Here is a 71,487-nt window from a genome sequence, read left to right on the forward strand (position 1 = left end):
ATAGGCTGCAAGCACATCTGACCAACATCTGTCCCAGAAGGGGACACCATCAAATAAATCTGCTTTCTGCTCTTGAGAGAAACTATTTCCATCTTCCGTGATGTAGAGATCTTGTGTGTTGTATTACTTCTGAATCCCAGGGCCTGTAACAGTGCCTCGCTCGATACCATCTAAGGATGGGGGGAAAATTGGGGGAGGATGGATGTGAAGGTGGCTGTGAAGCGTCTGGAATCAAGCTAGGACAGGGGCTGGAGGAAACAAGTCCACAGGTCTCGCTACCCCAGCCCTACCTTCCCATTCTCAGATGTTCCAACAACACTTTGTGTCCTCTGGTTGCAGGAAAGCTTTAGTTTTACCGGAAGTCTCCATTAAGCTATACTCATATCGTATAGATTATTCATGATATACTACTCCAGCTTTTCGTTACTCCCAAGTATAGACTGTGGCCCTCCACCCACCACGTTTTCTGTTCGGTGCTGCTCTGCTCTGTGATGTCATGTTCTCCTCAGGTAATTAGCCAGTTGGAATCAACTCTGCCAGCTGCCTCAGTGAGGCTTAAATATTCTAGAGATCAACTAAACAAAGAAGAGGCTGTTCTCTAATAATATTTGTTGAAGAGATTAATTAAAAAATGACTTTCTGTGGCCAGATCATTACATCATGTCCTCACGCATTTTCCATACTTAGAAAACCAACCCTAATCCCTCTAGGGAAAAAAGAAAGGATGTGTCATAATCTCAGGCTAATGAAGGATACTTTGGAATTGTCTTCATATATGCCAGATATTACATGCAACCCTGTGGGATGGCAAGCTCAGCAAAAGGAAAAATGTAATGGAATACTCAAGTCAGAGAAGAAAAAGGTTTTCTTCATTGCAAAGAGTTACTTAATTTCTAATCAAGTCTAAAACTTTGACCAACCCAACAATCTGCAGCTCAAGCACCACACAGAAAATTCTGGATCCAATTCTGTTTGGAGCAGTCAGCATGAAATGGAATGAAATTCAAAATAGACAGGATACACATGCTCCAGAGGGAAGTCATTAATACCCATGAATAATGATAAAGCAAAATACCATCTGCCAGGATCATGTGGCAAATCTTTTTAAAATTCCAATTACCCTTTAAACCAGAAACAGGGAGCAAATATGCTCCCCCTGCCATGTGAAACCATGTGTCCTTGATATCTCCATTGCTTTACATGTAGACTAAAATGCGGTTGATGGAAACATTACCTACGTAGGAATAGATTTTGTAAGATGCGTTCATTATTCCTTAGGACATTGGTGCTATTTATGAAGCTGGGTAGAACAGAACATTACAATCGCTAATAAGGCTATATTATACATATATTCACGTATATTTAATTGTAGGGGTGAAAAAATTGTGTTATTAGCGCAGTATATTAATTTTGCTCTAACAACGTGGTTGGGTTTAATCCTTATATGTATTTGGAGTCAGAGATAATGAAGCATTTCTGTTGCCATCATCCTGGGGGAAATTGCCTAGTTTATGATGGATTCAGGTATTCTAAGTCATTTTCTTGAGCTGCATTTTATGAGGCATATAACTATTAGAGTCATAATATTCATTATTAGAGTTGTTGTAGTATAGCCTAAAAAGAAATTGTTATTATAAACATGTGAAATGCTTCTACAGGCCAACTAGTCCATCACTTGTCTTTTGAAGTATCTCAAGAAGCAAAGCAACCTACTTCTGAACACGAACCCTTTCTCGGGATCTCTTGCTTTCCCATGGTCCCGTATGGTATAAACACTGGAATTAGTATATTCGGAATTTCTAGCCTTGGTGCTCTCATTACTCAGCTGTATGGTTTTTGCAAATGTCTTCCCTGCCTCAACATGCTATCTTAAGAACCAAAAAAAGTAAATGTGAAAAGGATCTTTGACCGAGTTTTAAAACCATCTAATAGTCTAACTGGGTGATGGGCATTAAGGAGGGCACGTGACATGATGAGTGCTGGGTGTTACACGCAACTGATGAATCACTCAATGCTACATATGAAACTAATGGCATGGGCTAATATGTGGGCTAATTGAATTCAAATTAAAAAAACCCCTCCAATAGTGAAAGTTGTTCTTACTGGCATGAGGAGTTAAAGTAGGCCACATTGTATGTATTATATTAAGAGGTAGAATTATACATTAAAAAGGAGAATAGAAAGATCACTCTGCACGCTGAGCACCTTGCGTGGATGCTAGATCACGTCTCCTTCTTGGGGCTGGAATGAAAGCAGAGCCAATACCCAGCCTACAATCCGCATCTTACAACTGAACACCATGAAGGTGAACTTTGATCTTCAGGGTAATAGAATATGGGTAATAAGGAGTTATATTAGAATAGGGTGCTACATTCCAATTATTAGTAACAATCATTTCCATCATCCAGAAATTGAAAATAAGTTGAACTGTTATCATTTTTGTGGGTTTTTTTTATTTATTGGACAGAAAGAGTAGGAGAGCACAAGCAGGGGGAACAATAGAGGGACAGGGAGAAGCAGGCTTCCCGCTGAGCAGGGAGCCCAATGCAGGGCTTAATCCCAGGACCCTGGGATCATGATCTCAGCCGAAGGCAGATGCTTAACCATCTGAGCCACCCAGGTGCCCCTCTAATTTTTGTTCTTTAAATCCTAAAGTCATTTGATACAACACACTTCAGAATACAAAAACCAACATCTTCCCAACACTTAATATATCGCAGTGAACATGAGAGGCAGAGGAAACCCTAGAAACTAGGGTTCCTAAAATAATGTGCATATCAGGTGATTCAAAAATTTACTGGGACAATCATACAGGAAGACTTGGGCTTTAATATCAACTTATTTCTGCAAACCCTTTGGCCTTGCAAATTTCATTTCTAAAATTCTGTCCTAGTGAAACACTACAATGGGCGCACAAGGACATGTGTGCTAAGAGCTTCATGAAGTCATTCCAATAGCAAAGCCTGGGAACCATAAAGGCACCTAGGAACATGATCGCATTGATTCTAGAACCATTGATTCCCATCGCATTGACTCATGGGAACCATAAAGACACCTAGAGAACACGATCACATTGATTACATTCACATGTGGAACTGTAAAACATGAGGGAAGCCTGTCTACAGGGACTTCTCACAGAGATCTCTAAAACATAGCATTGACAGAGAAGAGCAGCATAAAGTCTGATAAGGATGTGTCAGTATTATTTCATCAACTGTAACAGATGTGCCACTCTGGGAGATGCTGATGATGGGAAAGGCAAGGGGTAGAAGGGGAACCTCTGTGCCTCCCGTTCAATTTTGCTGTGAACCTAAAACTGCTCTAGGAAATAAAGTCTTTGTTTAAAAAAAAAAAAAAAGGTGGGGAGAAGCACTTTAGAAAGCATTATGGAGGCACGTGGGTGACTCAGTTGGTTAAGCATCTGACTCTTGGTTTCAGCTCAGGTCATGATCTCAAGGTCATGGGATAGAGCCTTGCATTGGGCTCTGCGCTCAGTGAGGAGTCTGCTGGAGGCTCTGTCCCTCCCTCTCCCTCTCCCTCCACCCAGTTCATGCACACATGCTCTCTCCCATGCTCATGCTCTAAAATAAAAATAAATAAAATCTTTTCTAAAAACAGAAGTAAATCTCATTTAGGTAAAATAAAAAGCAAAAATACAGATGTATATATATGTATAAAAACAGATGCACAGAAAGGGAACTGGAAAGATAGAAGATGCATTTCTGCCTCTGGGAACCAGCACGGGGACAGGGAAGAGGTTAGAATGAAAAAACTCTGTCATCTTTTGTATTACACCTATGTACCATGTTTGAATGTTGTAGACAGTAAACGCAGTCGTGTACTTCTGCAGGGGAAAAGTACCATGCAATACGACGCTTTTAACAGTAGGATCAAAGATGAGCCACGTACCCGTCATCTTTAAGACAAATCCTGAGTCTGAAAACTAACCAGCTCAAATAATGTTTCAATCTTAAATTTCCTATTGGTTTCATCGAAACCCTATTATGGAGTCCCACTGAAATGTTGCTAACAAAGCAAATTGCACAGGATGGCTTTAATTTCTGGGATTCAGCTGAAGATCAAAATGCTAGAACCTCAGCATAACTTTAAATTATATATATCATTTATTGAAATATAAAGATCTTCATTTACACGTTTTAAAACAAAAACACAAATGGGGCATTTTGTAATACATTTTTTTTTTTTTATCAGTAGACCCTATTGAGTTACCTCTCACACATTCGCCACACCACTATTTTGGAAACACTGACGTATTTTTCTCTTTATTTTTCTAAAATATAAATTTTGGACATTCAAAAGTGCAAGAGTCAATGTGCCTGTGGGGAATATCACAGTCAAAAAAATATAAACCAAGGCAGTGATACAGCTCTGTCATAAATGTTTTGGCAGTATTCTCCAAGTCTACATAGAAATACATATATACATATTGATGTATAACATCATTTTATCTCACGTCCCTCTTCATAAAAATAGGACCATTTGTACAGATCGGCAGACCACATTTTAAGGACATCATCGACCATTTTAAAAAGTCACAAATTGTGTTTCTCAGGCCAGCTTTGATTGTCTTCATAAAAATAGAAAGCAGGGAGGATTGGCCAATTTTCATCTGGGGACTTTGCAGGAGGCCAAAAAGGAAACAAATCTTAATACACCGAAAACACGGTAAAAAATTAAAAAAAAAATGCAGTCACACACAAACTCAGGTGGGAGTATTCATTAGGACTGGAACGTACTCATCTGAGAATTTTCATCCAGTCTCATGATGTCATGCAGAACTCCAAGGAACATCAAAATGCAAAGCACCGGCAAAAGGCGGCTGTACAACAGACAGGGAGCGATCAACAGAATGCTTGAGCCGTGATTCTAGAAACACGAATGTATTTCAAGTCTAATTGGCTCTACAGAACCTAGTCAGATTTTCTGTTTTTAATTGGCCAATCTGGCTCAGTCTTCACACTCAGTATGAAAATGGGGGAGAAGAAAAGTTGGAGCTTGCATTGAGAGTGCACCCGTGGGGAGTCAAGGACCTTGTTTGTTACCGCTGCTGCGTCTTCCATCACCTGCCAGGAGCACGCGCCGTGATTGCACTAATCACAGCCCAGGTTTTTTTCACACGGTGTCAGCTATTAAGCGCTACTGCAAAGAATGCCAATGAACCCACACCAATCAGTCTGACAGTCTGGATGGATGTGACTATCTGTCCTGCCGTCTCACCCCACAATTTTGGCAAAACTTAAAACATCTTTTTTTTCACCCAAATATCAACCTGGTTACGCAGAGACTTGGGACACTGAATTGCGTCATTTTCATGCATGCCACGGGGGGGCAGGTCCAGCTGCCTCATGCAGCTGGAAGCAGTGTCTTTACTCCTAGAAGACCTGCCAAACCAAGGTTTGGCTCTCTTCGCCTCAGCTAAGACTGGGAAGTTAAACGAAAGGAAGCAATTGCTGGATGGAGGGCACTGAATGTCACTGACCCAGAGCCAAGGATTTAAACTGTAGGCTTCTGGCATGGCTGACTTCTAGCCCAGTTCCAAATTTCAAATGATCTGTTTCCCATGGCAACTTCCTGGAACCTAAGCAGGTGTTTCCCAAACCTGGCTCATCAGAACAGCCAAGGAATTTATAAAAATACAGGTTCCTGCTCCTGGCCAGACTCGGTAATTCACCCAATTGGGGTGGGGACCTAGAATTTGGTGATCCTGGTTGCCATTACATCTGGGAACCAAGGACCTAAGCTAACACATACGCCTGTGCGTTCTCCCAGTTTCGAACTATTTCTCTGTGGGGAAGGAGATGAACCAAAGAGAGCCATAGTCAAGGCATCCTTCTGACTCTTCTAGGGTTTGTAAAATTTTAAAAAAATATAGACGCTGGGATGCACCAGAGTCACCAGGCATGAAAATGGCCTCTGCAAATTCAGTCTTTTTTGCTGATGATTGTATTTTCCACTGGGTAATAACATGAGAAGTCACGTTAGGCACGGGCTTATGCCTTCATATTGAGAACATTGCGGATTTAGGGGTTTTGTTTCTTTCAAATCCCATCACTTCAGAGGGCGATTAATTTTTTTAGTACAATGGATTAGGGAACCTATTCAGTCCACACTTTAAAACACTTGACTTCCTGGAAGACACTACTTTTACTCTGTTCTCTATGTTCAACTAAATTTAATCCACTAAAGCTATTACCATATTTTCTAGAGAAACATCGGTTATTTGATATAAATGTCAAAAACTGTCAAACTTGTTGCCTACTTAGTAAGAATTTTTTAATTGTGCTTTCTCTATAGGGAAAACGTGTTACACATGACACATTTAGCATTACTGATAACAGTAGTATTATAAACGTAGATTACTATATGAAATGAGTTGGTGGGCTTCTAAATGACCCAAATCTAGTAAACAAGATTGGTTAATTGTTATTCTTTATCTCTTTAACATTTAAAAAAAAAAGTGAACTACTATAGTACCTGTACCTTTTAAGGTTCAAAAGTGGTTTTGCATGTACTTCACAGAGGAGCTCAACAGCAGCTGATACCAGTTTTCAAGCAGAAGTACATGGATGGGACGAGTGGTCTCTTCAGAAGTCCAGAGAAGACAGTTAACACAAACCTAAACACGTCCTCCGTTAGACCTATTTACATAATTACAATGCTGGAGTTTTCTCACAATCGAAGTTGTTGTGTCTGTTGGAATCTCACCAAATGCCCTTGAAACGTGGAGTTCGCCTTCCGTGGCCTATCGCTTCCTTGTCCATCCATCTCCAGAGTTCACACGCTGCTGAGATGCTACTGAATCACGGCCAAGAGGCAAGGCCGACGAAGTCCATCTCGAAATCTCCCATTCAGCCATAGTGAGCAGGCTCCCTGAGGCCCTCGGCTGGGAACTTCTCTTGACGCCTCATCCAAGTCCTCCTCCCAAACTTCGGCATTGCAATAAAGTGGTTTGCTTAAAGGGATCCAAAGTGGCTCCAGGAGTGGAAGGTCCCCGCCGAAATCTCACAGTCACAGGAAGCTGTCCTCTACCAGGTCTGAGGAGTCTATGCCAATGTCGTCCATCATGTCGATGTCCTCGATGGTTTCGTCCTCTCTCTTGATGAAGGTAGAGCTGCTGGAACCTGTCTCGATAGCGCTCTCTTCAGAGGTCTGCGAGCTGGACGAGGGAGAGGATGGGAAAGGTTAAGCCCACGTGCAGACCCATGAGACTGGGGTTGGGTGGCTAGGGTGGTCCCCCAAAGGGAAAGGAGCTCTTCCTGCACGATCTTTTGGCTTTCAACCTCGGGCCATCTGATCTGGCAAGATTCTACTGCCAAGCCAGGCAGCTACTCATCACGCCACAGTGGGCCCCGGGGCAAAACCGAGATCGCCAGGTCATCTCCACACATTGGCCCTCCTCCTGTCAAATCTTCCTGCAGAGCTGCTAACAAGCTGTGACCATTTCTACGCTCCCTACTCAGTCCTAGTGGAAAAGAAAGCAAGCAGTGCCCGATCAGAAGACAATGAGGGAAGGAAAAGGACAGAGGGAAGAAATCAGCTGCGAACTATAGCCAGGCCAGTCACTTGCTGTCCCTGAAATTTCCCCAGTGTCCAAACAGTGTTCTCGGGATCTGAATCCATGCCCTGGGAATGCCTTCCTCCCTTTCCTCTTTACACCCTCCCCCCACTTCCCCCAGCCTAGTCTGGAAGTCCCCGTGAAGGTTCTTTACCCTCTAGAGGAGAGGCTGAAAAGGACTGTTCTAGAGTTGGAAAGCTGTAGGTCTGGAATCGTCCACCACGCAGCAGCTGTCAGAGTCCCACCAGTCACTTAACCCCCTGAGCTTGTTGTTCCCTGGCCTACAGAAAGGGATGACAACAGTACCTGATGAGATTCCTGTTGTCAGGGTGAATGAAGGTAATAACCATAAAGCACTGAGAACAGTACCTAGAACATACTAAGTCTCAATAAATATTAGCTATTATTATTACTGTTATTACTCAAACTCCTACCTGAAAAGGCCCTGAATAGTAGAAGATATCATGGAGGGTGCCTGGGTGGCTCAGTCATTAGGTGTCTGCCTTCGGCTCAGGTCATGATCCCAGGATTCTGGGATCCAGCCTCGCACTGAGCTCCCTGCTCAGAGGGAAACCTGCTTCTCCTTCTCCCACTCCCCACCCCCTGCTGTGTTCCCTCTCTGTGTCTGTCAAATAAATCAATAAAATCTTAAAAAAAAAGAAGATATCAGGAAATGGTTAATTTTCTTACATGTGATCATGCGGTTATGATTTTATAGGAGTATCCTTTTTTTTTTAAGATTTTAGTTATCTATCTGATGGAGTGCGTGTAGGTATGAGTGTGGGGGTGGGTAGGACAGAGGCAGAGAGGGAGAAGCAGGCTCCCCACTGAGCAGGGAGCCCAACATGGGGCTCAATCCCAGGACCCTGGTATCATAACCTGAGCTGAAGGCACACGCTTAACCCAATGAGCCACCCAGGCACCCTGAGAGCATCCTTATTCTCAGGGAGGTGTTTGCTGGAGTTTCTAATGCTTTAGCAAAAAAAGAAAAAGTATAGGTATATATGTGTCTGTGGTACATATACATCACATATGATACGTAGTCTATATTACATATATACATACAATAGGCATTAAGTATACATTATATACTTAGAGAGAAACCAAATGTTAACAACTACTAAAGCTGAGCAATAGATGTAATCTCTCAATTTTTCTGGACATTTACAATTGGTCACGAAGAGTTTTCGAAAAATAATGCTCCCTAGTCTCTAGCCTGTCATGGTTCCCTGTCTGTCTACCTGTCTCTGAACCCCTACTGCCTTATCATTCTCTTGCCTGGAATTGCAACAGATCTACCTGTGTCTTTTTGCCCCCCCCCACCCCTGACAGGTTATGTGCTGATAGGCAGGCCCATCCGCTCTCCCCGCGAGGCTCCAGCAGCATGCTGGACACAGGACGTAAGCCTCACTATGGACTGGCCAGCTAGAGCAGGGAGGGAGGCGTGCGCACGCACGCGCACACACACACCCCTGCAGTGGCTCTCAACCCTGCCAGCTGTTTTCTTCCATCAGGACCAGGCTTGACAACTGCCTCACCCCCCTCCTCTCCAGGTCAGTTCCGTTTCCAAACAGAGAACTGAGCCTGGCCGGTAGGAGCCCATGGGAAAACAGTCTGCTGCCCTCCACCCCAAGGCCACTCTAGCCCAGAGAGCTCTTAGAGCCTGCGGGGTCCCCAAACTGAGGTTTCCTTTCACAACCCCACAGACTGGGCCCTTCCTCTGTCTCTGTTCCGCATTTGTACGCCACCCCACCCCCAACTGATACCCTGGTCCGGGAGCCTCCTGCTGAAACCCAGTCCATTGGGGCTGGTCTTGATAATCCCATCGTCCTGACAACCCTTCTCCCTGGGAGGCCAGACAGATCTGCTTCCTGGAGCCCCCGCCAGTAGCTGGAGGCCTGAGTCAACCTTTGGATACGGACCCCAACCCAATGAGGACCTGCCTTTATGAGACTTCTTTGGACACTGTGATTCAGACTAATGGCCCCTCCAGGGGGGACTCGATAGCTGAGTCCCGCAGTGGAGTCACCCCACCATGCACTGACGCTCCTGGGCTTAGCCCGCTCCTCTCTGCCGCTGCATCTCACAGACAGAAGGCAGGGATGGCCATGGAGGAACCTAACTTCAGGGAGACTCAGCCCCACATCATCCTGGCTGTGTGCCAGGCTTCATGGCGGACCTAGATCTGATGACTGGGCTTACTTCTGATTCCCTTCTTACCGACGGAGCACCCCAACACCCTCTACAGCAAGCAAGGCCCAGTCTTTCTCATGCCCACTCCCCTCCCAAGGCCAAGCCTCCTGAGCCCAAGGAGGGGATTCCACAGGACCACTAAGCCTTCCTAGACCCAGAACATCCCAACTCCAGCATCCCTACTCCCATGACCAACGGAACTGTATACTCCACCCCCCAAATTTACATGTTGAGGCCCTAATCCCCATTGTGATTTTATTTGGAGATAAGGCTTCTTAGGAGGTAATTAAGGTTAAATGAGGTCATTAAAGTGGAGCCCTCACCCAAATGGGGTGGGGTCCTTGTAAGAGGAAGAGACACCCGCAAAGCACACACAGAAAAAGACCACGTGAGGACACATTAAGACAACGGCCATCTGCAAGCCAAGGAGAGAGTCTTCAGAAAAAACCCAACCTGCCAACACCTTGATCTTGGACTTCCAGCCTCCTGAACCGTGAGAAAACAGATTTCTATTGTTTAACCCCCAAATCTATGATAGTGTGTCAGCAGTCCAAGCTGACCAAGACGCTCCCTGTGCTCAGCCCACCTGTCAGAGCCACAGTTTCACCTGACCTGGGGTGTTGGGACATACTTTTTACAATTCGCAAATCAAACGTTACCACCCTTGCCAAAGTTCTGATTATCTAGGATGACAACTAGCTATCAGCTAAAATTAGTCTCTCCATGTAATAGATGTCAAATTCTGCAGTGCAGTCTTGTGTACCCCCAGAAAAGTTCTGGGCAATTTACCTATGTTACTTATCAATACAACTTCCTAACTCAACTTAGAAGCAAGACCTTTTTATAACTTAAATATTATTCAGAGTCCCCGACAGACAAAATAACCAAAATGGATGGCAGATCCGGGGTCAAGTGCTACCACAGATAACCCAAAGCTCAGGGAAACACTTTGCTATAAGAATATGAACGAAAAGAAGAATATGAGCTTTGTCCTCAGAAAAGGTAAATCAGGGCACTCTGCCCAAACTCTCCTATTCTCATAGCACATTTCGAAAACAAAAGAACCCAACTATACTTCTTAAATTACCTGACTCATACCAATAGCAAAGGATGCTAAAATCACAAGGCTCCCCAAACTAATGATGCTGCGTGCTTCTGCCTAAGTAACTGTACGTAGCAAACCAAATGACAGAGGAAAAAGGGACAGGAGTCTCCTGAATGAAGAGGGGGTGGAAAAGGGAGAGAGAGATTCATACGAAACTTGGACCTGGAACCCAGGACCACTATGATCATTTTCTCCTGCCTCTGTTCAAGGGCTATGCAAAGACCATGAGGAACTGGGACGCAGTTCCCTATTTGGGACTCTGTAAACTAATGGCTTTAGTCCTAGCTGGGTGTTAGCATCACCTTGTTCATTGATCAGTGGATCCAGGTGATGATCGCTGGTGGCCATTAATGTCATAGAAGGGGAGACAGCTGGACAGTACGTAGTTCCCAATGGCCGCACACACCAGCAGCTTTGAAGCATGCTTGCCCAAACTCTAACCTGAGCCACATCAAGGCTCTAGACTACCAGTTGACAGCAAATACAAGAGACAAAGCACGTGGTAAGACACACTACAGGATGCACTCCGCGACATTCAGAACGTGGGAACATTACAGACAAATGCTCCAGTTTCTTCACAAATACCGTGCAAGGTGGTAAACACGGGCAGGACAAACATACAGAAACATAGCAACTAAATGCCATGTGTCACTCTTGTTTGGTTCTCAGAACAAAACAAATGCAAAAGCGTATTTATGAGAGAATCGGGGAAATTTGAACACATGTGATCCTTTTAACAATTTATTGTCAATGGGTGGGAGAGCAAGATAATGATACTGCAGTTCTTTTTGATAACTTAGTAACTCCAGCTGTTTTTTAAAATAAAGCCTGTATCTTTTAGAGGCACCATAATGGGAGTATTTATGGAGGAAATGATAGGATGTCTGGGATTTCCTTCAAGACAATCCAGGAAGAGGAGAAACAGCTCTTTGGGCAGTCTGGCCATGAGATCATAGATGCTCAAGCTGAGCGAGAGAACTGACAGTTCACTAGTCGCCTTGAATGGAGCAGGTCAGAAATCTTCCATGATAACCAAGTTAAAAAGAAGAGTAAATCAGCCAGGAGGTGCCTGGGCCAGGTTCCCAGAGATTCTAACCTGCTGGTCTGGGTCAAGTATGCAGATCAATTTTCAAGTCTCCCCAGGTACAGCTGGGGTTAAGATCCACTGGAACTATCAGTATGGAATAGCCCAGTCTAGCCTCTCTCAGCTCTCTCCCCAGTCCCAGGACCCATGCCAGAAACAGCGGAGGCTTCCAGTATCTCGAGAATCAGGGCTGCAGTGACTGATCAAACTACCTGGGGACTCGGGTCAGAGACTCTCCCCCTTCCCACTCTCACCTCGCCCAGCCCCATAGGGCCGCATTAGGATTGTCTAGGAGGTGTTTACAAAAGCCGAGCCTGGGGCCTCTGCAGCAGGGGGCGAGCCTCACCAGCAGGTGCTCTGGGGAGCGGGGCGGGTCTCTCCCAGAAGCCCTACCTGTGTCTGTTCCTCTTGCCCAGGTCTTCCTCCTCAGGGACGGGGTCAATGTCGGGCAGGGGGATGATGTAGCCGCTGTCCGCACTCAGCCTCTGCTCATCCACGCTGCCCTCCCAGTCCTTCAGCTTGTCCTCCTCGTTTTTGTAGGTGACGCCGATGTAGGCGTTGTCTGCGTCCACGCGCATGCGCGCCACGGCGGGGTGGTCGCTCTTCAGAAAGTCCAGGTGAATCTTCTCGTAACTCTGCGGACATGCATTTCACACGGTTAGCCACGTGCCACGGACCGAACTGCAGAAAGGACACTCAGAACTTAACTCCCATTTAACCATGTGTGTCTCCAAGCTCCCTCAAAGTTACAGGATTTAGACAACTAAGAGTCTGATGTCAACCGTCCACGGGTGTGGGCCATGGAGAAAGGGCCACCAATGACAGGGTCATCCTGCAGGAGAGATCTCTCATCACCTTAAGATACAATGAGCCCGCTCTCTGAGTCGGTAGCTAGGACTGTGTCCCCCAACCATCCCCCCAACTCACACACCCACTCCCTTCTCTGAGACTAGCAGGGACCCTTCTGGTCCTCATTACAGTCTCTCTCCAGGGCTTGGATGCATCCCAGTAAGAGGTGACAAGTACTTCCACGGGGAGCACCATCCCTGGAAACTTCCTGATCCCTAAATGCTGGAGAAAGATATCTAACTCCAAACTCACAGACCTTTGATTGAAAAAGACCCCATTTTCAGCAACAGTTCTAGTCTCTTCGCACCAACATGTCCTACATACCCCAGACAGAACTCCTTTGACGGACCTATCTTAATTTCCTTCTGCCTCCTCACTGCCTCACTTCTAGGAGTTGTAATGGGCAATGAAATAATCAAAAGACAAAAGTATTTAACTCTCAGTTCAGCATGCAACCTCCTAACATGGCTCCTCTTTGAGGAGCAACAACAAATATGAAAACTACACAGAGTGACTCATCTGACTCGCAGAAATGCAGTTTATAATGCAACTGCGTCTGTGGTTCCCTCCCAGCGTCTCAGCAGAAAGTTGTTCCATTCATTAACATATCCTGCTTGGTTCCATGAAATTACATTTGTTCCTCTGAACAATGCTTCCTATTGCACACACACAAAAAAAACCAGCTGGAGCCCCAGATAACAGCTGAGGTTGTTCCTTCTAGTCAGCTGGTAAAAGCCAATTTCACATGGATTTAAGTGCATTCAAATGAGTGACAAAATGGCTGTAGATGCCCCGAGACTTCTGACTGCACAGTAGCATCTGGAGAATATAGTGCTTACAGGTGTTGCACACTTAAGATGAAAGGGGAGCCCTGCAGAAAGGGGAGGGTTTTCAGACATCACTGCTACTAGGGGCCTGGGGAGCGTTCCAGGATAAGCCAGGCCACCGGATCAAACAATCTTTTTCCTCCTCTGAAAATGTCCCTTTAAAACAGTGCTGAAAGGTGCCTGGGTGGTTCAGTGGGTTAAGCCTCTGCCTTCGGCTCAGGTCATGATCTCAGGGTCTTGGGATCGAGTCCCGCATAGGGCTCTCTGCTCCGCAGGGAGCCTGCTTCCTCCCCTCTCTCTCTGCCTACCTCTCTGCCTACTTGTGATCTCTGTCAAATAAATAAATATAATATTTAAAACAGTGCTGAAAACAAACTGAGGGTTTGGGAAGGGAGGGGCATGGGGGGTGGGGTGAGCCTGATGATAGGTATTAAGGAGAGCACGTGTTGCATGGAGCACTGGGTATGGTGCATTAACAATGAATCCTGGAACACTGAACAAATATTAAATTTTTAAAAAATATATACATAAAATCTTTTGAAAATAAAAAAAATAAAGATAAAATAAAAACAAAACAGTGCTAAGCAGTGCTGCTTGCCACAGAACCACCAGCTACTGACGTCTTCCCTTTGCCAGTTCCTTTCCACCCAACTTGAAGGGGCCCAGACCAACCTTCTTGTACTGTCCAGGCAGCAGATTCTCCACAATCTCACTCAGGTGGTAGAAGGAGGGTCTCTTCTCTGGCTCACTGTGCCAGCACTTCACCATGATCTCGTAGCTGCGGGAGCACACAACCAGAGTGGGCCTGCGGAGCAGTGTCAGGGCACCCCTGCCACCCACAGACCGCCCCCCACCCCCCGGGCATGAACACAAGGCCCCCAAGCTAGGGAGGGGGCTCACACTTCACTGGTGGCGTGGTCCGGCTTGGCCATCCGGTACCCGCTCTTTATCTTATTGTAGAAAGTCGAATCCACCATCATGCCGGGGTACGGTGTGCCGCCTGAAAACCGAGGGAAACCACCAGGGTTAGCCAGCGCATGGGACACTGCCGAAACTCCCAGGGTGACACAGAACCTACAGAGAACGCCTGGGGATCCCCACTTGAAGTTCTGGTTCTTTCAAGGAAATTAAGTGTGATCGTCTCTTTGACTTCACAGGCTTCCGCAAACCTTGAACGTAACTAGGACTGAACGTTGGTCAAGTCCAGACACCCGAGGCACAAATTCTACATCTTTAGAAAGAGCACAAATGTGTTTCTCAATGTATCTGACTCCGGGGTCTACATACACAAAGCAAAATAGAGAATCAAGAGAAAATTCGGAACGATGGAAGGAAAAATTATTTTCACCAAAATATTCAAGTTAACTAGAGCCAAAGTCAAAGCTGGGACTTAAAATATCTAGATTAATTCTCTGCTTTTAATAGACTGTAAGACTCCATGAAGCCGCCCACTGGGATGACCCACAGTGACATCCAAGCAGGGAGAACAGGGATTGAAAAAGAGGACGAAGAAGGGAGGAATTCCTTTCCTACAGTTCAGGAAACATTTTATTTACTGTGTATGGCCAAGTTCAGATCAAGCTTAGCTTCCTCTCTAAAGCCTTCCAAAACTACCGCAGGGCTCCCTTCTTTCTTCCCATTACAAGTTGAAACTGTTTATTGCCACGTGGAGGTCTTGCCTCTCCAAAGGAGCTAAGGTCAGTGTCACAAATCCCTCCTCCCTCCTCCCTCAGGGCCCTCGCCTGGCAGTACAGGGTACCTGTATTATTTGGGACCTGGTGACCGACTCACTCAATGACCGGATGGTCCCTCTCCTCTCCCAGAGCGATGACCAGGAAGGCTAGTCACTCCCATGCCCTCAGCATACTCCTTTTCACCTGAGCCTCGATCACCATGAAGCCACAGAGGCGACTGTCCGCCAGTGAACCTACTTAACCCACAGTCCCACTCGAAAAAGCAGCTGGGGATTGGGTGTTCTAAGAACACTTCCAGTGGGAGAAAGTCACTCTGGCACAGCCCAGGGGTGAAAGTGCAGTCCCCCAAGACTCCCCGCTCAGTCCGCGTGGGTGTACACCAGCCACCGCAACCGTGCAACTCGTCATTCAAAGCAGCGGCCGCACCCTTGACTCACAGCAGGCATCTTAGCATCGTTTACACCCTGGAGCTCGGAAACCAGTGTTTCCCTTCCAATTTTAGTATACGTGCTGCCGAAGGAGCACCAGCGTTTCCCTTCCAGTGCTGTTGCAAAACCACCCAAATGAGCAGAGAGGTCAAGCCCGTACCAAGGGAAAAGATCTCCCAGAGCAGAATGCCGTAAGACCAGACGTCACTCAGCGTGGTGTAGAGATTGTCGAAGATGCTCTCGGGGGCCATCCACTTCACGGGGAGGAAGGTCTGCATGGGGAGAGGGAGGAAGTTAAACCCAGCGTCCCCGCTGATGACCCACAGCAGCAGAAATAATAGGGCTTCTCTTTGGACTAATAATAACTCTCACTAACAACCTTGCCCAGGAAATCTTTGTTTCTTGTTCGGCACTCTGCTCCCCACACTCTTCTGAGCCTGGCATCTAGTAGGTGCTCAATAAATATCTAATAAAGGACAGATGGTTGATGTCACCTCTCATGTCCTCCCAATGGAAAGCACCCAAAAGTATTAACCCTGAATGTTCACCCAAAGCATAGGAGCCTTAAATGCCATCTGCAGATCTGACAAAAGTCAGAGCTGCTCTCTCTGGAAATGAATGCATGTACACAGGCATGTAGGAGTAGTAGCTAACACTTGCTGAGTGCTCGTTGTGTACCAGGCACAGTTCTAAGCATCTGACATTTAAGTCACTGAATCACCACGGCAATCCAGGAGACAGGTATTATCAGGTCACTGCTACTGACAGGGGAAACCAGGGTACAGAACAGGCAAGAAACTTGTCCCCAGTCTCCAGGCTACTAAGTGCTCAAGCCAGTAGTTGCGCCCAGGCCATCTGGCTACAGAGCCTACGCTGTGCACGCTGATTCCCTGGAGCCCGTTCCTGGGTTTCACGGACTCCATGTTAAAAATGCAGACCCTGAGTGGCCAGAAGCAACATCTAGTTCTAGAGACTGAGTGAAGAAAGACGAGCATGCCCAGTGAGCGGAGGGAGCACGTACGCTGCCTTTAGACACGTAGTTGGAATCATGCATGATGTCTCTGGCCAGACCAAAGTCACAGATCTTCACGATTTTCCCTTGCGCCAGGAGGACATTTCGAGCAGCCAGGTCCCGGTGGACACACTGCATGGGAAGGGAAAAACAACAGTCTGTCCATCTGTCCCTAGATAATGTCAGCCCTACGTGACTGGCCGCCTACAGTGGTGCCAGGAGCTGCGTTGCACACTTCACGGAGGGTGTCCCAGCACAGAGAGGTCACCTCCTCCAGGCTCTCCTCCCAGCCAATCCCAAGACGGAGAAAGTTCTCTAGAACAGGGTAGATACCTGATGATACCAGACTCCCCACTATGCTTCAGGGAAAAGGAAGAGAGAAGCAGCCATTGCCACCAGCCTCTTGGAGATCTACAGAGAACTCTGTTCCACGAACACACTCACATTTTTTGAAGCCAAAAATTCCATTCCTCGCGCAACTTGATAGGTAAAGCTCAACAAATCCAACAAAGTAAGGCCTTCTGAGTTGTCGTCCGAAAGGAGATTTTTGACTTCTGAGTCTGCAGAAAAGGAATGAAGGGAGTTGGCCTTAGAGGGAAGCATGAAACATCTCCCACCAGGACGCTCCCATGGGGCTGGGCCACTTGTCAGTGTTCGAAGGCTTGTCCAGAGAACAGATCTAAGATTTTTTTTTTTCCTATAGTGTTTCTGGACCTCATGGGTGGGTATGCAAGACACGCCAAGGTTCTACCATTAAAAAGAAATCTACCTGCAGAAATCTCTCTCTGGTTTACATACACATGTATCCATAAGGACCAGTCTAGTGGGTTCTCACACATCTTGTTGTTTGCGGTCCCTAATTTTTTTCAGCCTTAGTTAGCTAGTTACTTCAGCCACCTCTAACACACACACACACACACACACACACACTTGCAAAATCTTCCATGATGAATATACATGAGGGCCCTTTGAAAAAGTAGTTTCTAGGACCCCCCCCTTTTTTTCCCTCTTTTTAAAGCCACCTTCACAGTGTTTGGCTCATTTCCTAAATAAAATCCAGCCCCAGTCAGACCAGAGCTAACAGTCTTCAAAGGTCAGTCCCAAGGATTCTGCCTTTAGTTCCTTTTATAACTTGTCCACTTGCCCCAATCAGTCCCATCTGGAGGAGTCCCAGGGTTTTCGAGGAAGGAGGTAATCTAGGCCAGCCGTTCTCATTTCTTTTTAAAAATTTTCAGGCGAGTGAAGAGTAGCTGTAGCCATTCATGTTTTTCCAGCCAGCTAGGAGGCGGCCAGCACACAGAGGTCTGCCTGCCAGCGGGGCCCGGGCTGAGTATGAATCAGGTTCCCCTGACATCTGGAGCCAGGTCCAGCCTGGGAAGCAATGTAAACTATTTTTAACAACACGGGAGGGGAGAGGAAGCACTAGTTCCGATAACTCCCATTGGCTCATCTTTTAAAAGGGCTTGGAAGTGTACCCACTTGGCAAAAACAAGGGAGTGGAACTTGGAACCGCAGCAATGGAAAATACTCGTGTGTACCGAGCTTTGCAAAACAAGCACATTCTTTTTTAACAGATTGTACCTTTCACTTAAGAACCCTACAAGCATTCAGAGCATATCGATGATTTTCAAAATAATTTCCATGGCAGCTCAACACTTCTGTGCACTGACTAATGAGAGGGCTCAGGCCAGTAACAGTGAATCACAAGATACATCAACATCAGACCCAATAGTAGCGTCCTCCCAGCTCCAAGCCTGGGATTAGACAGGAACCTGGAGGGGCCTATGCACCCCCCCCCCCGCACAAGTGGGGTGGTCCATCTGCTATGGGCATCGGCTGGACTCCCTGGAGTTTATAAATCAATGCAATCCTGCCACATGTTCATTGTTTTGAAAGACGAGACAGACCTTCCTTCAAACAACAATAGAAATACCCAACATTCTCCGCAGAAAAATACAAAACCTCCAATTGTCTACTTTCCAGTGTCTACCACAAAGTGGATATTAACACAGCTCAAAGCAAGGGCTACTAACTCCTAGGTACTAGAGACTTAGAGAACTTGAAATTTTAAAAATAGTTATTAGGAACCAATAGAGGATAGCTAGCTTTCAATTTTGCCAATAGGGGCAGGGGGTGGGGGCGGGTGGAAATCAGTGATCACCATACTTTCATTAAAGAAAAAAAAAGACACATTAACACCAAAAAAAAAAAAAGCTAATCATATCATGATAAACCATTCTTTAAGAGGATTATGTTTAAAGTGTGAAAATACATTGAATTAATTGTTTATTCTTTTTTTCTTTTCAAGTCACAGGCCATGAGCTTCTGAAAGCACATCACAGACCCCTCCCTCCCACAGACACGCAGTTAGGGACCACAGGATGGCAGTTCCGCTCACCTTGCCTGCTCACCTTCCTCTGAGGTTTTGTTTTTTGTTTTTAGGAATTTTGGGGGTTTTTTGTTTTTGTTTTTGTTTTTTTAAGCAGACTCCACACCCAGCCTGGAGCCCAACACAGGGCTTGAACTCACAGCCCTGAGATCAAGACCAGGGTTGAGATCAAGAATCAGAGGCTTAACCGACTAAGCCACCCTGGCACCCCTTCCTCTGAGTATTTTAAGTGCAGGTTTCCACGGCTATCTGAAAATAGAGCACTCCTATGAGCGAAGAAGCAATTACTATTTTGTAAAACCCAAAAATCCTTTCCGAACTTCAGCATGTGAGAACACGTACCAGTGCAGGTCTTTCATAAAAGCTAAGTGGCAGAAACCCAGCTTGTAGAGAGCAGGGGAAATCTGGATCGTATTAAACCACCAGCAGACCCAAGAGTGCACAGTGACCATTTACCTAACACAGATTTCTTCTTGTATGAGGCTGGGCGATCATACAGTGATCTCTGGATGTCTGAGTACTTAGAAACCTCCTTCCTCTCCAGCATGGGGACGTACTGTGTGGTGTCAGCCTGCTTCATGTCCATGTAGTCCCCGTTGTTTTCAAAAGATAAAATAACGTAACTGTAACAACAGAAGAAGAAACCTTGTTCAGTGTCCTGCCCCCCCCCCAGGAGTGGTCATTTGACCTTCAGCAGATGACCAAGGGTTGACGGTAACCAAGGCAGTGCAGTAGGTAAGGGGGCAGCTCGGTGGCCAGGGGTGGGGAGTGGCACCAAGCAAAAGCAAAACCAACGTGCACCTCCCACGTGGGGCAGTCCAGTGGGTGAGACGAGCATGAACAGTAATCACACAAACACTTGGGTCATCTCCATTCATTGTGCCTGTCTTTATTCTTGCTCTGTTTTCCAACTCACCCACCACAAACCCAGGCCATACAACCCCAGGGCTTGGGCAGATGTTTCCTGCCCCTCAATAAATTCAGTGCCAATTTGGGGTCCATTGAGTAACTCAGTATAAAGTGAACTTGCGCTTTCTCATCTTACAGAACTGGAAATCCACACACAACTTGACAGCTCCTTGTATGTTCCTGCAGGTGGGATTACTACCACTGGCTTGACCTCTAGGCCCAGGCTCAGTAAGGGGCAGAATCCCGAAACTTGGAGGTCCTCGGGCAGTTTCTCACAAGATACCAGCAGGCAGCCTCCCTGGCCGGAGCCACATCTTACAGGCCTGAAGTGGACCGCACCTTAACAGCCAAATAGCTCCCAGAATGATTCCAATGATTCCAACTCTTGCCTCCATTCAAACCTCTCAGCAAGGCCTCCCCACATGATACCCAGTCCCAAACACCTGCAGGCAGAGATGTCCCAGCTGCGTCAGGGGGTGACGGGCAGAGCAGTGGGGCTCTAAGTCTTGCTGGGTCTGCAGACACGGATTCTATGGGGACACGGGCTGTCTCCAGCGTTGAGTGAGGCTTGTGACTGTCAGCAACGCGTAACTCTGCACCCACCTCCGTGTGCTGTCATCCGCAGGGTTCAATCCGAAAATGTCCAACTCCTTCTTCGGCTTCTCCGGGTGGCGGCTCAGGAAGCTATCCCTGTTCTTATGCAAATAGTTGACCAAATCCCCATAGAAGCAGTATTCGGTGATGATGTAAATAGGGCCTGTGGGAACCAAAAGCAGTTAAGCAATAGGCATGAAAATGAAGAACAGAAATGCCGTGAAATGCTATGTTTGCCCCGACACAAGATGATTCTCAAAAACGAGGAGCTTCCAATGATTCAGTGGAAGTCACGCAACTCCGTTCAGAGGACTTGTATTTGCTGGCATGTCTGGAGGTAGAGAGTAAGGACTTACATCCTCCCTCTCAGGTCAGGAAGCCTACCTGACTTGGTACAGGCTCCCAGCAAGTTCACAATGTTTAAATGTGGCCCCAGGTGAGTCATTATCTTCAGTTCCGACATGAGAGCTTGCTTCTCACTGGATCTGGCTGTGGCTGTTGAAAAATCAATCTCCCATCATTTCAAGCCATTTACCTCTCAGAAAAACCCAGTACCACGGCCAACCCCACGACCAGATAGCATTTTATTTACCGAGAGTCTAAAAGAGAAACACAGAGTAACTTGGTCTAGACTCTAATTAAATACCTAGTCTTCAAGGTAAAAAGAAGTCACCAAAAATGACAACTCCTGATTTTCCAACATACAGGCAACGAGAATAATCTAAATGACCCGGAAGAGAAAAGAGCCTAAAGACACAGAAAACCTAGAATCGGAAAAAAACAAGATCTGGTCCTTAATGTGGCACACACTGGCTGTGATTTTGAGCCATTCACTGGACTGACTTTGATTTAAAAAAATAAATAAATAATAATCCCAGGAAAGGGCACTTACGTTTCAGCATCTTCACGGCTACTTTCATGACAGGCTGGGAGCGGCTTAACCCATAGGCGGTTCCTTCAACCACTTTCCCAAACGCACCAGATCCCAGGATCCGACCTGCGAGCAATCAGAACCATTAACACAGGTGAAAGGTGGCGTCATCCCCTCGGTTTTATTCAGCACAGTCAGCGGTAGGCTTGCCCAAAGGCTCTGGGGCCAATGGGGAGGCGGGCAGGGAGGGAGGCTGGTTCCTCCAGGATGGAGTAAGCGTCATGATTCCTAAAGTCAGCATGTGAGACCACAACAGAGCCCAGCCACCACAACAGAGCCCAGCCCACAAAGAAGGAATCAGTACAATTGCTTTCATCAAATACCATTTGCAAGGGGAAGGGAACCTCGGGCAGGAGTGAGGAGGGCGTATCCCTCCCTGGAGTGAGCTTTCTGTCTCCCAGCTCCAGTGCAGGGCCAGTCTGCCGGCTCCGAGGCCCCCGTTTCCTGTAGCTCTCGCCCAAACCCCCTGCTTCTCTACCCTTCAGTTCTCCACATGCAAACAGAGACATCTTTTGCAGCATAAGTCCTTATCCACTGGAAAACCCTCAGTATCCGAGGCCTCATTGATTCCGAGGCGTGAAGAAGTGAACTTCGGGGCTGGTGTCCTTGCCGCCTGCTTGTGTGAAGGACCAGGAATGTCATAGGCTACTGCATCCCGGGAGCCACACTTGGCTCCGCGCTGGAGGTGATGTAAGTAAACAGCTGGGGAAGACTCGGCTCATAAGGGACTAGCAACCAGCAGTGCGTGTGCGCACGTGTGCATGTGGGAGACGGTGCCCAGCAACGTACGGCTGCCTTAGGGGAACACACAGGAGCAGAGACACACAGAAATGCCTCTTAGCATGTTAGGGGTGTCACCCTTTCCCCCCACATTTTACTACTTTAAGTTCCTCGGCTCTTTCTGTAAAATCGACAGAGGGGAGGGGTAATAGGGTGCGATTGGTGGGAGGGAGAGATGATAAAGCTTCATTTCCAGGTACAAGTAGTTGACATTGGAAGTAACCAGGACATCATGTTTGATTTCAGTTCAAGAAGACCTAAACTTTCTGCACTTTGGAATGAGACAACAGGTCTAGTGTGTTCCCAGTGACACAACCTCTAGTCTTTCACTTGTCTTTTTTTATTTTTTTTATTTAAATTCAATTTAGTTAATATATACTGTATTATTAGTTTCAGAGGTAGAATTTAGTGATTCATCAGTTGCAAATAACACCCAGTGCTCATTGTATCAAGTGCCCTCCTTAATTCCGATCACCCAATTACCCTATCCTCCCACCCACCTCCCCCCCGCAAACCTTGTTTTTTTTCTCATAGTTAAGAGTCTCTTATGGTTTGCCTCTTTCTCTGTTTTCATCTTATTTTCCCTTTGCTTCCCCCACCCCCCATGTTCATCTGCTTTTTGTCTTTGTCCTGTTTTCATTCATCCATGATGTGATTTAAAAAAGAAATTCCTTGAACTAATTCACGTACTTGGTCTCAACCCTAGACGGAAATAATCTGAAAAGTTTGTGGTAAATTGGCTTATTTTCACGTTTTGCTTTGGAAAGTACCTGTGTTTTTATATCCTATATACATTTCTAAAGAAGCATCTAATACATCCTCAGACTGGGCTAGATTAAAATACCCTGTGTGGTTGTCCTCATTCAATTCTTGTCTGTTCCTTTTCAGTCACATAAATTCATCTCATCAATTCGTGTCACTTCCAAAGCAAAGCCATCTCAATGACTATCTTTGGCAGGACATTCTCACATTCTCCTCTCCGCTTGTAAAATTTTCTTTAACCATAATCTGCTATAGAACAAGATTTTTATTTTTTTATGTTTTTATTTTTTTAAGATTTTTATTTATTTATTTGAGAGAGAGCACGAGCAGGGGGAAAGGGCAGAGGGACATGCAGACTCCCTGCCGAGGGTGGAGCCTGATGCGGGACTCGATCCCAGGACCCCGAGATCATGGTCTGAGCCGAAATCAGAGACGTTTACCTGACCGAGCCACCCAGGTGCCCCTGGAACGAGATTTTTTTTATAAAAACCACGGCAGTGATGCAATTCATTCATTTTCAAGACAGAAAAATATTTCTGAAAGCCAATTTCTATTGCCTAGCTCTTACTGAGCGGAAGTTCAGATCCCTAATTCCTGCACAAGGCTATAAAAGGTCATGTCCAAATCAAAGGGGAGTCTTGGGAGATCAGCCCAGGAGGCGCTTACCAAGCACGAGTCCATCTCTTGGAAACTCCCATCTCGAGTCGTAAGGCAGCTGCATTGGGTCCACATAAATATATTCATGTCCGTCAGGGCTGATGGATTCAATGACCCTCCAACGGATTTCATACCTGGGTTTCTACAAAAGAGCACGACAGGTAGCTGGTGAATTTCCAAAGTCCAGAGACACCAAAGCTTTACCGCAGCCAAGCGACCATAACACAGCAGGACTGCCACGTTCAACACATCCTTACGGAGCTCCTCCTCTGTGCCAAGCCCTGAACTAGGCTGCTATTCTTCTTGTTCTTACTGGCCTCAAGGGTTTTTGTTCTTGGAGAAAAATACCTACCTGTTTCCAAATGACAACCAGGACAATGAGTGAGACGATCACAATCACCAGCAGCACGAGGACCGCAGCGGCCACAGTGAGCTCGGATCGCAGTGCTGAAGGAGAAAAGGCTGTGTGAGGTAGAAATTTCCACAAACACGCAGGAGGGCGGGAAGGCGATGTGGTTGTTGTGTGGGTCGGAAACCTCTCCCTTCTGGGGGAAAAGCGCCAAGGCTGCCTGGCTCATTTTAAGGACGGGCGATACCGTCTCTCGATCATCTACATACATGACACTACCCCAGATCTTCCCTTGGAGAGAAAGGGAACAAAATTCCATCAGGGAAATACAGTACTTGTTCCAAAGGTGCCACAACGCTAACCTTCTAGACAGAACGTGGGCTGGAATGTAAAGACTGATAAATGGGACTGAAAGCCATGTAAGTTCAGTTTATTTTGAAAGGCTGCACTTTGTTTATATTATACTTAGGGCTTCGTTGATTTTTTTTTTTAAGAATGCAACCTGTCTTGACAGTTCAAAGGAGCAACAAGGCAGAAGATCCTCCTTCCCCATCATCCATCCCCACACTCCGACTACAGAGACCGACTAGCTATCCTGCTAGACAGGCAGAATGCCTCGGATGCCTCTTCAAGGTGCAGTTTGGGGTCAGAATCCGAAAAGGGTTCCCACGTGGAAGCCCAGAGAAGGCCCTTTAAAAGCATTCAGAGCTGAATTTCTGCCTTGGGACCTTCATTCCTTTCGGACCCCATCTGGGATTCAAGGTTCTGCCTGCGGGAGGAGGGGCTTGGTGGTGACTAAGAGCAACTCACTGGGCGCCACCAGCTTCAGCTCTCGGCTCTCAGCCCCAAGGAGGTTCTTGGCCAGACATCGGACAGCGATGGTTTCCTCCACTCTGGTGAATGTCACTCGTCCCTCCACAGTACTCCTGTCTCGGGGGTGGACCTCCGTGATGATGTTTGAGATATTGCTGGCCAAAATCGCCCATGAAGTTTCATTATTACACCTGGGGAGAAAAAAGACATTCATTTAGAACCAGTTATCAGGATAATGGAGGTGAGCAAAGCAGAGAGAATCATCGACGGTGGGAAGCCGTTCTGACCTCGCCTGCATCTGAGGTTGCTACAGGTGGATTTTCTTATTTTATGTGCGTATTAACATGAAACTCGTTTGCACAGACCCAACAGAGGATAACCTATATGCGGATAACTCGAAGTTAACTGCTGATGAAGCAGGCAAAGTAGAAAGTTCTGTCAAATGTAACTACCAATTCCAAGCCTTGAACCCATGAGCCAATGGATCCGATCTACTTCAAGAATGTTTAACTATCCCAACTGCCCAGCTCTTGGAAATGCCTGGATCCCTCCTCTTCTCCCCACCTGCACTGTCAAGAGCCCCTCAAGTGTCAGTAGGGTTGGAGTGATCCACTGGCTGAGTTATGAGACCTAGATTCCAGCCCCAGTCAAGATCCCAGTCCTGTCATTCTGCCCTAAGAAGGGGGAGGTCTAGGACTCTCAGCCCCCAAGAGAAACAATTGAGGCTCCCAAACGTGGGCACCATGGGCACATGGCTCGAGGGCCCATCAGAAAAGGTGGACAGATGGGTGGGTAGAGGAGGGACTGGTGAGTTAACTCCGCCCAGACAGCAGGTAGGCAAATGGGGCAGTCACCATGCACAAGACTGTCATGTATATTCACGCGCCAGTCTAGCTACCAAATAAAGCTCACCCTGTAAGACCTATAAGGTGAAGTGGGCCAGGGTAGTAAAAATCCTCTCTTAGAGCTGTGATCCTTTAAATTCATCTTCTTTTCTGATGAGGAACCCTTGGAGAATCTGGTGAGAGTCCGGGACCTTCTCCTTACAGTACTCATGACCACACAGGTGCACGGGCACGCAAACCATCCACACATGCACGCCAGGCCTATGCTTAAGACACTAGGCTGGAGTTTATGGAACTTTGGCCCAGGAAGAATCACAAAAGAAGGGAAAGCCAAAGAAAGAAAATGCATCTCAAGTTCTTTGAATCAAGGAAGAAACATCCTGACCACCAATGAGAAAGAAACCTCTAGTTTCCGTACTTCTTAATATCCTTGCAGACCATCCACTCGATGTCAGGAAGTGGCGTCCCTTCAGCAGTGCATCTCACGGTCTGTCCCCCCGTAGTGCCATGGTGGTCGTCGACCAAGTCCAGAATGGAGGAGGGAACTGCAAGAGGGGAAGGGTCATCAGAATCGAACGGTCTGGGTCCCGGAACTCCTGTGAGCCCCAGGTTCACAGAAATCGGGTTCAAAATTCGTCCCCCACCGCCCCCCGCATTCAGACCTGCCAAGCGAGTAACCCCCCAAGAAGGGCTGAAAACAGTTACGGGCTCCACTCTGGATAGACCCACTTGGTTAAGAGCATTTTCACAGTTGCAGTGTTTAGGGATTTGTGTCCTGTGGTGTTCTAAATCTGGAGTGAGGAAAGCAAAAGGCCCCTGTGGCTATTTGGCTTCAAAAGCAAGGAGTTTCTTAAAGCTGTCTTTGGGCTTGGGGTTTAACTAATGGATTCAGCCAGAGTATATAATGTAAAGCAGCATTTACCAAAGTGCATCTGTAGAATGTGACTAGCTCTTAAAGAATTTTTTTTAAATCCTTGATCAAATAAATTAGAAATATGCTAGCATGTGTATCATAGGTTTACTTTGAGGGTTAAGGGAGGCTGTAAGAAGTCCTGGGCACATGGCAGGTACCCAGTGAACAAGAGCCAGACGTGAACGTGGAGAGACTGAGGCACGCCCTCCTTGTAAGTAAGGGCCACTGCGCGGTCGATGCCAGTGAGGGGAGCTAAGCAAAAAGGCTAAAACTCTCCGGAACAACCTGAGGTCATCTGGACCAAAACCATCACTTTCCTCTTCCAAGAACTGGAGGAGCCAGACTGAGAAGCAGGTGGTGCTGTAAGCTAGGAATTCCCCCAGACTGTTACAGAGCAGCCCGCAACTTCCCAGAACTGTGTGAATTTGTAAGACCAACAAAGCTCTCCCTGACAGGTGACGTCTACACCCACTGCGTTTCCCATGAAGTGTTGTTTTTCTCTTCACCCGCTGGGAGGAAAGTGCCAGGCTCTCCTTGGCGGGGGGAGGGGGGGAGGGGGGGGGCGGGGGGGGGGGGGGGGGGGGGGGGGGGCACCCATTCACGCAGTCACTGAGCTACCATTATCTTTATACTGCCTGACCCACCTTGAGTTAAGAGTTCGAAAGTATAGCTCTTCACGTCATCCTCGTTTTGAACAACAATTGTGTAATGGCCACTGTCTTCCTCCTTAGCGCGGATCAGCTTTAATTTGCTCCGATATCTGAAACGACAAGGACTCTGTGTCAGCAAGTCGGAGCCAAACAGATACCAACTGTTCCAACAGTTACCATGTTCACGTTCAAGTCCAAGTTTGTAAAAAGTAAAAACATCTTTTTTTTTGGTCCGCATCATCGCTTTTCTGGGATTTTCGGTGTCCTTTCTACACAGTGAAGGTCTGACTTACAGACACTTAATTCTCAAACGAAGACCATGTATCTTGATGAGCAACAGCTTATGTGGCTAGAACAGCAATCGGTTGTGTTAAGGCCTGACTTCTGAACAAAACAGACACATCCCACCAACTTTCCTTAAAAAAACCTTGGTTTTTACCTTTTTAAAAATACCTGCTTCCCTTAAATACCATCATTGAAGTGGTGCAACCCAACAACGGGGGCACTCTCGGAGAAAGAATGCCGACCCAGTCTGCACACGGACATGGAGAGATCTCCAGGACTTAACATTCCTACTTGCTGGTATTTGCTTAAAGAAAACTCTGGAAGGTTTCAGAAGAATCTAATGAAACTAATAAAGGTGATTTCCCTCAGCTGGGGGAGGCAGGGAGACCAGGGCATGTGGCGGCAGGAATGGAACAAGGCTTCTTACAATGCAACTTCTTCATGCTTCAATACCGATAAAGCAAAAGATTGCACTACCTATTAGAAGAAATTAGAAATATCTATTTCTTCATACTTTATTAAAGGTAAGTTTTCCCTAAAGATTTCTTCCATGTATTATAAATGACATCTGGCTCTGTGTGTTTGTGTGGGTTCATCAATAAAGTATTTGCCCATTTGACTGCCCTTCTTTTTGAAACATCACAAGGGCGCCTCAGTGGTTTAGCAGGTTTAAGTGTCTGCCTTCAACTCAGGTCATGATCTCAGAGTCCTGGGATTGAGCCTCGCATTGGGCTCCCTGCTCAGTGGGGAGCCTGCTTGTCCCGCTCCAACCCCTCCTACTTGTGCTCTCTTGCTATGTCAAATAAAAAAATAAATCTTTAAAATAAATTAATCTTTAAATAAACGAGTAAGTAAAACACCACAGTGCTGAAAAGCAACGGGATGGATGGAAAAAGCGCTGGTCACAAAGTGAGAAGAGCTGGGGCATCACTGAAATTCTCCACGCCTCAGCATCCTTACATGCAGCGTGGGATAACGATCATGTGCAACAGCACAGTGTCCTTTCCAGAATGAATTCAATGAAATTATACGTGTGGAAGGATTTTGAAGCCCCAAAGTTATGCTATAAACAGAGAGTCTTCTAGCCCAAGATGCCAGGCACCAGCACCGTTAACGGGAGCACTGTGGGCTGCTTTGTCCTCTGGGGACCATGCGGGATGTGCTCCAGGCCAGGACTTTCTGAGCGAGTCCCCATAGGCACTCCTGGCTAGTCGTCACCACACGATCCTCTGCCATTCATTGTCTCCACTGGCTCAGCCAAGGAAACTGGCAGATCCACTAGCCCAAAGCTTCGGGGAAGCCATATCCCCCATTCAGTGCATTCATCCTTATGGTCCCTGGTCCACCATGGGAACTAGGCAAATCTGTGCTGGGAGCTCTTGGATCACTTTCACAGGCAGCTTTCCCACACCTTTCCACTGGCGAGCTTTGTCTTGTCATGACGCTCAATCTGGCCTGCAGAGAGCATGCCTACAAGCATCCCAAGTGTTAGCTGTGCCAGGATCACCCCCCTCCTCTCTGGCCTCACAGCCCAAAGTAAAGTTTGGCCCTGCCCACTTCTTTGCACACCTTCCCCTTGTGTCATCGGAAAAGCCCTCCAGATTCAGCACTCGACACTCTTAACATCGCTGTTCTCCAGAGGCTATAAAATTCTGTTTGCTCGGATACTACTTCTCAATGACACATGGGATTTAGTTCACAAAGAAGCAAGCAAGTCCCAAGGTGAAGTGAACCGATGAGAGAGGGTCTGCCCTTCTTCCCTGAGGGCTAGAAAGAGAGGACTGAGGTGCGCCTCTCTGGGATGGTTTCTGAGGAGGGCGTGGGGTCAGAAAACCTAGTAGTGCAGGATGTACCTTCTGCTCTGGGATTCCAATCAGAATTTAAAAACTGCAAGAGACCTCAAGATGTCATCTGGTCTAATTCCTTGCCTTGAAGAACAAAAAATACTATTAACCCTACTTTACAGATGTGGAGACTGAGGCCAAGGTGACTTACTCCACCCCTAGGTAAGAGATGGGGGCCGGAGACGGTCTCCTCAGGGAGTGAGAATCCATTTGCTCTAAACCAGGTCTATCCAGCCACTGCTCCTATTTCCAGCAGAAGCCTCCCTTGGGCAAATGTGTTTCTGATGAAACTACTGATGTTTTGTTTCATGTAGGTTTATGTGATAAATGGCCTCATCATACGTTATCTCCTTGCCATACAGATGGAGGAGGTCATCAAATATATTCAGCTCAAGTGGGTCCCACTTGACTTCCTTTCCTCCATCCTGTCCTGGATGCAGGAAATGTTCTTTCACTGGGAACAGAGCTCTTTAGTTCCTTCTTCTCATTTTATTGTTAAATATCTATCAACAGTATTAGCACATAGCAATGGTATCATGAAAGGTACCTGATTTCAAGTATCTCCATGTCAGACTGCTCATTTTCTAGATCGATCCTTGTGTCACAGACATGCACAAACCTCAGTCTATCCTGAGAGAAACAGTAAACAGTAAAAAGAAATGCATACTTGGGAAGGGTGTTTCGTTACCTTATTTCCTGAATCTTTTCTATGTCCGTGGTGATCTCTGTGAGATTTTCAATCAGAGTCAGATTGTCCTTCAGCCAGGATATCCTGGGAGGGGGGTAGGCCTGCACGTCCACCACGAAATGTTTGACTTCATGTAGGTCAACAGCTTCCAGTGGGCTGAAGTTGGGTTTGATTTCAATGAACCCTTTCTCTGTAGGGGGAAGAGTTTCCATTAAGTAACGATTACCAGAGTGGATCCTGAGCAGCAGGGATGACTGACATTTTAGAAAGCAGAATGTACCATGGACAGAAATGGTGACTTTCTTCATCTCTTTGACCTCCTTGGTGGCCTGGCGGGCAGCACATTCGTAATCTCCACTATCTTTCACCGTGGCCTCGGGGACCCTCAGAGTGTACACCAATTTGATGGACGGGACCTTGATTTCCTCCAGCATGGTGATGCCTTTGCCTTTCTACAGCAGCAGAGAAGGAAAACCAACTTTAAAAAAACTAGCTCTGAAGAGTGAACCCTCATGTACACTATGGACCATGGGTGGAGATGAGGAGCCAATGTAGGTTCCTAGATTGTAATGTCCTCCCACCACCAACACCGCAGAGCTGTCGATAACGATGGGGAGCTGTGCATACACGGGGCAGAGGCTAATGGGAAATCTCTGTATCGACCACTCAATTTTACTACTAACCTAAAGTCTAGTAAAAAAAAAAAGTTCTTAGACTAGCTTAGAAAATCATATTTTTTTTTATTTTTTTTTAAAGATTTTATTTATTTATTTGACAGACAGAGATCACAAGTAGGCAGAGAGGCAGTCAGAGAGAGAGGAAGGGAAGCAGGCTCCCTGCTGAGCAGAGAGCCCGATGCGGGACTCGATCCCAGGACCCTGAGATCATGACCTGAGCCGAAGGCAGCGGCTTAACCCACTGAGCCACCCAGGTGCCCAGAAAATCGTATTTTAAAAGGATATTTAATGACATAGTAAGGTGTCTGTGCTATGCTGCTAAAGGAAAAAGGATACGACAAAGTACTATTTAAAGCCTGATACCTATTAATGATTACATTTATTCTGTATACAAAGTACTAAAAGGACTCATCTTCTGAAATATTAATGGTGATGTCCTGAAAGTGGGTTTTCCTCTGTTTCTCTCAATTTTATAACATTATGACAATAAACCTGTATTATTTTTATTACCTGATGAAAACTTTGTTTTATAAAATGATACTTAGATTCTATGTTTTGCGGCCAAAAAGCAGGTACTGTGGTTTGTGGGGGGAGGGGGAATGTCTATTTTCAGTAAGTGAACAGAATGTTTATGCTTTAGGGATTAAGGCCAATCAAGTATGAACAGTGAGACCGAACTCCCTCATAGCCAGGGAAGACGTATGCGTATCAGACGATGAATGTCTCTTCAATGCATGAGGTCCTGAGGTCCTAAGGTCCAATGTGAAAATGCCCAACTTCCAATTGATGCCCCAGAGAGAAAGAAGGAGGGGAAGCAAAAGCAGAGGGGAGAGAAAGGGGTAAAAGGAGAGAAGCTATCAAATGCCAAAAAAGAACAGGGAGCAGAAATGTACAAATCAGGAGTGAAAGGGAATTAGATAGACAGACAGACAAAACCATGTAGACAGAACCTTCCTGTTTCTTTCTGACTTGTGAAAAACAAAAAAAGGCTCAGTGTACACCTTTATAGGTTCTGCAGGTCCTGGTCAGCTAGCGTCTCCACCTCTCCCACTGCCCAAAGAGCCATAAAGTGATCTAGTAGAACGGGCTCACTGCAGAGACGGGAAGCTGAGTTCTTGAGAAGCCCGGTGTCATGTGCCACCAGTGACAGGTGTTCCAGGCCTGCTGGGCTCCTCTCCATGCCACCAAGAGCCCTGCAGGTACCTACCACTTCTCCGGGGTACGTCCACTGAAGGTCGACCACCTCGTTGTTAAAGACAGCACAGGTGACCACAATCGTCTCCCCTGACTTATACACAGTTTTAAGAGCTTCCATTTCTAGATCAAGTTCTGATGTTGCTATTTAAAAGAAGAACAGACACAAGGACCTCAATACCCATAATACAGTTAAGAACCATTGTAAGGTTTGGGTTTGCTTTCCTTTTTAAAACCCTGAAAAATAATTTTTTCTTTTTAAGCTTTTTGTGTGTTTGTTTTTGGGGGGGGGCAGAGGAAGAGCGAGATCTTAAGCCCTGATGTGGGGTTCAGTCTCACAACCCCGAGAATATGACTCTGATTCCAAGGCATGAGGCAGATACTTAAACTGAGCCACCAAGCTGCCCATAAAAAATAGTTTTCAAACCACTGTGATCAAAGTCTCAGAAGCTTTGATTTTGTGCCAACGTATATAATTTGGCACAGTTATAAAATAGCACACACACACACACACACACACACACACACAAATACCTACACACACAACAGGAACAATACTAAACCTAAGTTCCAATCAAACAAAGCACCACATTCCTGAGCATCTGAGTTGAGGATGGCTCTCCTCTTCTGCAACCAGCTTTATGGATGTATTTATTCATTTAATCAACCAGCCTTGACTGACCAGCACTGCTCTGGGCACTTTGCTCCTCCCCTACCACTCTCTCTCTCTCCCACCTGCTACTCAGCTATTCTCCGTTCTTTTCTAGAACCAAGCACAGTGCTGGCATAAAAAGGCCCTTACCCAGCGTTCAGTAGCATTCGCTAACCCCAAACTTCTGACCCCAAACACACAATCTTCTTTCCCATTCACATGAACCACTCACATCAAAGGGAGGGCTATAGCAACAAGCTTTGCTCAGAATCAAAATCACCTTTCTTAAGTTACTGAAGTTAATCTAGGCATCCACCCCCCACAGGTGTGTGTTTGTATTTAGGGTCTCTGCAGTCAGGAATGTGGGTACAACAGTAAGAGGCTTATCAAGAAAAGAATTCCTCACAGTATTTCGAAGTCAACTGATGAAATATGAAATCTTACTGGGATAAAGTAGCATTTGCTTTTAGTAATGCTAAGCTTAGTGTTACTTCAGACACAGATGGCAGCCTAACATTTTATGGCAAAGGTGGGGTACGAAATCCCCAAATATTTAGAGTCTCCATCACTAGGGACTATGATTTTTAAAAAATCCCATCCATATACATCGAATTATTCTGCCTTTAACTCTTAGGTAAAGGAGAGAGAAGGTACAAGTACCTTTTAAAGCATAAACATTAAATGGAATGGTCTGGAACTTCTTCCCCCTGACGGTGGCTTCGCAGATATAGGGCCCGACGCTGAAGGTCCCATTGAAGCCCTGTCTGCTGTCATAGGAGGCGTGCACCACCCCTTCACTGCTTATCAAGGTGACCGGAGTCTCGGGATCAGTCGTGCGACAAGGTATGATGGCAGAATCATCATCCTCCACGATGACTAAATAATCGGTCATTCCCAAAGGTACAAAGGCTACATCTGGGTCTGTGGTTTGGCGAAGAGAGAAAAACACGTTAGGTATTAATTTCACCTTTACCTTCTATATTCAGAAAAATTATCTCACTGGCATGAATCACATTAGGTATGAATGATACCTTCACATATATCCAGAATGTTCACAATGATACTAACCATCGTAAGAGCTAGAAGGCTGTTTTGTATGAACAAAATAAAATATAGTATGAACAACAAAATAAAACGAAGTATGAACCCCACCAAAATACCTGAACTCTAGTAGGAAAAAAAAAAAAGGCTGGTGATGACTATAAATTAGCTAGGAGTTGAAATCAAAATTTAAGCACTACTGAAAAAATGATCAATCACCAAGTCTATTCGAAACAAGAGAAAATATTCATAATTTCAAAAATTCTTATTGCCTATAGTCAGTATCACTGAAAAGTAGTACAGAGATCTATTAAAAAATAATCTGTCAAGTAATAAACAGAATTTACAGTTCCACAGCCTGAGAATTTTATTTCCAAAAGAAAACCAGCTATGTAAGCTACTACAGCAAGGAGTACTAAGAGTGTCAAACATTGGGTTCTGAAGGGCCCCTTACTCTCCACGGGTACAGATAAGAAGATCTCTAACCGACAACAGTTCAGAGCCTACTGGGATGACGTTTGTGCTGAGGGGGAGGGAGGAACAAGAATTTTTGGACAATCTTAACAGATCAAAACAAACAAAAGATCAAAACACCATATGCCTTTAACAAGCCCATATTCCATTCTCTTCAAAGCAGGAGGCATTTATGTGTGAACAAAGCTGGGGTGACATTCTAAATGCCTACCCTTCTTAAAACAAAACCTTTTATTTTTAGGAAGGGTCCAGACAGTTAAGAATGTCATGAAAGAAATGAAGAGGGTCTAGATCCCATGGGCCGCCCACAGTTACAGAGGACAAGAAGAGCGGCCGATTTGGGGGGTAGGGGGAACTTAGCAAGGAAAAGGCAGAAAGATCGGAAGATATACTTCAGAGACCCCCTTACCTCACCTCTGCCAAAACAGGATGGCAAGAGTTATCAACAGTTTGTATATTTGTCTGCTTTAAGCCAAGTAATCCAACTACAGCCTCTTTTAAGTATGAAGACTGCTGTTACAAGAGTTCATGTTCAGAGTTCCAAATCCTTGAACTCTGTTCATAAAGATTTCAGCAAACAAAGCTACAAATTCATCTCAGGTTAAAATATACAGTTTGATATTCCTAACACAACAGCCAAGGCTTCCTTTAAAAATGCAAGTCATCCCTACCATTATGCACTATGTGATGTTTAAACAACATCATGGCCCTCCTTTAAACTTAAAACTGTCCTTGGTAGAAGCCAATATACACAGATAGAGATGGATACAGAGATGGATATAGAGATGGACATAGAGATGGATACAGAGATGGATGCAGACAGAGATGGATACAAACAGAGATGGATACAGAGACGGATACAGAGGTGGATACAGAAAGAGACAGATACAGACAGAGATGGACACAGAGATGGATAGAGATAGAGATGGATACAGAGATGGACACAGACAGAGATGGATACAGAGATGGATACGGAGATGGATACAGACAGATGGTATAGACTCAGAGAGACAGACAGGCACAAAGGAACATCCAAGACACAGACACAGATACAGATGGGGATTTCAATCACTGCAAGGAGGGCACGAGGAGTACTAGCTGGGTGGCAAACCAAATGAATCTCAAGCTCATGGCTAAGCCTGGCTGATTAACGGGTCTACTGGGAGAAAGCACCACACTGTCCTCCACTCTAAGGGCAGGCTCTGAAACCCATCACACCCCAAGGCCATGCCGTCCGGAGGGGCCACCAGCCAAGGGCTGTGGGGCACTGGGGTTCCTTAGGCTCCCAGACTTTCTCAGCGCAGAGTTCTAGGACTCATCTACTCTACCTTCCTTCCTTCTCTCCTCCATTTAAGGTCACACCAACAACGTAGGTAGACAGCCCTCCCAGGCAGGCTCTGTGGGATCCTTCCCCATTTCCTCTCACAGGCTGTCCCCTCCTCAAACCCTAGTGTGCTTCATCCCATTTTAACTCCTGTCTTGGCACCTGCTTCTCACCGGTCAGAGACAGCATCATCAGTATCAATCTGCCCCGAATTTTAATCAAAAGGGAAAAACTCCCCCTAATTAATCAAAAATATGTATTTCATTCCATCTGAAAAAAATAGCCTGGTTATTGGGAAGCTATTAAAAGAAACGATAAGCAGCTCCAAGACAGGATCTACTTACTTACTTTTCGTGTCCCCAACACTTCGCCCAGGGCCTGACACACAATAAATAAACCGAAACACTTGTCAAACTTGGCTGAACTGGAACGAGGTCATTTCAGATTTTTTTCTGCAGAACGTGAATAAAACGTGCTATGGTACAAATGATTTCTAAAACTTCACGCAGTTTCCAAACGTCCCCCATAAATGTTTCTTGATAATGGTCTCCCAAGCGACCTTGATTTAATAATGTGCGTTCTCTCGTAGTTTCCAAGTTTTCTCCCTTACACATTTATTATGTTCCTATTTCTTAAGACACTAACCCGGCTGGCGGGGCGGGGGGGAGAGGGACCCCAAGCGGGGTACGGTGGGGAGGGGGGCCCCCGCACACAGCTCACCTGGCACATAGATGTAGATGTGTCTGCCTTCGAGCTCCATTTCCTCCGTCTGTGTGTGGTTGTAATAGCAAGTGTACAAGCCTGTGTGCGCCGCGGATGCATTGACCACTTCCAGCACAGTCACAAAGAGGCCGCTGTTGTTCTCCTCATTTCTGATTTCCACATTGGGGTTCTCTTCTTCAGACATGGGGTACTGCCAGCTCACTTCACTCTCCCCAAAGCATCTCAGAGAAAAGGACGAATTCAGCTGCACGACCTTTTCATTTTCGTTTGGAAGGATAGAGGGTAATGAAAGCTGGCAGAGGATTAGGCTGGGCCCTGTAAAAGGAAACGGGCTCTGAATAGGCACCACCAGAAAGGACCGTCTCACCCGGGGAACTGACAGCGGCAACAGCCGCAGCTTACGGGAACAATGACCGTTTCTGCGCAAAAATCCGTTAGCCTGGATGCCCATGAAAGGCCCCCCATTCTAACAGCCGCCGCATCTGCTGAGAGCAGCACATGCTCCAAAGGCCTCAGAAGCCTCACCCCACCCCGGGATTCACCCCAGCGAACACTCAGATGGAGAGAGGACGCCTGATTCCCATTCCATATTTCAGACTCCCGTGTGTGACCATAAAATATCCCAAGAGGGCAGAGACGCGAGCACATGTGGCTTCTTCAGGGTCCACAGGCCCTACAGGTACTACCCTTAGTACGGAATGGGGTGAGAACAGGGGCAGGGAGACTGCACAACGCACAAAGCAGGTTTGTGATCAAGAACTAGTCTCTTCCATTCTGCACGACACTCGGGCATGCCTTCTCGCTAATGGCCTCCCAGAAACCCAAACAGGATGATAGAGATTTTAATTTTAATTTCGTTTTATTTATAAGTAGGCTCCGCACCCAACACAGGGCTTGAACTCATGACCCTGAGATGAAGCGTGGCCCGCTCTATCTACTGCCTGAGCCAGCCTGAGAGCCCCTGGATTTTAACTTTTAAAAGGGAGAATATTTAAAGTCCAAGAGTCGAAACTCGAAGTTCATCTTAGAACCTAAAACTTTAGTCCCGCTTCCCCTATAAAACGGAAGAGATATTATGACTTCATTATTAATCAGTGGTCTCTGACCTCCTTTGGAGCCCAACCCAACTGCACTATGCGCCCACGATGACTTGCAGCTCCAGGCTGAAGTCACGAGTGCCTCTGGTCACTCATCCTCCTGCAGGCGGGGTATCCTTGGTGGAGTTTGGAACTACCGAGCCACTGACCTTGCTTACTGCTAACATGCCCATATAGGTAAACCCTACAGACACTAACAGACTTAACTCCTCCCGCCAGGAAAACACTGGGTTCACGGTGAACATCTCTGATGTACAAACATCTGGATGAACACTAAAAAGTGCCAGTAAATGTTTCCACAAATGGTCCCAGTACTATCCTCCTGGTAGAAAAATGTCAGTAAGATTTCCCAAGAGTCAAATACTCTACCAATCAGATTCTAAGGGGAAAGGCGGCTCCAAAATTTTTCCAGCTATCTAAGCATGTTCCACTTAAAGACAGGTATGATTCCCTGGACATGAGTTATTTCCTTTGAACATTCGTGAAGTCCCCGGGAAACCCATGTCCCAGGGAAAAAGCGCAGTGGGCAAAATTTAGGCTATTTTTCCTACCACGTTTCCATGCCAGGATTATACGTATATTAAAATTACCACTGGTGGGGCGCCTGGGTGGCTCAGTGGGTTAAGCCGCTGCCTTCGGCTCAGGTCATGATCTCAGGGTCCTGGGATCGAGTCCCGCATCGGGCTCTCTGCTCAGCAGGGAGCCTGCTTCCCTCTCTCTCTCTCTCTCTCTGCCTGCCTCTCCGTCTACTTGTGATCTCTCTCTGTCAAATAAATAAATAAAATCTTTTAAAAAAAAATTACCACTGGTGACCATTCCTTCTTAACTGGAGTTAGCATGATACAGCGAAGGGAACTGAAGGTTTGTGGTCATTCTACATTAACTTCTCATCATTTTCGACTTCCCTCCCCTCTTTTGGACTGTGTTTGCTGAGCACTGGGAACACACTCCCAGAGCACAGAACTTAGAAGGCAAGGCTTCCCCCAGAACAATGAAGTCAGAGAGTACTGGGATCCTTACCTGGGAGAAGACAGCCTAAGATCAGCAGGGCCGGAAGGGAGGTCCCCATCATTCCAGAAAACTGGAAAATCAAACGTCAAACAGAAGCAGCGTTAGCCAATAAAACCACCAATGAGCCTCGTTCTTTTTGTGATTTGCAATATGGAAAACGTTAACAGCATCATTTTAGTCGAAAATACCTCGCCTTAAGATTCATGGTTAAAGCAGTTAAGATACCTAAAAAAGAATCCCACAGCCCAAAAGGACCCCAAGATCATGACAGGAGCCATCTGAAGCTGAAACCCTTTTGGATCGCACACAGCTTTCAAATTCCAGAAAGTCTGGCTTTTATGGTCTCAGAATGCATCCAAGTGTATAGAAGAACTGTTCCTTTTAACCCACTGAAATGAAGAATGTGAAAAGCACACGCTATTTACTCAACTTCCATTAATGGAGCTGTTTTCGCTCAAAATAGGTTGTCAATGGCATGTTTTGCTACAGAGAGTACGTGGTGAAGTCCACATCCTTCACAACCTTTTGCAAAAAAGATACTTCGGCTACAACAAGTTTTTTTTTTTTAATCGAGGAGCCATTCTGATGTCAAGTTTTTTAAAGTCAAAACCAATGTCATTTGCAGGACGTCCCTTTGCCATGCAGGGCAGGGCCCTAGCAGGCTCAGGCTTAGAGGTGTGGATGGGGTGGGGCAGGGGGAGGACCAGTGGGGGTGCAAGCTTTAGGATATTCCACCAAAAAAATCACCTAAGCCTTAGCCTGGGATGTCCTGGGTCCCTGCCTTGCTCAAAACCCCAAAGCATGCAATGGAAGGACTTCATGGGATTTCATTTGCTCCACAGCTAGCTTTGGAAAACAAAGATGTGTGTTCATGATTCCTGAGTACATTGGCCTAAAACAGACAAACCAAGAAAACACAACAACAACAAAAAGCTCCATGTATGCTTGTGGTTAGCTCCTCATCTTGCATTTTTGCTTTCAGATGGCCCATATGCACAACCCAGATTTCTGCTACATCAAATTCTACCAGGAAAATGCAGGAGGAAGACAGAGTGAAAGGCAGAATGCTGGCAGGGGGCGGGGAGGGGAGGGTTGGACAGGAAAAAAATGCTAAATCTGTATGCCATGTCTATTAATAATAACCCTGAGACATACTTGATTTTAGAAGTGCCAGCTGAGGCTCAGAGAAGTTTAGCAAGTCACCCCAAGTCACACAGTGAGCGCTAAAGCCAGAATTCTAACACGAAGTCTGTGTGATGCAAAAGCCATGCTCTCTCCAATTCACCATATGGTCTCCCTCAAGGGAAGGTCAGTGCTTCAGCCTTGTGGGTCCCCTCCCTCCCTCTCCCAGCACTATTTCCTCATGCAAATTGGGGCCCTGCTTCCCTTCTCTGCTCACCCTAGTGAGAGAAATACAATTGCAGCGCTGTGAACCCAAATGCAATTTGCACAATGCTGGCTCGCTGATGGCTTCTGAGGCTCCTGGCATGTACCCGGGGAGCTTGAGGGGAGGGGGGGCAGGGGTTGCAGGGTTTCCTCACTGCTGTGGTGACGGGCACAGCAGGTCCCCAGCCAGGCTGGCCAGGCTGATTTACCACAATTAGCAGTAACCGGCCTGTGTGTTTGTACCTATAAGTATCAGCCTCCCACTGATAATCCCCTTAGCCAACTTCAAAGGAGCCCTCCAGAGACAGCTTGATGTCTTGCGTTTTATCACATTTATATCCTGTATTTCTGTAGCAGGACTTGCCAATGGTGCATCTTTAAAGCATTCCCGAGCTTAGGAGAAGGGCTCTGAGGAGCGTTTTGCCCTGGGCCAGCCCCACCAGCTTTCCTTCTGTGCCTGCAGATACAGCGACCCTGATGCCAGGGAGGAATCTTTAGTGACAAGCTACGTGGGCAATGAAAGCGAGACCTGAGAGCCAGCGATAACGATCCCAACACTGAGAATCAACATGTATTTGCCGAAGACTTCCAACTCCCTTCTCCGATAAGAGTAGTTCCCTGGCTTTTAGAAACCCAGGCGTATTTGGGAAGTTTCGTGTCATTACTCATCCGTAACTCAAGACAATTTCATCCTGAGTAATTGCAGCGTTTGCCCTACAGGGAGGCAATGGAAAACAACAGGAGAGGATGGCCTCCTTGCCTACTGGGCACGTAGCAAGGATCTCGAAGAGTCCGGCTCGCTATTTCTGGGGCTTTTCCACCCAGGGAGTAAACGCTAACCCTTCATCAGTAGACCCCACCCACCCACCCATCCTGGAGCATATCCAAAAGTCACATGCGCAAACACAAGTAACTGTACAGATTCAGAGAAAGGAGTCAGCAAGAACAAATCACTTTGCAAGGAGAGCAGTGGACTTCATCCAAATCTGTTTTGCTAAAAAATCATAATCGTATCTTCTCATGCCAGCTACAAGTTGGTTTCAGGCTTCATCCTCTATAACCACAACGCAAACAGCACGGCCGAGAGTTAAGAGAAACAAACAGGGGAGAGAGATGTGTGCCACGTTCTCGCTCAGGCCAAGGGACCCATAGTTCCTCCATGGCATTCCCTTGTCTTTCTCATTCCTTCTCTCCGAAGTACGATGGAAATCGCTTCGGACTAGGTTCATCCCATATCGATGCTTAGTCTCTGAACCTCTGGCTCTTCTTCTATTACAGGGAACGGGAACACCTAACTTGCTGGCTTGCCTTGCCACGTTATTATAAAGACTAAGTTACAGTTCAGTCAAGAGCGTTTTAGAAACTGCAGCCATTGGTTTTTGTATCAACCTAGGAGTCCTGCAGACTCCTAAGATGTTTTATGAAGATTATTTACTTGAAAGAGAGAGAAAGAACATGAGTGGGGGAAGGAGCCGAGGGAGAGGGAAAGAGAGAGAATCCCAGCAGACTCTGTGCTCAGCACATGGCTGGATCTCACAAACCCGAGCCCATGACCTGAGCTGAAATCAAGAGTCAGCGGGACAGTCAACCGACTGCCACCCAGGTGACCCCCTGCCCAAATGTCTGAGATGAAAGGAACGTCAGAGTAACTCCTTCAACTTCTACTTATTGAGGAAATCAGACCCACAGGCCTTTGAACTTGCCCTTCATCACCTGCATACTGAAGACGAGCATCTAAACTCACTTTAGGGGGCGCCTGGGTGGCTCAGTGGGTTAAGCCGCTGCCTTCGGCTCAGGTCATGATCCCAGGTCCTGGGTTCAAGCCCCACGTCGGGCTTTCTGCTCAGCAGGGAGCCTGCTTCCTCCTCTCTCTCTGCCTGCCTCTCTGCCTACTTGTGATTTCTCTCTGTCAAATAAATAAATAAAATCTTTAAAAAAAAAAATAAACTCACTTTAGATGAAGGCCTGCTGGACGATCAAGGCAGGCTGTTTTAATTCGAACCAACACACACGGTCACATTAGAAAAAGAAATCTGTTTGCACCCTCTGTCCTTAATGGGCTTCCACCCCTGTTCTGCAAACACAAGTGAAGAGCCTTGGAAGGCAACTCAATAACCAAAGACAACATGCTAAGCTAGAGAGTAAACAGAGCTTGGGCACTATTTCCAGAAGTGAGAGCAGGCTAGCCTTCTCAGAAATCCACAAAACTAGCCTCCAGATCGCCAACAACTCAATGCATCCCGCCGCAGAGCTGCTGAATCTTGAATTTCACCCCACCCTGGCATGATTAAAGGCCACAGGAGACTCTCTCACGGTCCCCAAAGCCACTGACAACCTCAAGATTCAGATTTCCGAGGCTCGGTTAATTTCAGCTCTAAGTTAATTCTAACTGTGAAAATTACATATCCCACTTTATCCTTGTGACAAACGTTCTAGCCCGTCTCGTAGCTCTAGCCCCAGCAATCCAAATGCTGGTCGACACCGGTGGCAACTTCACGGAGGGGGTGTTTACCAGGATCCGCACCCCATCAGATGCCATTTTGCCGTTCTGATCTCCATGCGTTCCATCACACGTTCCAGTCTTGGGTGGTGGCTGGAGTATTTCACACGGAAGCATTTTATGGGACAATCGGAGCCCATAAACCTTTCTGCTCTTCTGCACCAGATACTTGGCCACGGAACACTGAAACGAGACTTCCTCTTCATTGTCGCCAAACTAGTGTGACTCTTAATGAGACAAAGCTGGGTGTAGTCGCTACAGTGCACCTGAACTCAAGATCACCAAGCTCCTGACTCCAGCGCTGCACTCATAAAGGGATATGCAAATGTCCACTCAGCTTCTGGACAGATCTGCTCTGAGAGTCAGACGTGGTACGGCTGCAGCTTGCTCACTACACAAATGCAAAGAACAAACTAAGGCAAAAACTACACAAAAGCCCACAAAACAAATGCGATCAGCCCCGTGATTTTTGCAGCTTTGTAGTAAGAAACGCGTCGTCACCTTCCACCTGGCCCTACCAGGCAGGGAATGCATCTTCCTCAAGCCACAACTTGCTTAGAATCTCCGCGAAGCCCATTCCCAGAGAGTCGTTGCAGTTCTCAAGTGTGGCCAGCAGATGACAGTGTTGGTCCAAGGACGCGCGTCCCAGGCTCCGTGGGGAGACACACACACACACACACACACACACACCGCTGAAAGTTCTGTGCTAAAATGTCCCAAATCTTAACTTCCAGTCTCTTCCTTTCTCCCATCGTACTTTTAGGTGTCACGGTGACCTCAGTCCAGAGCCCAGAGAATGGAAGCAGGAAGAGGCAAACTGTTGCCGAAAATGCTCCACTGTCCTCGGAGCCCTGGGAGAATTTGGGGAGGGACAGGCACCACCAGCACCGTCGCTGCGAGCGAGCCGGCTAGGGCCGCGGGGCCTCGGGAGCCCGGAAGACGGCGCTGCCACGCCAGGCCGCACAGGTTCCGAGGGTTCGGCAGGAGAAGCCCCTGGAGAAGAGGTCGGGGGATCCGGGGCTTTGTTTCCCCAAGCTCTCGCCACCCAGGGGATGGCGCACACCCTCAGGACGGAAACCCACCAGGGCCGCGCCGGGGGGCGACTGCGACGCCGTGACCCTGGCCAGGCAGCCCGATCGGTTCTCAGGCCACTGTCACCCCTGGCGAAGAACAAAACCCGCCCGGCGGGGGCCGCGACGGCCGCGCAGCCGGGAACCACGGGCAGACTGGAAACGACTGTTCCCGTGGCTCAACAGCGTAGTGTCCTAGAACAGCCAGGGGCCGCCCGCGCCGGAGACCCTGTGAGAGTCCTCTAAAGTCGGCGGCTACCCCCAAAAGCGCCCGGGACCTCATCCCCTGCGCCCTCCTCCGCTAGTCTCATACTCAATCACGACGACGCCCCCAGCGCATCCCCAAACCCTGCACGCCGCCCCTTCCGTCCCCCCGAGCGCCTCCCGAGCCACACGCACCGTGCTCGCCGGCGTCTATCCGAGGCCCTGGGGCCGCCGCGAAGCTGACGGGGTCGGTCGACCCGGGGCCCTCGGGCTCAGCGCAGCGCTCCGACGCGTCCGCCTCGGCGAGCGCCAGAGGCAGGAGGAGAGCCGGGGGCGCGCTCCGGGAGGCCACTAGAGAGCGCAGTGGCGCCGCGAATCTTCCCCGGCCCGCCGGCCGCTCCGGCTCCGGGTCCGGGTCCCCGACAGCGCAGCCGGGCCCGGCAACCCGACCACCTTCGCCGGGGAGGTTCCGCACGGTCCCGCCTCCTGCCCCGCTGCCGCACACGAACCCGCGCCAGCCGCTTCCCTCCCCGCCGCCCCCACGCCCTCGGCGGCTCTGTCACGCCGGGGCTGGTGGTGACGACCACCCGCTCTGTCGGAGCTGAGCGTCCCTACCGGCCGCACTCCCGGCCTCAGAGCGGCGGAGGCCGCGGCGCCCGGAGCACGACGCTGGGCGTTTGCATTGTTTTCGGCGGAGACCCGAGAGGGGGCCGGGAGGGGTGGAGGGAGAGCGGCCGGGGTTTAGGGTTACAGCCGCGCGCCAGCGCCTCCTATGGGCCCGAGAGCCGCACGGTCGCGGGCAGCCACTGGCAGAGGAGGCCGCGGGGCGCTGAGACTGCGAGCCCTCCTCGTCTTTATAGAACCGAACCTTCCCCCTGCCACACCCCCCCCCCCATGGTCGCTTCTGTCCCCGCTGCCCAGTACACTCTCGCGCCCGCGAGCGCCCCTCGCTTCCCTCTCTCCGGGAAGGGAGGGCTGCGGTTGGCTGGGAGGGGAGCGCCCCAAACCCGAGGTCCTCTTTAGCTATTCCAACCTATTTTCCAATAGATTCCCGGCTCTCTGTTCCGTTTTAAACAAAAGGAAACGCCGCAGAGCCACTTCAGAAGAAGACATGCGGCGGCAGAGCCCGGACCAGGGCGCAGCAGAGAAAAGCAATTTGCCCGGAGCCTGCATCCCGCGCGGGACCTACCCCCTCGCGCCCCGACGGCTGATGCTGCTCGAGGGCCTCTCGAAGCCAGACTCAAGGAACGCTGAGAGCCGCACCTTTCCGTCACCGACCAGGCTTAGCTTCTCCCCCAGAACTGCCACTCGTCCATCAGCAACACGCAGCCCTGTCGCAGCTCCCCGGAGGCCAGAGGGAGTCCCACCCGCTGGAGTCTGCAGGAAGGCGCTGGCCACCACGTCTGCAGGACGCGTCCAGGCGCTGCGCGCCGCCCACGGCCGGTCCCCAGGAGGCACAAAACGGGCCCGCCTCGGCGCCAGACGAGTTTGCAGCTGGAAAGCCCGGCCCGTTGCCCCTCCCCCTGCACCCCTCCCCAGTCGGCGCCCCAGGAAGAAAGCGACCTGGGGCCGGGAGCCGGGGTTCTGCTTCGAGTTGCTCTCGGTCCACTTAAGGACTGGTGCAAGGCCCGAAGGTCAGCTACCCACTCCTTCGCGGCCCCTCCCCCAGCCCCAGCCCCACCCCTCCATCCTCCACCCCCGCTGTGGGGACTCACCCAAGCCACACTTGGGTCAAACCAAAAACAACACTGTGTAAGAGACTCGAAGCCGGGTCTGACCAGGGTGTCAAAACGGGGATGGACGGGCTCTCGCCTGTCGGGGAGCGGAGGAAGGGCGCCTTTATCATAGGAGAGTGTAAAGAAGGAAACCAAGGAGGAGGAAACCAAAAGGAAAAGAAAACTGGGAAGGGATGCAAAGCAGAAGCGCCAGGGTCCGAGTGGGTCAGAGGCGGGTGAAGGGCGGGAGATGTTAAAGCCGGAGCCACCAGGGCTGCGGCTGAGGCGGCAAGCCCGGAGTGGCTCTCCCTGCCCTCCAGCAGCCCGGACGCTCGCTGGGCTGAGGGGTGCTAGTCCCGTGAGCTGTGCGGCTGACTGTCCTGCCCGTGTGCTCCGGATATCTCCCTGCCCTAAAAAGCTGCCTAGTTCTGGTCGCGAGCGACTGCCGCGAGACGAGTCGGTCCAAAACGTTGAGCAATTCGGCTGCGGAGCCAAAAATCCATTTCCCACACGGCGCAGCCCGGGGCTTTTCCAGGCAGCTGGGCCGGGCTCGGGGCAGTCCGGACCTGATAAAGGCCATCCACACTCCCTCTCCAGCCCGGGTTTGCCTCTCACCCTGGCAGATGGAGTGGGTGGCAAGTTCTTCCCAGCACTCGTTCCGCAATCCTGAGGTCTTAGCAGGGCTAGGGAAGCAGAGAGAGGGACGGGCGCTCTGGCTGCTGGCAAGACGCGCAGCCAACAGACAGACGGCCCAGCACTTCTTCCCGTCGGAGACGTTTGGCCAGGACACTGGCAGCACTGGCAACACCTGGCCAGGCGGCCCGGTTCCCGGCCCCCGGGGCAGTCGTACTCGGGCCCCTCTGGCTCTGAGCTGGCTGCGACCCTTTCCGAACAGAACCGCTGATCCCAGTTGTTTCCGAGCCAAACCGACGCCGCCCGTTTCCCCGGCACAACCGGGAGAAGTTAATATCACAGGTAAAAGCCGACTTCCACGGGGATAGACGAGGAGGAAGGAGGGGCGCGAGGAGAGGGCTCCGAAGCAGGCAAGGAGGCCAGAGCAAAGAGTGAAATCGGGGCACTGCAGAGGCTGAAGCAGCGCGCGGCGAGTGCCACGCGAGGAAAGGGACACGCAAAGAGGGGGGCGGGTCTTGAACTCAGGTGCCCGGAGGAAGGTGACGAGGCCGGTTCGCCTACCATCTTTCTCTTACCTGGGAACCAAGTTTTTCCGTTCCGAGTCTTCCCTAACTTCCCCTAAGAAAAATTCTGCACTTTTCCGGCGATCCTCCTCCTTTCCTTCCTGTGACCGGGACTGGGCAGCAGTAGAATCCCAGGCTTTGCAAAAAAAAAAAAAAAAAAAAGATTCCACCGAGGATAGGGGACGCGCGGAGACGAGTGGGGGTGGGGACCACAGCGCACAATGAGGGCCCCTTGGAGCGCAGTACGAAATTCCTCAAACCCACTTGCTGGAATGCGAGGCGACGACGACTTCTTCACTCGGGGCCAAATGTGTTTGTCATTACTCCAGACCGCCTGCGCCCCCGCGCCGCCTGCGCCCCCGCACTCGGGCGCGCAACCCCAGCGCACTGCGGAACTGGCGCCCGCTCTCCCTCACACTTCACTGATCCCGCAAACGGCTGGGGAGTCCCCCCAAACCCTCGCCCCCGTCTGCGCCCCCTCTGCTCGTCTTGCAGCCGCCCGGGTTGTGCTGTGTCTGGCCCCGGCTCTCACCCGGCGCTCTGCGCCGTCCAGTAATTACGCGCCCTCGGCCGGCGCCATGTGCCCCCGGCTGGCACCCGAGGTCCGGCCCCCTCCAGCCGAGCCCTTCACGCCTCCGCTCCTCGCAACCCCTTCCGCGCCCCACTCGGCGCTCTTCTCCCTCCGCCTCCCCCAGCCCTCCAGCCGCGCTCCACGCCACCCGCTGCAGCGCTGTCCCGCCAAACCGCGGGCGAGGAATGAAAATACTCATTAAAAACCTGTCGCCTTCCAGGACCTACTGCCAAGAAGAGGGCAAACACCTCTGCCCCCACTCCCAGCATTACTTGGTGCTCGTCCCAGTATACACGAATACCACCCCCAACCCCAAAAGAAACCTCAAAAATGTAAGCCTAAACAATTTCGTTGGGAGGCTATAGAGTTGTTAGAAAAACACTGCTTTTAAAAATAGGTCTGGAAAATGTGTTTTTTTTTTTTTTTAATCCCTAGACTTTCTAGCTCTTGGTAATCTTTCCTCCAAGTGAAGTTTATTAAACATAAATGACTCTCAGGACACATAGCTGGAATTCAACTTTTTTTTCCTCATCGCCCGAAGTTTGAGTGAAGTTTCTTCTCTTTGAGCCCAAAGGGCCTGATAAGGAACTTCTCTTAGAGACAAAAATCATTTTTTTTCTCCTTTCTTACCTTCTCCTCCTATGTCAATTCGTAATGAAAATCCTACATATGGAGTTAAAAGTGTCCACGGTTTCCAGTCCTCTCCTGGAGTCCCCTCCTCTGTTTTTCTCTCTCTAGCTCCAACTGTAATGGGCTCAAAAACCGCGTTTTGTAATTGATTCAATGTTATAGTCCATCCTTCTAAAACTAATCATTTGCTCTTAGTAAAGAGCTGTCAGGAAATGAAGCTCCCCCCCCCCATGGCCTCTTCAAAATAAAAGTTTCTCTCGAACTCCGTGCGCTCTGAATCTCCACGCAGCCAGATCGCGCCTTCGCTTTTTGCTCTTACGCAATCAGGGGGTCCAGTCCCAACCCCCAGACTTCGACAACAACTGGGGGGCGGGGAGCAGACCAGATGGGGTGGGGGTGGTGGAAGGGGGAGGTGTTGATGTTCTGCCGGGAAAGAGGTTCGTGAAAATACAAACTGCCCTTCATTTCCAGAATGAGTTCGCCTCCTGGTTTAGGGGGTTATTTTCCTACGCTGCTATATTGCTCTGCATGCTCTTTGAGGAAAAAGAAAAAGAACTTGTGAAATTTCACTTAATACCCAGAAAGAGTATACATCTGGAGTGGAGAACGTCCCCTTCTGTAGAAATTTTTAGCCCAGCTAGACAGGGGGCTTCCCGGAGAGGTCTCCAACCGGTTGCGTCTTTACAACTTGGGGTCTTTTAGGGAAAGTGCGGGGTAGTTGCTAATCCCTTAATGTGATTAGGCAAACTCTTGAGTCCCATATGAAGATGATGGTCTTTGTTTTTGGTTTTGTTTTGTTTTGCTTTGAAAACGGGTTTGAAAGAAGGTACAAAGAACCGAGGGTCTGCGTAGGTTTGGAACGTTCGCCAAGAGAATGACCTTTACTCCCTCGGAGCCACTTATCTTGTCGTGTCTTTGTTTTCGGGGTAATCTGGGCGAGGTTGCCCTGGCTTCTATCACTCACACAAAAAGGCTCAGGTTTGGGCGTTTGAGGAATAGTCCAAAACAAATCTGCCACCTTCTCGTTCAGGGGAGGTTTGCCTCCCCGTGCTCCCTCCCGCCGCAAGGGATGGAGCTTACCGATGCCCTGGGGTTGAACAGAGCCCCAAATCCTATCCTCAAGTTCGAGGCAAGAGACTGTACAGGGAGAGAACGATTCTGCTCGCGAAGGAAAGGGGGCGCTCACGCTCCAGGAACCAGACCAGGCGAAGTTGGGCTTCCAAGGGACGGAGGGGGAGGGGAGCGCATTCACCTTCCCCGCCTTCTCTTAATTTTGAGTTCTCCTGTTGGATGGAAGGGGTCATTTTTTACCTCCATTCCACACACACACACACACACACACACACACTCTCTCTCTCTCTCTCTCTCTCTCTCTATCTCAGAAGGGTTTCAACGTCCAGGTTGAGCCTGGAACGTTGGACAGTCATCAACCACCTTCCTCAGGAGCGTGGACAAGAAGAGCCGGCAGGAGAGGGTCACAGAAAGGTGTGGGGTCCTGTACTGCTCTGGGATGGGCTCCTGGGGTGTCAGGCTCGGGAAGACGCCTGGGGCTGGGCTAGGGGCCCCATTCCCCCAGCTCTTCAGCGCGCCCGCCTCTCGTGCATCTTCAGTTCGGGTGACTGCACTGCTCACTATTACTTCCACATGTTCCTTCAGGAAATCATTGAAGGCAAATATATGAACAGCCCCTTGTTCGGAATGCTAACAGGATACCGTAATGTTTGTAGATAATGAACCGGGAGGCATGACACCCCCCCCTCAAAATTATAGTGCGGAATAATAGGAAAAGGTGGGTGCTGGCTTTCAGGCTATTAATAAAAACAACTTGAGATCTAAGTTTTTGTATCAAATACCCTAAAAAGTAGGAAGCAAGGTAGGCAGCCTACCCAGGAAGGCCTGCTTTGCTCTGGGAAACTGCCTGCCCGTCGCGCCGGGGTCTCCCGAACCCTGGGCTCCCAGCCCACAAACAGTAACTTCACAGTTCATTTCAGAGATGCTTAAAGGGGGCCCGAAAAGCAGGCTGGGCGGGGACGTCTTCGGGTCGTAACTCCTCGCGAGTTTGAAGCATGGAGAATGGATGAGCCAGCGAGCACCCAGTTGTCCTTCTGGTAGTAATTACCTGCCTAATTTGAATGATGCCTTTGTTATGATCATTAACAAACATTTGCTAAAGGTTTCCATGTGTGACATTCCAGAAGGTTTAAAGGACTGGGATGCTGACTCCCGGGATAGCGCACCGGTGGGGGGTGGCGCAGGGAAGCAAATGGTTGGGGGGCGGGGGGAGGTGATTTCGGCGAGTCTGGGCCGAGCGAAGATGGAGAGAGGTCAACATCTGCGTCCCCGGCAAAAGCAAAATAAACCCAGTGGTTGGGAGCAACTTCGGGCCTGCAGGCCCTCGAAAAGAGGCGGTTGGTGCCTTAAAACCATCCCAGCCCCCGCAGCCACCACCCACCCGCGCCTCCCACGGCTCATAGGCGGGTTTGAATCTTGCCGTTCTCCCTCCGCCGCGGGTCGGAGCCTTCGGGACTGGACGGGTCTGCCGCGTAGTCAGCCCGGGAGCCGGCGGGGCGGGTGGGAGGAATGGAAGCGGGGGAAGCGAGCCGCTCTCTTCCCTTGTTGTTCTAAGATCTTTCCAGATTGCTCCCTGGGCGCCCGGGGTCCTGGGTGGTCCTGGAGCCGCCGCGGGCAAGAAGTGCCGCTGGCCAAGGCGGACTGCGAGGTCCTTTCTCCTCTCCCCGGGCTCCGGCCCCTGGCACCGCGGGGGACCAGGCCACCCGGTGCGCGCCGAGGGGTGACTTTCGCCGACGTGGGCAGCTGTGCGAAGGTCCCAGCCCAAACCGGGTTTTTATTTTTAACCTCTTGTGTTTTTCCCTTGAGGAATCATCATGAGGTTAAAAATGAGTCTTTTCTCCCCAAACCGCGAGTCGGGGGGTTGGGGGGGGGTGCTGCGGCCCTCTGGGAAGGAGGCCTAACTCCAGAATTGAGCTGGGCCGAGAAGTTGGGGAAAGTCGCAGGGAGCACGACCGTTCTGGCGTGGCCTCGCTCGTCCAGGCCCGGAGGCGACACGACATTGGGTGCAAGGGTAGAAAAGAGATGTGTAGAGCCAACCATCAAAAAGAGGGCCTTACGAACTTCGCACAACCAAAACAAAATGGTCCCTGAAAGCAAAACAAAATCTCCCCCTCCCTGCTCCCGGGCTCGAGCCTGCGGCCCCCCACTCCTGCGTAACCCCGGCCCCAGCTCTGGGCGGCGCACCTTTGGCTCTCGTGGGCGTTCCCCGCTGAGCTGGGGTTCTGTTTCCTCTCTCTACTCCCCTGCTCTACGGCTCCACCCCCAATTCTGGCTTCCTTCGAGAATTCAGGTCCTTTTGCTTTAGAAGACTTGGGTTGTAGCAGTTCTCCAAGCCGTTCGTTGTGCAAATCACAGTTTAAAAAACTTGTGATCCCCCCTCCCCAAAATGAAATTGATGGAATGGGGCGCATTTCTAGGTTCGCAATTTGAAAATGCAAACCGTTTGGCGGTTTGCAGAAGAAAACGGCGCTAACCACCCCTTCCTCCCTCCACCCCTTCGCTACTTGCCTGCGCCTGGAAGAGCCGCCTCCCTGGGCCCCGCAAAGGGACCTTCCTAGGGAAGGCTCCGACGAGGCGTGTGGATGTGGCGCACAGATGTGGGGTCCCCGCGGGGAGAGGGAGGGAGAGCGGCGAGGACTCCGCCCTTGCCTCCTGGGTCTGCACTGGCCGGCGGAGGCTTGGAAGCTGGCTCTGAGCCTCTTTGCATGCTCAGTATGCAGAGAGGCTCAACTTTTGAAAAAGAGGAAGAGCTCTCCAGGAGGGTCCAGACCAGCATGTGTAACTTGGGGGTTGGAGTTGTCTGTCCAGGGGTTCCCGCACATCTCCTCTCCTTGGCGGTTACTGTTTGGCTAAAGGTGCAGCGTCTCTTCTGGGTTCCTTGGGTCTTTCTGTCCAGAGATTTGGGTCTAGGAAGAAGCAGATAGCAGTTCCCTGTGGGCAGGCGACCAGCTTCAAATGGTCCTAAGGTCCCTAACCGTGCCGCCTGCTTACAGACCGCCCAGAGGTCGGGAGACCCGGAGGTCTGTTTTGTGGCCCGGCCCAGCCCAAGTGGGCCTACACGCTTCCGAGTTGAGAAAGGCGCGGTAGGACTGAAACCCCTTCTAAATCTGGATTTTAGGGCACCCTTTTCCTAGGGAGAGAGCCCCACTTCCTCCATCTCAGGGCACTTGGGGGCCTCCCATCCCCCCATTTCCTTCTCTTTAGGATTTAGCTTTTAGTTACTTTTAATTTGAAAACCTACGTGAGGGGAGGGAGAGGGAACGAAGAGTTGGGAGGTCTGCTCCTTATTACCGGCCTGAGCGGCCCCTTTCCAACACACAGCTGTGGCTCGGGGAGGGCTGGGAGGGCTGGCTGTGCTTAGGTCAGCCTGACTGAAGAAAGGGCCTTGTCCTCGGCAAGTCCCAGGAGTACAGCAAGGCTCTGTGATGTTTAAAAAAAAAAAAAAATCCAGCACAGGCGTTGTGAAGCGGAAAGCCACTGGGACCTGCGTCCCACAATTACATTAAGTATAGTACCTACGTTTGAAAATGGGCCCCATTATTTAATCAGGGTATTATTTAATCCCCAAGGCAACCCTGTGGCTTGTGCATGATTACCCCCATGAGCAAACAAAGTCAGAGGAGTTAAGCAATTTGCATAGAGCAGTGCCTCAATCTGCCTACCCCGGTCCTGGCTCCAGGTATGGTGTCATCTGGTCAAGACAGGTCATGGTTCCGAGCCTCCATTTCCCTGTGTACATGAATGGGCACACTGTCTGCCTTAAGTCCCTGCACCATTGTGAAGATCGAGGGAAATGAGGTCTGTGTGGCTCAGTGGGTTAAGCATCTGCCTTCGGCTCAGGTCCTGATCTCAGGGTCCTGGGATCGAGCCCCGCATGGGGCTCTCTGCTCAGCAGGGAGCCTGCTTCCCCCTTTCTCTCTGCCTGCCTCTCTGCCTACTTGTGATCTCTGTCAAATAAATAAATAAAATCTTTTTTTTTTTAAAGTGAGATGAGGTCTGTGAAGCCTGGCGAAAAGCTAAATAAAGATCCTTCTCTCGCTTCTTCAGGCTTTTCCACCGCGTCATCACTGCCAGTTCCCTTGGATCGGCCTCAAGAGATGGGGGAAAGCCAGTCCAGTTTTCTATTTCATATTCTCAATCAAGGATGGGTGGGGGCGTCATGAGGCTCAGCTGTCACTACTCTGAGTCTCAGGCTCTCCTAAGAAAATGAGCCCGAGGGCACCAGGTGGCTCAGTCGTTAAACTTCTGCCTTCCACTCAGGTCAGGATCGCAGCATCTTGGGACTGAGCCCCATATAGGGCTCCCTGCTCAGCAGGGAGCCTGCTTCTCCTTCTCCAGCTCCCCTGTGCTTGTGTTTCCTCTCTCACTATCTCTCTGTGTCATAAATAAATACAATCCTTAAAGAAAGAAAGAGGGAGCCATTTTCTTCCGGCTGCTTCTTCAGCAGCCGGAAGAAAATGAGCCGGGAGGCTAGAGGGGACAGAGCGAGGAAGGATAAAGAGAGGAACTGAAAATGAGAAGCCGGCCTGGCCTACCAGCCAGAGGGCTGCAGGAAAGCCAGGAAGAAGGAAGGGTGGGGGAACTCGGTGCAGAGAATTTGGGGTAAGGATCAGTGAGGGAACCCCTTGGCTGTCTTGTGGGGCTGTGCACCAGATGCCCTGACTTTGACAGGATGCACCCGCTGGGGCAAGATATCCCCAAGCATGCACCTCATGCATGGCTCTCCTCCCCCACCAGACTCCCCCTCCCCTTAACCTTGACTTTGGAAGAGTTTCTTTTTCCATTTTTTTAACCCATCAAAAACTCATGGTATGTGCCAGCCAGAGTTTCTTCTCGGCTTTGGAAAGTCCATTCATTGAGTCAAGAAACACTTACTGAGCATCTGCCTTGTGTCTTGGCTCTAGGTTAGGCATTAGTGATACGGTAGTAAGCAGAATGAATAAGGTCCTTGCCTCAGGAAGTTGCTAGAATATTCTTGTCTGGCCACCAAAGTTTTCCCCTTTGCAACCTCACTGCTGAGTCTTAAGAGAGCACCCATTGGGACAACATCCACTGCTTTGTGAGACTCTTATGAAGATGGCCAGAGAAGGCAGACCAGGCACCGTCTTGAATCACAAGTGGCCACACAACCTTCCCAAACTCTCCAGAATGTTTACAACTGAGATCTCCAGCCTGGGCTGGGAGAAACTCCAATTCAATACAATATATACATACGGCCCTACCTGCAGAGAGTTTGAGACTGGTTAAACACTCAATCAGTGAAACATACAGCTGCACTACAGCGCTGTACTCAAATTTTAGAGGAGCGCAACGACAGGAAGCACGTAGAAGGAGCCTAGCCCAACCTGCGGACCAGAGGGGCAAGAAACATCTTCTCCTTGAACCTAAGAGCAATAACAGTCTAGCTGGAGAGGAATCTCTTGTGCAGAGACTTGGAAGTGAGAGAGAGCACAAGGTAATCCCAAGAAGTGAAAAAAAAATTGGAATGGCTGGAACTTGGAAAAGGACCAGATGGAGATGAGCGAGAAGGAGGCCTAATCATGGGGCCTTCGGGCCCTGTAGAATCTGGTCTTAATTCTAGGGAAGTACTAGAATTGGTTTAAGGAAGGACAAGACTGGAGCAGAGCTGATTTTTAGGCCAGATCAGACTAAAGGATGCCTGGAGGCAGGGAGGCCACCACTGTAATCTGGCAGAAGAGGATGCTTCCCTGGCCCCAGGGTTCTGGGCAGAGGGTTTGGAGAAAGTGAATCTGAAAGGGGAAAGTAGGACGCACCCTTTCTGCCTGAATGTGAGCCCTGGGGGAGAGTGGAGGCTTAGCGGGTGCTGTTCCTCAGTTGGGGAACAAAAGGAACACAAATTTGGGAAGGAAAATGATGTGCCCACTGTTAAACATGGTACATTTGAAAAAGCTCTGGAAGGCAAGAGTCAAAAGAGGAGAAAATCCAGAACAGAATTGCCGGTAACTCCAGCATTTCCTGGTGGGCAGAGAAGAGGCTAGGGAAGGACCTCCAGGAATCCTCTGTATCTCCTGAATATTCAGTTGTCATCCCTGATCCCCGATACAATACAGGGGATTGTATGGGAGTTGGTTGAATTTAAGAGCCGTCTACACGTATGTAAGTTCAGTATTATAAATTCTGGTCAGACACATCTGGTAGTTTTGTATCGCGGACACTTGAATTATTAGACAGCTGGCAATACTAGATTATGGTTTCTGTCAGTCATACTCTTAAAAATACATTTGCATTCAGATTTGGATTCAAATCACCCAAAGACCCAAATGGGGTTGAAGCCTGATCCTTGTCCTAAGGACATTCAAGTTCTAGCTCTATCCCTCACCCCCAGCCCTCACCATGCACGGGAAAGATTGAGGCAGAGCTTACTCTCAGGGACCAAAAGAAAAATACGATTTCAGTGACAAAGATTGCGTATTGTCCCCTGGCAATCATTCTCCCTTCCTTCTCCATAACTGAGCCTCTGATTGTTTTGCTTCCTGGGACAAAGCCTTTTTTTCATGTCTCTCTTACAGCTATATGTGGCCATGAAGAAAAGTTTAGGCCAATGGGATATAAGCAGAATTTTGGGGTGCAACTGCAGACAAGTGTCCCTAATGGTAAAGGGGACATCTTTCCCAATCTGGTCTTTTTGCTGAATGGAAAGCAGATGTATGACTGGCCCTTCAGTAGCCATCTTAGACTATGAGGCAACCTTGAAAAGTGGAAACCACGCACTACGGCCCAATAAATGGAAGGTCCCTGACCTGGAAAGCTTCAAACACACCCTCAGAGACTACCCATTATCTTCTTGAAGATGTAGGGAAAACAAAACTATCTCATTAAGCCTTTTATGTTGAGTGTTTCTATTACTGGCAGCTTGGCTTGATGCTGACCAACAAAATCAGAAAGCGTTCATTCATTCGATCTACAAACACAATCACCTTCGCCCAAAAATGAAAACTGGGGATAGAAGGGTTGAAACACATACACAGTGGCATGACATCCCCAGTAAGCCTACAAGGCTTGGATGTGTCCCTGGTGACATACATATTCATATTAACAGTATCCCTGGGAATCTAAGCATGTGTGAGTGTGTGTGTGTGTGTGTGTGTGTGTGTGTGTGTTTTACATTCAGGCATGCTGCTTATTCAAGTTAATTTGTCTCTGGATAGTAATGGAAAAGGGACTCTGAAAGAGACAAAAGAAAGTACTGATTAGTTCCCTCTCCCCCATCCTTTCACCTGGTCTCCTATTTTCATTCTTCATTGCATTCTTGATCTCACCCTTCATCATATTCCTACAGTCCGCACACTTCTGGCTCTCTCTTGTTGCTGCCTCCATGTCCTCAGCCTACTCACATTCTTGCAGGGGTGCCTGGGTGGCTCAGTGGGTTAAGCCTCTGCCTTCAGCTCAGGTCATGATGTCAGGGTCCTGGGATCCGGCTCTCTGCTCCTCGGGGAGCCTGCTTCCCCCCTCTTTCTCTGCCTGCCTCTCTACTGACTTGTGATCTCTGTCAAATAAATAAATAAAATCTTTTTTAAAATAAAAATAATTAATAATTAATTAATTAAAAAATAAAACAATCCTGCAGCTAAAGCTTCACAGACTTCAGGCCAGCTTCCACCAGGCCCTGGGTCGAGAGATGCAGGCTCATGCGGCAAGGAGATGCTGATATCTGATTGCTTCAGGAATCTAATGAGAGCCTGAGTTTCTCCTCTCCCCGCCCTCCATCTATAGCTACGGATGTGCCCTCACCTCTGGGTGCTCAATGGACCCTCCAACTCAGCTATCACTGAGTGTTTAAGCATATACCGCTGCTCACAATTGGAGTGAAGCCCTAAAATAAGAAGCAAAATCAGCTTTCCTCTGTGGCCTATCTCCTTAGCATTTCCCCCACTGGATTCTATGGGTCAGCGGACCAGTATTATGTGCCAGGCATTGTGCTAGACTCAGGGATGCTGTGGTAGAGAAGCAAACAGGACCTCTGCACTATGGGGCTCAGCTTCTGTGCGGGGGTGGGGGGGTGCGGAGAGACAGACGGAAAACAAACCCACACCCTGATTAAATGGCAGAGAGTGGCATGCCCCCTCTGTCCTCTGGTCATGCGGGAGGTAACAGCAGGAAGCCAGAGCACTCCAAATCCTCAAGGAATCTTCCCCCAGGAGGTGATATTGAAAGCTACGTGCCATTCTGAGGGAAGTAGCTATATTCTGCTATGATTTTTAAGTCATTCAAAAAGTTAAGTCTCATGAAGAGTATGTGTTTGGGGCATTTGCAAAGACAGCAAAGCTTACGGTCCTGTTTCTGAAAAGGACGGTTTCCAGTGCCCCTAAAGGAACTCTAATTTGCTGATGTTGAATCACAGATGGATTGAACACACTCATCTGAGGAACTGTCCTTGTTCAAAGGAGACACTTGGGTGCCCTAGAGATTGCCTATCATGGAATTTGAATATAACTGAGACTCAGCACAGCTGCCAGATGTGGTTCTCGTGTCATCCTTGGGGTGGAGCAGTCTTGGGGAGATAAGAGGAAGGCGTGCTGTCTGTCACGCAGCTCCCTGAGCTAATGTTTCACAGGCTCACAATGACAGAATGATTGCCTTTGATTAAAGCACATTTTCAGTTATCCACTGGGCACACACAGCCCGTTAAGAGTTTACACTACTTAAAAAAAAAAAAAAAAGTTCGCACTACAGAATGAATAACCCAATGCCCTTCAAGGATTCCACAAGATGTTCCAAGTTCCTTATTGTTCGTGCATTTGGTTAATTTTTGCATTGCTCCCTAAGTGCATTTATGAAATGACTTCTCCGCCTGGTAGATGTCTAAATGGTTAACTCGGATTAAAGAAAAGAAAAAACCCTGAGCAGTCCCAGAGTTCTCCCTCTGCGCGGCTGTGACCTTGGACCACTAGAGGGCGCAAGAGGCCAACTCAGAATCTAAGTCTACTGGGCCAGTCCACGTTAGCGTGTAGAAAGGAGAGGACTGTTCCCAAACGTTCTGGAGAGCAGCCAGGTTAGGGTCTCTCCCTTCCCTAAGACTCCCCAGGGACCCCTAAAAACTGGTTCAGTTCCAGTCCAGCCCTCGGCGAGCTCGACGTTCGTCTTGAAGGTCGGAGGCTGTCTGGAGACATCCTCAGAACACCAAGGTTTGGGTGTCCGTGCGAGGGGGAGGGGAGGGGCATATGATGCAATCAGGAGCCAAAATGCAAAGGAGACACAGCCCGTGGCCATCCACGACCACTTGTCAGTTTCTGTGGTGAGGAAAGTCAGCGTGAAAAGGTGGGTGAGAGCAGAAAGGTATAAATATAAAGGCTTGAAAGCGCAGAAGTAGGGCACTTTAGGGAACTTCAGAGGTTGGGAAAGACACTCCTGCCGTGGGTTCTGAGCTAAAACCTGACGAGTGCGTAGAATAACCCTGGAAGAAAGGGAGAGATGTGTTCCCTGCAGAGGGAGCGGTTTAGCAATGGCAAGGAAGCCAGGGCGGAGAGAGGAGCAGCCATGCTGCCCACCGGGGTCAGGGGCGGGGAGCCCTGGCCTCTGCGTGCCCCTCTAGAGATTTGAAAGCCAACCCCCCACCCCCCGCCCCTGACTTCAGAGTGCTAGCTCAGGACCTGCCTGAACTTAAGTCCAACTCAAAGTAAAATGTCTAGAATTGGCTCCCATAGCAAATGAAAGTGCTTCATAACGTCGAGTCAGCCTTGATTATTGGAATTCTCAAACATTAAAATAAAAATTTCACCTGTTGGTGAGGAATATCATAGTACATTTTGCATGTATTACCAGAAAATTAGTATTTTGACAGACTGGCTTGGACTGTGGAGCCAAAAGATTGAGTTTTCTGAGGTTCTCCTATATGGAATTAGCAGTGCTCTAGGATGGGCAGGCATCATGGAAAGTATTTCTTACCAAATGATTTTCCATGACAGCCCTGTGAAAAAACCGCTATTAATACTGTTGGTTAGCCCCGTTGCTCCACTCGGGAATAGTAAGCCAACCGAACCAGTGTGATTTACCCAACTCAAACACTCACGCTTTTATGGTTAGGTCATGTTACTACAAACACGGATCACACTTGCCTGACACACGCTTACATCTTTCAGAACTTTGATAATTGTGGTCCAATACCTATTTCCATTTTAGTTGAATTCAGGGAAGATCATCATGACTTCCAACCTTGGCATTTAATTCTCCTACAAACCCATCCTCTACTAAATAAGAATGCAATGACATGATTTGTAAAAACACACAAAAGTAAATTGAAGATGTGTTTCAGTACTCCTTATGATAATTAGAGACACATACGACTGTCACACATAAAAAAGGTAAAGAGTAATATATAAGTTCTGTCAAAGATCCATGTGACATGAAAAAGTGCTCCACATCACTCAGCATCAGGGAAATACAAATCAAAACCACAAGGAGATACCACCTCACACCAGTCAGAATGGCTAAAATTAACAAGTCAGGGAATGACAGATGCTGGCGAGGATGCAGAGAAAGGGGAACCCTCCTACACTGTTGGCAGGAATGCAAGCTAGCGCAGCCACTCTGGAAAACAGCATGGAGGTTCCTCAAAAAGTTGAAAATAGAGCTACTCTACGACCCAGCAATTGCACTACTGGGTATTTACCCTAAAGATACAAACGTAGTGATCCGAAGGGGCACGTGCACCTGAATGTTTATAGCAGCAATGCTATAATTGGTTAATTTTTTTAAAGAATCTAGATGTCTATCAACAGATGAATGGATAAAGAAGTGTGGTGTGTATATATATACAATGGAATACTATGCAGCCATCAAAAGAAATGAAATCTTGCCATTTGTAAAAATGTTGATGGAACTAGAAGATTTTATGCTAAGCGAAATAAGTCAATCAGAGAAAGACAATTATATGATCTTCTGATACGAGGAATTTCAGAGGGAGGGAGGGGGGTCATGGGGGTAGGGAGGGAAAAATAAAATAAGATGGGATTGGGAGGGAGACAAACTACAAGAGACTCAATCTCACGAAACAAACTGAGAGTTGCTTGGGAATGGCGGGGTAGGGAAAGGGTGGTGGGGTTATGGACATTGGGGAGGGTATGTGCTATGGTGAGTGCTGTGAAATGTGTAAGCCTGACGATTCACAGACCTATACCCCTGGGGCTAATAATACATTATATGTTAATAAAAATTTAATTAATTAAATTTTTTAAATATTAGTGTCAGTCATTTGTATTTTCCAGTGACAGAACGTGGCGTGCATTTGATAACTCTAGCATATGTAACTGCTGTTTCTGTAACTTCCAAACCAGGTAAGCATCAGCAATTCGCACAGCGTAACTAATACCTAGCCTACAGAACAACTCTATTATTGCTGGTGAAAATCCATGTTATACATTTATTCTACACACTTAAAACATGATTTGTCTGGGGCACCTGGGTGGCTGAGATGGTTGTTAAGCATATGACTTTGGCTCAGGTCATGATCTCAGGGTCCTAGGATGGAGCTCCCACTGAGCGTCAAGTCTGCTTCTCCCTCTCCCTCTGCCCGTCCCCACCCCCGCACATGCATGCACTCGCTCTCTCAAATAAAAAAAATAACATCTTTTAAAAAATGATTTGGGGTGCCTGGGTGGCTCAGCGGGTTAAGCCTCTGCCTTTGGCTGAGGTCATGATCTCAGGGTCCTGGAATCGAGCCCCACATCGGGATCTCTGCTTGGCAGGGAGCTGCTTCCCCTCTCTCTCTGCCTGTCTCTCTGCCGACTTGTGATCTCTGTCAAATAAATAAATAAAATATTTAAAAAATAAAATAAATGATTGTCTATAGCTATGTAGTTGAATCTTTAAGTTTTGCCTTGGCATTTAAAGGAGATTGAATGTATTTCCAAATAAAGGACAATTTAAAACTGCAGACTCACATTTCAGATAGTGGTTATCTTATCTGCCTATCTGTGTGCTGTCTGCTTTCCCTCAAGACACGGAAAAACCTGAGAAAGTGGAATTTGGTCTTCAAGAGTTCCCTGCGCCCACCCCACCTGGATCATGGAGGAAGAGCTTGTCTGAAGGGTGTTGCTTAATACTTCCCTTTTGAGCACAAGACTTCCAAGACGCTTGGTTAAAATGACCGCCCCCTCCTGACCATTGTTAAGTTTTATTCTAAAGCTGTGCGGCAAATAGCTCATCCTCATTCCACCAGCACTTCTACCACCCAGAGGATAAAGGCCAGCCGTGTCTACATATTACAGAAAGGACAAATGACAAACGTTGTAATTATTCTGGTACTTTCGAACCCAGACAGACCACTGGAAATACACGTCCCTTTCATTTTCAGTTTTTCTATTCCATTTTCCATAAGTTCACACTCCCATGCCATTTTATGCCTTCCAAAAGTGTTTCTGGATGTGCGAGCTCATCCAGTGTCCCTCACCACTATGAGCAAAAGGGCAGTGACACAGACACTAAAATAGGAGAGGTTCTGATTAATACAAGCCATCATTCTCGGGTAGAGGGGACCAGGCACCCTCCTGGCTCCCAGCAATGGTCTCCCCACCACCATCATGCTCTTTACAGTTAGAAATAGTTTATGTGGATACAATGGCGATAGAGTTGCTAATCAAGGAACTCAGAATTAATATACGTGTTTTTCCTCCTGTAATCTAAGCAAGGTAGGTTTTCATGTTCCTGTGCCTTTTTTCTAGTATTATGGTTCACGCTACATAAATGCCACACAATTCAAAAGGCATATTGAATACCTTCTCTGTCCAAGGTTGGGTGCTAGGTAGCCAGGAACAGATGCCACAGAAATCCCAAGAAATAGCTACTTTCTCAAGTTTATAATCTATTTGTTAAGAAACAAGCATTAGCTTATGAACAAATGCGTCCAACCAGTTACAGAGTGCCTAGGGATAGGGCTTGGATATGGTGGGAGCAGGGAGGGGTTTATAGGAAGCAGTATTTAGGCTGTCACCAGGTCAGGATTCAACTAATCCATTTCAAGCTTCTTCTCTAAACTTGCTCTTGTCCTGTATTCTCTTACTTGTTGATGTCACAGTCCCCAGGGTCCCTCCAGCATGGGCGTTACCCTTGACTAGCCCATCTCTTTCCCCATCTGAATCTGTTTAATACCCAAGACCTTCAGATTAATTTTCCAGATCTTGGCACCATCTCTTCCTCTCCTCCCTTCTTGCCTCCAGTGCCCTATTTCAAGTCTTCAGCATCTCCCCTGTAGACCGATCACAGCCCCCCAACTAACTATCCCAACCCCAAAAGATCAAGTTTCAGAACCCTTGGCACAGGGTGCAAGGCCCACCATAAAGGGTCCTGGCTACCTCCCCAGCCTCACCCTGGTGCGACACCTATGCCTCCCCCCTCAGCTTCAACATTGCAGGCTCTCAGTGCCCCATTGTTTGGGTCAGACCCTAGACAGCTCAGAACACACTCTTGTTTTCTTCCCCTCTTTGCATTCTCTGGTTGGGTATTTCAGTTCCTTTCCTTTTATTCCTAGAAAAGGTCTTTTTTTTTTTAAGGTTTTATTTATTTATTTATGAGAGAGAGAGAGAGAGAGAGAGAGAATGTATGTGCATGACAGGGGAGAGGCAGAGGGAGAGGGAGAAGCAGACTCCACGCTCAGCTGGAGCTCCACCCCAGGACCCTGAGATCATGACCTGAGCCTAAGGAAGATGCTTAACCAACTGAGTCACCCAGCTGCCCCAGAAAGTTTTTTTTTTTTTTCTTTAATTGCAACTATCTATGACCCAAGGGGAAGAGATGGAAACTTTCTACTTTCTGGCTAAGACAGGAGTGTAAGGACATCCTTGTCACTTTCCTGGTGGCAGATGTTGGCTTGTTAGATCCAGAGCTAAGGGAGTGGGGAGGAATTGGAGACAAACAGTAAAGTCTTAGGAAGAAACCATTTCTTTCTGAATGAGAATGTTCCCCCTTTTTCTGTCCACAGAATCTATCTCAGGTGTGGCAAGGCTGTAGGCATTCTGAGTCATTTGGACCTTCTCCACTTGCCTTGAGATCAGCCTTGTACCAAAGGAGCTCCTGGGAAGCCTTGATTTACAAACCATAGGTTTTCACCCAAACTTGATTCTCCCCTAGTCTTCCCATCTCAGGTAATGATACCACCATCCTCTCAGTTGCCCAAGCCCCCCACATCTAGGTGTTTACTTTGGTCCTTCTCCCTGTTTTCAGGCAATTAACAAGTTTTATCCATTTTATATTCCAGAAATATTTAAAATCTGTCCCTTCCTCTCCCTCTCCACTGCACCCCCCCTCCTTGGGCCAAGAGGTTCCTCTCACTCTAGGAATCAGCTTCTGGTTGCTTCTCTACATCTACTCTTGCCAATTATCAATCCATTCTCCATACAGCAGTCAGGATGCCCTTTCTAAAATGTAAACTCTTAATTTTTTTTGTAAGTCAAATATATATTGTTGAAATACAACATATATACAAAAAGAACACAAACCATAGTGTATAATTCAGTGGTTTTATATACAATGAACACTCATGACTGATATCCTAGAAGTCCTTTCATGCCATTTCTATACAAGCCTCTTCCAAGGGTGCCCAATGTCCTACCTTCCAACACCATGGTTCTTGCCTGCTTTAAAACTTAACATTGAATCATAGATTCCATATGAATCATAGACAAATAAAATCAAACAGGGTGTAATCTTCTGTGTCTGACTCCTTCCAGTCAGCATTTTGTTAATGAAATTCACCCATTTTGTTGCATGTAGTTGTAGTTTGTTTATTCTGATTTCTGGGAAATATTCCATTGAAGGAATTCACAATTTATTTAATCATTCTATTGTTGTTGGATACATGAATGGTTTCCAGTTTTCAGCTATCGAAAATAATACTTCTGTAAACATTCTCATGTCTGTCTTTTGGTGAGCCTATGAAAGTGCTTCTGCTGGGGATATACCTGAGAGTGGAATTGTTGGGTCAGGGAATGTACATGTTTTAATAGATAATGCCAATTTCCTAAGTAACTGTACCAATTTTGCTCTCACTAGCCATGTATGAATGTCCCATTTGCTTTGTATCTTTGCCAACTCTTGATGTTTGTCTGTCTTTCTCATTTTAGTCATTCTCATGGACAGTGTGCTTTCACAAATCTGATCAATGTCACTTCCTACTTGGTGGCCTTCGACGGCTTCTCCATGAATTTAAAACAAAACCCAGACTCCTAAAGCTGACCCTGCCTATCCCTTTAATGTCACCCTGTATCACTCTCTTCTTCTTTCTACACTGGTCTTCTGTAAATCTGTCAAGCTCTTTCCCACCTCTGGACGTGCACACACCTCTTCTTAGCCTGGGAAAAATTCCTTCTGTCCCAACCCATCTCCCACTGTTCCTGTCTCAGATGTAAAGTCTGTCCTAAGGAGATCCCTGACCACTCTCTCCTGTGCTTCCCTTCACTGAACTAATCACACAGCACTTCATCACAGTTTGTAGTTACATATTTCTTTCTTTCTTTCTTTCTTTCTTTCTTTTTTTCTTCTTCTTCTTCTTTTGTTTTTGTTTTGTTTTTGTTTTTGTTTGTTTCTCCCACTAGACTTTAAAGTTCATGAAAAGTGGGAGACTGTCAGCTTTGAAAACTACTGTAGACCCTATGCCTGAAGATAGTGCTTAGCACACACTGGGCACTCAGCAAATGCTTATTGAAAGAACAAGTGGGGGCACCTGGATGGCTCAGTGGGTTAAAGCCTCTGCCTTCAACTCAGGTCATGATCCCAGGGTCCTGGGATTGAGGCCCACATCACGCCCTCTGCTCAGCAGGGAGCTTGCCTCCCTTCCTCTCTCTGCCTGCCTCTCTGCCTACTTGTGATCTCTCTCTCTCTCTGTCAAATAAATAAATAAATAAATAAATAAATAAATAAAATCTTTAAAAAAAAAAAAAAGAAAGAAAGAACAAGTGAATGAGCCCGGTCTGTTTCAGACTATGAGTAAAATAATGTTTAATATCATCCTTGAATGTGGAATTTTGACATCCACTGAAGGAAGGAGTCTTTCCCTGGGTGCCTATAAAACACTTAGCCAGAAGCGGACAGGCAGAGGACATAAGGAATGAACCAGCAACACTCAGCCAGGTAGGCCAGAGCTTGTTTGTGAGGAAGAAGTCTTTGGGGAAAAAAAGCAGAGTCAGAGTTAACCTGAAGAGGTTTTCTAAAGGAAGAAATTATTTGGTCCCTGGGGGAAGGTCTGGATATTTTAGGAAATGAATTTTTTAATAATCAAATAGCCTTCCATATCCCCAGGAAGCACCCTAATGTCTTCCAAGAGGAATGCCTTTTTCTGAGGGCTTAAATTATTCGTACTGGGTGGTGTAGGTGGTAGGATTCAGCTGGCTTGGATCCTAAAGCCAATAATTTTAGGGTGAGAAAGAATATGCTTCAGATATTCTACAATTTCAATAACAATGGGGACAAAATTCCATAATGTGAAAAGTAGTGTTTCTGGCAAGAATTTTGAAAATGCACTAATTATTATAAGTTAGTAATTTTGTGCATTTCTTAAATATGTTCAGCCTCCCTTGTGCTAACCTAATTTTCCTCTATTGTCTGTTCCATCAAATAGCACCCATCTTAAAATCGTGGCTGTATTTTTTCTACTGGACTAGACAGGCTAAGCGTTTTCTGTGTGTGAGTAGGATAGAAAAATACAGAGTATTCAGATGAGAACAAGAGTAGAATTTATTGTCGTTTTCATTTAAAATGCCATATTAACTTCCAGATAATTGGAAGGCATTCATCCTCCGTGAAATATGCATTTAAAAGGTTTACTTTGGCTCTAATAATCCTACTGATTTAGCCACAAAACTATGTTTCAAATAATGAGCTGTGTGTTCAATGTATCTTCACACCATATAAATGTACATTTCTGTGCAGCACATGGTATTTTAAATTAAATGTAGTCGTTTTGTGATATAAAATACCTAATTTCAGAAAAAGTGTAGTCAGTGGTAGATCATAGCAGTTCCTAGTTGTTCAGGATAGAGATTTCCTGCAGGTAAATTTAATGGGGGCAATTGATGTCAAACGTACTAAGGGTTACAGCAGGGGACCATAGTTGATGTAGGAGTCCAGAGGAGGAATTTATTCCAGAATTGTGGAGCATGGTGAGAGCTATCAAAGGCTCTAGAAAGCTGTTCTCTCTTGCCTGACATTCCCCTCACCCCTTTTGCAAACTCAATTCAGAGGCCAGTCGCTGGAGAAGCCGTCCCAATCTCTTGGTTGGAATGTTCCCATAGCGGTTTTCTTACCCCTTTCTGAAGATTACACTTCAGTTACTGCTATGAGAACGCCCTTAGGGGGGCAATTTAAGGTAGGAGTCAGGAGTCTGGACTGGGGTCAGACAGCCCAGTTTGGAATCTTGTGAGCTGCTTGCTATCTGTGACACCTTACTTAATTGATGTCACCTGTGGGAGGATTATAAAATTAGTAGGAGCAAAGCATCTAGAATAGTGCCTGGCATATAGTAAGTGCTCAGCTAGAGTTCTGTTATTATTCCATGAGCATCTGCTTCTTTCATTTCATTGTAAGTTCCATAGAAGCAGATTCTATGATATTCATCTCCATGTCCTACCCAGAGGCCGGGACCTTTCTCCACTCCATCCAGTGTCTAAAATGGTCCCCTGTGCATTTCAAGTGCAAAAAATAACATTTGCTACAGTTGCTCATGGTCTACCAGGTACCATGTGGATCAAATGTGAGTTCCTCTTGGAGCTCATTCTAAAAATGCATACAGGGCACCATCTGCATCAAATGCTTACTTATATACGTGCTATTGCCAAATGACAACATCTAATACTTACTGAGCACTTACTACATGCCAGCCACTTGACCGAGCTTCTGCACAAGTTATGTTGCTTACATCACACTTAAATCCAAAAGGCACTTTTATAGTCTTACAGGAAGCCTGAAAAATTGCCATTACCCTTTTTTCCTGGCACCAAAAATAAAACAGTGTCAATAAAATTAAATTTTATATTATCTAAATACAATACACTTAGATTATATACTATTTCAAAGCCATTTCTTTCTGCAAACTTGCTATAATTACAGTGGTATTGTACTTCTCTATGTTATAATTCTAAAATTACCATGTGCATAGAGGGGAGATTCCTTTGTACCTTCATAATAGGAGATTTCTCTACCACTCTCGAGAGTGCATATACACAAATGCACAGTCAGCTTCGTTGTTAGAATATATTGTACAGGTCAAACCATAATTAAAATAATTACTATTTACATAGCACCGTAAATGTATCCACTACTTGAGTCATAATCACAGTGGTTAGAGACAGAAAACAGCAATTATATAATCTAGTCAACCCCAGTAAATGTATGTCAGGCAAGATCCCAGCAGAGATCTGAGAATTAATTTCAAGCAAAAATAACAGCCACATGGAGTCACACTCTGTTCTCAGATTTCCATTCTTTTCACTCTAGTGTCTTTTTCATTTCTCTGTTCATTCACTCACTCATTCATTCATTCATTCATTCATTCAACACAGTTTCTACATTGTTTACCATGAGCCAGGTCCTTTGCTAGGAACAGATATCTAGAGGAATAAGAAAAGGTCCTTGCCTCCAAAGGGTTTTCAGCTCCTAAAACAAACAAACAAACAAAACCCCAAGATGAATATACTCTGTGTCTGCCCCTGAGATTTATTATCAAATGTGAGTGACTTGCATATATGCAAATAATTCCAGTATAAGTATCATGGGAAATGATAATTACTGACAATAATGGAATTCTTACCACATGTGAGACATTGTGCTAGATGCCACACATGTTATTTTGTTTAACCTCCTCCCCAGCAGATTATTAGTTAGAGATTCTTATTTTTTTATTAGTTTCTTATGTGCATCATAGTGATGTGACATTTTTATATGTTCTGAAATGATCCCCCAGTAAGTCTAGCTACTGTCACCGTATAAAGTTATTACAATATTGTTGATGATATTCCCTTTGTTGTATATTACATCTTTGTGCCTTATTTGTAAGTTTAAGTTTATATCTCTTAATCCCCTTCCCCTATTTCACCGGCTCCTCCCACACCCCCCACCCCCCTACCAGCAGTTTGTTTCTTGTATCTCTAAGTCTATTTCTGTTTTCCTGTTTGTCCATTTGTTTTGTTCTTTAAACTCCACAGGAGTGAAATCATATGGTACTCGTCTTTCCATCTCTGACTTATTTATTTAGCATTATACCCTCTAGCTCCAGCCATGTTGTTGCAAAATGACAAGATTTCATTCTTTTTGATGGCTGTGTAGTATTCCACTGCATATAAATCATATCTTCTTTATCCATTCATCAGTCAGTGGACATTTAGGTTGCTTCCATATCTTGGCTATTGTAAGTAATGTTGCAATGAACATAAGGGTGTAGAGTTCTCTCTTCAAGTAGGTGTTTTCATTTTCTTCAGGTAGAATTACTGGTCAGAAATTACATCATTATTCTATTTCACCAGTGATGAAAATGAGACCTGGAAAGAGGAAGTAACCTGGTCTCAAACAGCTTCCATCCTCCCCAGCCCCCTGCCTCTTACCATTAAATGTCTCCTGAAGCTCTATGCGTCCAGGAGTACATCTGGGCCACTTTGAGGTGACCCACTAAAGGCTCAAAAATGGATGGAGACCCAAACTCAAACAGCATCCAGCCTGAGTGAGGGGCTCCAGAAACCCGTCCTGGATGGGTCTCCTATCACAGCTACTACTCTGGGCAGTGTTCCCACTGCAGTTCTTTCCCCTCTCTGCAGCCCTGTCTAGAATGATCCCAGAGCTTGGTATCAGTGTGATTCAGGGAGTTGCAATCACCAAAATGCATCCTTCCCTCAAAATACGTTCTTCTCCCCTCCCCCCATATCTCACTTTGAGTGCATACTTTCAGACAATTACATTGTCTCTGACAATCTGTCTTCTAAGGGCCAAGGTGTCTCCCTCAAACTACAAAGTAGTTTTCTGAAGCCTCTCTTCTTAGACTGGAAACACACACCCAACTCAACCTCTGCTCCAAAGTAGTTCATGACACTGGAATGCCTCCTGATATGAGGCTTCCTTCTCTTCCTTCTCTGGAACCACCCCTCTTTGCTGAGGAGGCAGTGAGAAGACGACTGATTCAGTGTGTCTTGAGACTGACAATTCTCGGCAATTTCCACATGGGTGGAGCTTGCCTACGGCACTTCTGCCAAGGCTGTTCAGCTTCCTTATTCTCAGGGGATGGGAAGAAAGAACAGGGATGGTTGGACAGTGGGCAAGCTCTCCATCCTGTCGCCTTCCTACCCACCTATGGGATCAATAGCAGTATCCATGGGAGGCAATGGAAGAGTAGAGCATGAGGTGGCAAGGGGCTCATATCCTTGCTTCGACCATTCTCATACCTCTTATTTGAGCCTAGACCTGGCTCTCAAAACCTTATTTCCTAATTTCCAGTTCCAAAGCTAAGGGCAGTCAAGGTGCCATCACAGTGACTCTTCTTGGGCAACCTGGTAACTGTTTCCACCACCTACCCATGACTGTAAAGTGCTCTGATGGCTGTCAGCAAATATTAAATAGAATTGGATGATTTATTAGAATTTATTTGCTGTTGGTCTTTATTTAACCATGATTAGCTGGTAGGGGAACTGTGGAATGATGGTTTACATTTTCCCCCAGTAGAAGTCATACTATTACAGCCATTGCTAGGAGTAGCCAGCATGCGCTTGTTCTCACTACTCAGCTGCAAAACAGTGGAGTGGTTACGAATATTTCAAACCCATTCGAGGGAAACCTATTAAGAGAGAAAAAAGGGCCTTAACTTGATGTCCTTCAACAGTCCTTGACCCAGATGAGCTAACCCTCCTGTAGAAACTCTTACATAGTCTAAAACAGCAAGCAGAAGTGTATTTATGCTGTCCTGTTTCAAACAGTAAGCCTCTGATGGAGAATATCAAAATGTTTCATTACCACCCTTTCCCACCACCTTTTCTCTTTCAAGTTATGTGACATCCTGATCTTTCACTCACCAAAGGCTTAGTTGATACAAAAACCCTGAGAAGTAGACAGGCAGGTAGAATTAGCTTCACATAACAGATGGGGGAACTGAGGCTTGGGGAATGTAAATGATCGGCCTCAGTCACACAGTCTGTGACAGTATCACGGTAAAACACTGATCTACAATTCCCCAAGACAGTCTCCTCCCTACCTTTTTGACCCTTCACCTCTGAACCCTGGAATCCAAAGGTGAGCTCCTCTCTACCTGTGTGTTAATTGTTTACTCAAGCACTTTGCCTACTAATGGGCCATCAAAGATAGGGTGAATATCAAACATCTTGACTTTCACAGTGAATCAAATGTAATGAAGTGCAAATTTGCCACCAAAAGTTCCAAAAAACAAGCGCACGCGCGCGCGCACACACGTACACACGCAGGATATTCTTGAACTGTTTTATTGAAAGTTGGACTTAAATTTGTTTTTCTTACTAAGCATTCTCCCAACACTTAATCAGTCCAAAAGTATTTATTCACCACCTACCATTCACGTAGAGAGCGAAGTCTAAGAAGTTATCCCTGACCTAAAAGAGTCTGAGTCTAATTGGGGGTAGACAAACACAGAGGAAGCAATTACTTAGTGACGTCAATAGCTCTTGAGTGTTGACTGGGATGGTACGGAATGAGATAACTAAGCTCAGGACACATAGAAATGACCCAGCAACCCCACACAGGCCAGTCTGGGCTCGCCCTGAGTGAGCATTCCAGGGGAAAGAGGTCAACCCTCTATTGTTGTTTGCAGAATTTGTGCATGCTCTCCTAATGGATTGAAACATCCAAAAGGAGACTATCAGTTGATATGTCTCCTTATTCCCACATTTCCTATGTTAGCAGAGTTGTCAGAAGAGTGTGTGCCTCTGGAGCTAGACTTTCTGTGTTCAAATCCCTACTCTACCACTTATGAGTCCTATAACCTTGAGCAAATGACTTAAACTTTCTATGCCTCAGTTTCCTCATCTATAAAACAAGTATCTATTTCATAGGGTTTTTATGAGGAATAAATGAATTACTACATGTCAAGGGTCTAGAAAAATGCCTGACACATGCTGAATGTTTCATACATATTAACTGATTACAGTGATTCGCGTTTGGTCAAGATTTATCTGATCCAACGGGGCATGAAAGACACAAGGGCTGAGTTCTACTGGCTAAACTTTAGTGAGCATATTCATTCAGCAGTCTTTACTGAGCACTTAGGATCCAGTGGTGGACAAGATAGCCAAGGGCACAGAAATAAGATAAAGCAGAAGACAGTTTTCCTTTATGATGAAAACTGATCATTTGAGTCCTGCTCCTGCTGTTGTTTTTTTTTTAAACAGACTTTTTAGGACAGTTTTAAGTTTACAGAGAAATCAAGAGATAATACAGTTCTCATACACCCCACCTACACATACACAGTTTCCCCTGTCACTAACATCTAACACTAGTGTGCTACATTTATTACAATTCATGAACCAATACTGATATACAATTATTAATAGAGACCATAGTTAATATTAGCATTCACTCTTTGTGTTGTACACTGTGTGTTTTGATAAAAACACACTGTCCTGTATCTGCCATTATAGAATCATACACAATAGTTGCACCATCCTGAAAATCCTCTGTTCTTCACCGAGTCATCCTTCCCCACCCCATACAACCCCTGGCCACCACTGATCTTTTTAGTGAGTCTTTTTCTAGAATATCATAGAGTTGAAATCATAAAATACGTAGTCTTATAGACTGGCTCCTTTCCCTTAGAAAT

General features: G+C 47.3%; 1 protein-coding gene across 4 annotated transcripts; it reads right to left on the reverse strand.

Annotated features, from left to right (window-relative positions):
• Window positions 1-6,296: 6,296 nt before the first annotated feature.
• LOC111148924 (platelet derived growth factor receptor alpha) lies at window positions 6,297-46,510 on the reverse strand. Of its 4 annotated transcripts, none has more exons than XM_022505719.1 (23): window positions 46,454-46,510; window positions 38,380-38,440; window positions 36,260-36,577; window positions 33,361-33,621; window positions 32,062-32,192; window positions 30,458-30,629; window positions 30,178-30,367; window positions 27,355-27,470; window positions 26,216-26,342; window positions 24,950-25,143; window positions 24,143-24,237; window positions 23,800-23,932; window positions 21,553-21,657; window positions 21,045-21,155; window positions 20,670-20,823; window positions 19,614-19,780; window positions 17,213-17,328; window positions 16,778-16,900; window positions 15,917-16,028; window positions 14,535-14,634; window positions 14,307-14,412; window positions 12,352-12,593; window positions 6,297-7,177 (listed from the first exon to the last, which is right to left on the reverse strand). In XM_022505719.1, exons 2-23 carry the CDS (start codon window positions 38,429-38,431, stop codon window positions 7,030-7,032), a joined length of 3,273 nt encoding a protein of 1,090 aa, XP_022361427.1. In that variant the 5' UTR covers window positions 38,432-38,440; window positions 46,454-46,510; the 3' UTR covers window positions 6,297-7,029. The 4 variants fall into 4 exon arrangements, with proteins under 4 accessions (XP_022361427.1, XP_022361429.1, XP_022361426.1 ...); XM_022505721.1 differs by lacking the exon at window positions 46,454-46,510 and adding an exon at window positions 44,794-44,976; XM_022505718.1 differs by lacking the exon at window positions 46,454-46,510 and adding an exon at window positions 44,720-44,873.
• Window positions 46,511-71,487: the final 24,977 nt, after the last annotated feature.

This window comes from Enhydra lutris, unplaced genomic scaffold, assembly GCF_002288905.1.
Source record: "Enhydra lutris kenyoni isolate GAN:26980312 unplaced genomic scaffold, ASM228890v2 scaffoldscaffold21, whole genome shotgun sequence".
NCBI lineage: Eukaryota > Metazoa > Chordata > Mammalia > Carnivora > Mustelidae > Enhydra > Enhydra lutris.

Bases quoted from the DNA above. Each gene is read 5' to 3' on its own strand.
- LOC111148924 (XM_022505719.1), bottom strand. From the start codon at position 38,431: ATGATGGGGACCTCCCTTCCGGCCCTGCTGATCTTAGGCTGTCTTCTC. The intron at 20,824-21,044 runs GTAGGCTTCCTG...TGGTTCCCACAG, and splicing joins GGGAGCCTGTACCAAGTCAG to GCCCTATTTACATCATCACC. The intron at 12,594-14,306 runs GTTGGTCTGGGC...GCATGTCCGCAG, and splicing joins TGCCTGGACAGTACAAGAAG to AGTTACGAGAAGATTCACCT.